Source organism: Cucurbita maxima, unplaced genomic scaffold, assembly GCF_002738345.1.
Source record: "Cucurbita maxima cultivar Rimu unplaced genomic scaffold, Cmax_1.0 Cma_Scf00022, whole genome shotgun sequence".
In the NCBI taxonomy this organism is placed as follows: domain Eukaryota; kingdom Viridiplantae; phylum Streptophyta; class Magnoliopsida; order Cucurbitales; family Cucurbitaceae; genus Cucurbita; species Cucurbita maxima.
This window is the reverse complement of record NW_019272038.1, coordinates 2,843,644-2,912,438: the sequence shown is the minus strand read 5'-3', so window position 1 is coordinate 2,912,438 and position 68,795 is coordinate 2,843,644. Positions and strand designations below refer to the sequence as shown.

Below are 68,795 nucleotides of genomic sequence, written 5' to 3'. Positions count from 1 at the left end.
GCTGGGCCTCGAATGGGGTGTATTGTGAGATCTCACATCGGTTGGAGAAGGGAACGAAACATTCTTTACAAGGGTATGAAAACCCTCCTCAGCAAACGCGTTAAAAACCTTGAGTGGTAGCACGAAAGGGAAAGCCCAAAGATGACGATATTGGAGAAGCCGAAGCCGAAGCCCAAGTTGATGTGAACCCATCTGCCAGAGGGATAAAGTGTCTTATATGAGAGAGGGGAAGGGCATATCATTAAAGATGGAACTTTGGTGCCCTTAAGAGGAAGGGAAAAGAAAAGGCTTGGCCATTGATGGTGCCCTTAAAAAGGAGGGAACCCCTGTTTGGTGCTGTAGAAAGACTAAAGGCATTTGAAGACACAGTCAAACTCTATTAATTATGCAACTTTAACTCATACTATTTATTATCAATTATTACTTAACCAGGTACGCATAATTATTTTCATTATTATTATTATTATTATTATTAAAGCAGGCTTTAATGAATACTATCATTTTGAATTATTATTTTTAAATTTTTATTCTGTTAAATTCTATTAGGAAAAAAAAAAAAAAATACTTAAATTGATAAATTCATGAATTTTAAAACAAATGTTGAATATGTTTGAAGTAGAAAAAGGAAAGGGAAAACATGTGACAATAATTCCCTTTTTAGAAAAAAAAAACACTATTTAATCAATTTTAGTTTTAATAATTTTAAATTAAATTACAAATTCATCTCTATAATTTTGAAAAAATTAGATTTAATAATTTAAATGTTATAATTAGTGATAAATTCGAATTAATTATTTATAAAGTTTTATCAAAACATATTTAAATTATAATAATTTTTGAGCTATAATACCAAATTTATAATTTAACTTTTTAGTTATTTATATTCATATTATGATAAAAATGCAATTTACTAATAATTTAAGCTATATTTACAGAAGGGAAAAGAAAACAAATTATGATGGTAGCTAGCCTTTCTCTGACTTCGGCCTAGCTAAGCTTCTTGGATCAAAGAGGAGTTATGTAACAACTCGTGTGATGGGAACTTTCGGGTTAGTTTACCTATCGCTTGGTTTCTAATTTTGAATTCATGATCCCGACCGAGTACCTTAGCGTTGCCATCTGGGTCGTGTTGTAGTTATGTAGCTCCTGAGTATGCTAGCACTGGCATGTTGAATGAAAAAAGTGATGTATATAGCTTTGGTATCATTATGGAGATAATTTCAGGGAGAAATCCAGTAGATTATAGCCGCCCTTCGGGAAAGGTTTATTTTCACTCACCCAGACTACTTGACACTGTATATTTAAGCCAGTCCAGGCTCCTATTTCCCCCAAACCCTTCATGGCCATGGATCTAACATTCAGGTCAACCTAGTTGAGTGGCTTAAATCAATGGTTAGTAATCGAAACACAGAGGGAGTTCTGGATCCGAAGTTGCCCGAGAAGCCTTCGTCGAGGGTGCTAAAGCGTGCTCTGTTAGTCGTGTTACGGTGTGTGGATCCTAACGTTCAGAAGCGGCCTAAAATGGGGCATGTAATTCATATGCTTGAAGCTGATGAGTTTCCTTTCCGAGATGTGAGTTAACAACATTTTTACCCTACGTGGTCTTTGTTCTTTCTATGTTTAGAAACCACGGCTCTCCACAATAGTATGATATTGTCCACTTTGAGCATAAGCTCTTTTTTTAAGCTTCCCCAAAAGGTCTCGTTTTAATGGAGATATATTCGTTACTTATAAACTCATGATTATTCTCACATCTTATGATCCACTATTGTCTTGCCTCAAATGTTTCAGGATCGTAGAGCGGGACCGGAACAACCAGTCGATCGCTGCTAAAGGAAAAGCTCATGGAAAGGCTTGTGAATGAATCTGGAGACAGCAGCGGGTATGAAAGTGGAGCAACTCAAGCAAGCCGACATATATGGAGAAAGCAAGAACATGAAGAACAGCAGCCTCGAGAACCTCACACTCTAAGGTGATGTAGCTCGTTTCCTGACAGAGAGGCTTCTGCATGAACTTGTATATCCAATGCACATTATCATCAATCAAACTACACTCTAAAATGTAAGATCTCCAGCATTTTGTTCAATTTGATGGAAAAAATCTTGTTTTCGCAGAAATATCTTTACATTGTTGTATTGTGCCCGTCTGTAGAATGTTTGTTTGTGTGAGATCCCACATTGATTGGAAAGGAGAACGAAACATTCTTTATAAGAGTATGAAAACTTCTCCCTAACAGACGTGATTTAAAACTGGCAATACGTAACGGGCCAAAACGGATAATTATTTGCTAGCGATAGGCTTGGGCTATTACAAATGGTATCAGAGTCTGCCACTAGATGGTGTGCCTTTCAAGGGGTGGATTGTGAGATCCCACATTGGTTGAAGAGGAAACTTCTCCCTAGCGGACACGTTTTAAAACTGTGAGGCTGACGGTGATACGTAACGGGCCAAAACGGACAATATTTGCTAGTGGTGGGCTTGGGCTGCTACAAATGGTATTAGAGCCCGTCACTGGACGGTGTGCCTCCAAAGAGGTGGATTGTAAGATCCCACATTGGTTGGAGAGGAAACTTCTCCCTAGCAGACACGTTTTAAAATCGTGAGGCTGACGACGATACATAACGGGTCAAAACGGACAATATTTGCAAGTGGTAGGCTTGGGCTGCTAGTATCAGAGCCATTTGATTGAATTGTGAGATCCCAAGAGATTACAAACATTTGGCCCCCAAAAGTATGGATTGTGAGATTCCACATTTGATTGAATTGTAGCTCTTTCGACCAATGCGTACTATCGAGCCTGGATGAAAGACGACAAAATTAGGATTTTTTTTTTCAAATTTATGGTGTTACATAATCAAATGTTGAATATTTATGAAAATTTGATATTTAAAAAAAAAATCCATAGGAAATATATATATATATATATATATATATATATATTAAATGAAGACGACAACGACATCACAACGAGAATTATTATGTGAGGTTTTATTTAAAATCACGTGGACTAAAGAAAAACAAGGATATGGGTTTTATTAGTTTCTTTTTTCTAAATTAATAAATAAAATATTTGAAAATCATTTTGAACGTATAATTGCTCCAAGCCAAACATGCAATTTTTAAAGTTTTCATGATCGAGTTATCAAAAGGAAATTTGTCCTTTTTGGTAGTAGTAATTATCGGTTCTTTTTAGGTTTTTTTTTTCTTAATCATCATATTCTCAGAACCATTCTTAAGCAGACGTTATCTTAATTTATTCATATACCTATTTTTTACTTGCCCGTTACAATTACAACATTTAATTGGACTCCACGTGTTGGTATTAACATGAATTTCATTTTTATATAAGTGACACTCGTAATGGAGCTTTGAGTTAGGTTTGATATGTATAATTTGTTGTGATCAACGGTTCATGTTCGATTATGTGATGAACGTGAACGTTGTACATATATTTATTATGTACTTTGGATAGTTAGTTTGAGACCTTATGCATGTGTGTGAATGACATGTTGATAGGTTGGTCTTGTGATTGTGGCAATTAGGTGGTATGATAGGTGACATGACACGGGCACGGAAGGGCTAGTGCCTCGATAAAACCCAGATGGATGAATGTTCGGGACGTAGCTCAACTCTTTAATTTATTTTATGTTACAATATTATAATGTCGAGTTAAACATGTTTTCATTTTTTTACTAGCATGTCATAGAGTTGTAATTTTGCCTTCCGCCTTCCATGCACATGCATTAAGTGAGGTCGATTCCAGGTCAGACAGCAACTTCACACATAAGTGTGAATCCAATATACAGTTGATTAGGGTAGCTTAAGAGGTGCTCATGTCACAATCACACTCTTGTGGTAGCATGACAACGATTATGCTGAGTCGAACAAGTTAGCTGTGTGAAATTCAGACTTCATGGACAATATCGACGTATGTCGAGCCTTAAATCATGTTTGAGAAAAATGTTTTAGAAAACAATGTTATAGGCTAAAAGCGAGTGAGTAACAACAATGATTTTGATAGCATATAACCCGAGTAGGAAGAATTGACAACTAGTCACATCCTCTATAGTACATTTTGGACATTTTAGCCTTGACAAGTATATACATGATTATGGTGAACGATCATATACCTCTGTATTGACACAACAAGAACAGTAAAGACTTATCCAACATGAAAGTAAGTAAGAGGAGTTTGGAACAAGCATATGGCCATGGACAACACGGCCTAGACATTCGACATACCGTCATAGGCAATAGGTCTTGGACAAACATGACTGTGATAGGTAGCACCGACAAAGTTCCACACCCCTTATTCACACGTTAGATTTATTCTAATAGTTCTAAGTTTGAAATAAATAAATAAATAATGGTTGCGTATAGTATGCTTTATGGTTAATAAATATTAAAACAAAATAAATACAAAAACATTTCTGTATAATTGGAAGGTTTTGCGTGTTCAATAATGAAGATTCCTGGTGGCGGTGCCAACTGTATCATAGCTGTCACTAAATAAATTCCATCCCCAAAATCTCCTTCTTCAACCTCACGCCAGATATTCTTCTTTCCCTTTTTACCCTTCCTCCTTTTTTAATTCAACTCCGCAAAGACGCGTCCTCCTCTCCAATGCCGTTCCCCTTCACCTCTCCATTTTCACTCCCTTCAACTCACTGCCGAGCTCCACTGCCTTCTTCAAACTGAGCCGCCGGAATCCTTCTGAAGCTCCGACAATGCACGCCAAAACCGACTCCGAAGTCACCAGTATTGCGCTCTCTTCTCCCACCAGATCTCCCCGCCGTCCGGTTTACTACGTTCAGAGCCCTTCCAGGGATTCTAACGATGGCGAGAAGACTGCGACCTCGTTTCACTCTACTCCTGTTCTCACTAGTCCCATGGATTCCCCTCCCCATTCTCGTTCCTCCGTCGGCCGTCACTCCAGAGAATCTTCCTCCAGCAGATTCTCTGGATCTCTTAAACATGGATCCAGGAAGATCTCTCCCAATGATGTCTCTCGCGGCGGCCATCGGAAGGGACAGAAGCCATGGAAGGAGTGCGATGTTATTGAAGAGGAAGGTCTTCTCGAAGATGAAGATCGGGAGAGATCTCTTACTCGTCGCTGCTATATCCTCGCTTTCGTTTTGGGATTTTTTCTTCTGTTTTCTCTTTTCGCTTTGATTCTCTGGGGTGCTAGCAGGCCGATGAAGCCCAAGATCACAATGAAGGTACGACGTCGAGTTCTTTTTTGGAATTAGGGCTTTTTGTTTGTGTTTCGGAGCGAACGATTTAATTTCCCTCAATTGCAGAGCATTAAATTTAATCAATTCAAAGTCCAAGCCGGTTCAGATTTCACCGGCGTCGCCACCGACATGGCCTCAGTGAATTCCACAGTCAAACTCACATTTAGGAACACCGGAACATTCTTCGGCGTCCATGTCTCTTCAACTCCCGTCGATTTAACATATTTCGAAATCTCAATCGCATCAGGAGCTGTAAGTTCTCAAAACCCTAACCCTAACCCCCAAACTTCTCATCATCGAATCTGAACCAATTATGGTTTGAATTTGCAGGTTAAGAATTTCTATCAATCACGGAAGAGTCAGAGATCTCTCACCATCAATGTAATCGGCACAAGAATCCCACTGTACGGCAGCGGAGAAAGTCTGAGCAGCCCCGCCGGAATTCCTATAACTCCAGTGCCATTGAAACTGAGCTTCGTTATCAGATCCAGAGCCTACGTGTTGGGGCAATTAGTGAAGCCAAAATTCTACAGACACATCGATTGCCCCATAATTTTCGATCCCAAGAAACTCAACGTTCCCATGTCACTCAAGAATTGCACAGTCAGCTGAAAACGAAATCCAAATCGATAATCAATCACTTCATCATTTATTAAATCAGTACTTGTTTTCTTTGTTCTTGAGGTGTCTAGGAGTTCCAAACTGCGACAGCTCGAAAGCGGCATCCAAACAGGAAACGGGAAAGGGCAATAGAGGAATAAGCGACAGAAACGGGGTTTCAGCTGCCTGCCCGTTTGCCCGAGTAGTGCAATACAGGTTGGTTTACGGGCAGCGACACGTGAATGGACGTGGACTTTATTATTATTATTTATTTTCAAATTAATAATTTATAATAATATAATTAAATTTTAAAATTACATTTTTCCCGTTCATGATTGTATTATTATTAGTCTTAATAATGGATTACGTATCTTTTTTGAGTCTGATTTGTGATTTGGCCCATAATGAACGGTGGCTGATTGGTAAAATAATTGTGTCGAGAGGGGCCAATTTGTCTTTTGGATGTTTGTTGTTTTTGTTGACTTCAATTATTTATATATATTATTTTATTTATTTCGTGGAAAATGGTAAGAGATTAGTAAAGTAAAGCATAATTTCAAGCATTTTTTTAATCCATGTAATAATGCATGCATGTGATGATCTTTGACTTTATAATTGTACCAAAAATATAAAAATAAAAAAGTCTTTATAATTTTATTTGTTTGATTTGCCTTACAATCACTATCTAATTATATTACTTTAATCTTTATTTCTTTATTCAATTAATAAAAATAGATTGTTTAATAAATACTTCTAAAATTTCACATTCTTATTATCCTTTCAATTTCATTTGTGTTGTGATGAAGACTCGGATTGTCTTAATTAGGTGCTACACCTCAAGGCGTAATCCGATCTAAAATGAATAGATTTGGCGGCCTTGGGACAATCAAAAGAACGAAACTAGTTATCCTACCTTATGTTTTCTTCTTTCCTCTTTCTCCCAGATTCTCCATGGGTGATGAGCTAGAATTAATGTTTTTTATATATGATATGAGAAATCGAATCCCCTTCGGTTCTTTCATTCTCTGCTTTTTGTCCATGTCTAGTCACTTAAAACGCTATCTTCTCTGATGATAGAAAGAGGTAATAAATAGAGAAGGCGATGCACTAAAAGAAAACTAAAAGAAATGACTCTTAGAAAGTAGTGCCTCCATGTCCTCAGACGATGCACCACTATGCACCACTGCTGTCGTCTCTTTCTTTGTCTCGAAGGAGAGCTGCTTTAAAAATACTCATGAGCTCTCCAATGTAATTTTTGGAGAGGTCACTAAACATAGAGGTTTCTATGGGCACGTGGGCTTGGACTTTTAAAATGTTTTGGGCTTATCAACTTTGGATCTACTTTTTTGGGCTTGGAATTTGTCCGCTTAAAACCAAAGTTGATAACCATAAGGGTGGGCTAGAAAAAGTCGAAGATGGTTGCTAGCGAACGTATGATGCTATGATTGAAAATGTATATGAACGAACCAATATCACATTCGAATGAGAAAGATCCTACTAATACAGTTTAATAAATCCACTTGAGAAAGCTGAAAAAGGTAAATATCACGAGATTATGAATGAATTAAGCTTAATCTATCCTTCTATTTGTAGCGGTTATAATCATAATAATAATAATTTGAAAAACTACATTTGTAACAATCAGGATTCGAAGTTCGAATGACCCCGACATTCTCCTGTGAGAGGAGTACTTTACTTTCACTTATAAGTGTGAAGACTATTTCACATACCAACATAAAATTACTCCAAATAAACTACGTTTGACTACGGAGTTCCCATAATTGAGCCACTGAAAAGAAGATGCAGCTTATTAGTACAAGTAATAACTTTCATTTATTTAAAATCTTTCTTAGTCATCATATCCTCAAGATCACTCTCATTCAGATGCAATCACGGTTAATTCATGTACCTCTTCTTTACTTGGATGTCACAAATAATTAAAATCTCATGAAACTCAAACATAAAACATTTACGAAGTAGCAAGCATCATTAACCTCCGTTACAAATGATTTATACTTTCCATTTTCATAACAATTTTAAAACAGTACACTATTGGGTCGGATTGTAAACTTATTTTGGGTTGACTTGACCAAACAAATTTCAATACTGACAAAATTTTTAATTCTTAAAAAATTTAACTAGACTTATATGAACAGTCATATGAACAGTCCTAGATATCTCAACTAATTAAACTCGAGTTATATTATAAAGCAGATACCATTACCGAAATATTCTTCTTATTAATTTGTTAAATATATATTATTTTATTATTATTATTATTATTTTGTGGTAAGAATACGAACCATTATTTAACTGACGGTAAGGTAAAAGGTTAAAAATTAATGTTCCCTTCAAATAACTATTTACAGTAAAGAGTGGTAAAAGGTAAATTTAAAAAAAAAAATTAAAAAAGAAAAAGATCCAATTTTTGAAAGTTTCATAATATCTTTGTCGTGCAATCATTTCGCTTCGTACGATAAACCCTAAACCATATATAATAATATTATATATTCTCTTTCTAGAGTTTCGCACGTGACTCCCTAGATCTATACGTGCGGGCCACTCGTGTAAAACTTTTTTCTTTTATAACACACAAAAAAAAAAAAAAAACTGTATATTTATATAAAATAAAGGTTAAATTATAAATTTGAAATAAAACTTGGTATTAAACACAAAACAACAAACGAGAGAGAAAGGTTACCATAGTTACAAGAAAACTCGTTACACACTTCACTTGAATTCTTTACAAGAACACCTAACCATGCCACAACAAAACTGCGTCGATACTATCTGTCAAAACAAGATCATGATTGCATTGATCAACATTCATAAAAACTTTTGATCGAAACAAAATTTCTGTTCAGGAACAAACTACAGACATGGAGTCTAATGATCACAGTTATGCTTGTCTAGGGCGTGTTGCTCGTGGCTGCATGCCCATGTCATGCCGAACCCTTTATTTAATTTCATGTTGTATTGTCTTACTATTATATTTGTTGTTTGTACGACTACTTACCAGACCTGAATCACCTAAAAATTAAAATTTACTATATAGTGTGACTAATTGTCAACTCCTCTCCTGATCTTGTATGTACGTTAGGCAAAATCTTGTTTACTCCTGTTAGACCTAAATCGCCTCAAAATACAATATAGAGGATGCTACTAGTTGCCAAATTCCCCCTACCCAAGAAATTATATTTTATTTAAGCAATTATCTCTCTTCTGCCCCGTTTTCTAAAACCTTCTTCTCAAACAGGGCCAATAGCTCGAGCATAGCTTGGTCGTATGCGACGCGAATACAAATTGGCTTGACTCACTTAGTGTTGGGAGTGAGTGTCGCACAATCGCAAAATCTACTATCAAGAAAAGTGCAAGTGTGACACCCAGCTCTTAATCCTATACGAAAAAAGATTGTGGCTATATCGAAATTGTTTAACATGAATGTAAAAAGGAGATCGAGTGTTGATCGAGCTACAAACGCAGCAACAAACACGACGTGAGTAAGAAAATTAGAGATCTAACCAAGAAAGAAGTGTCACCTGGTAGAATGCAGCACTAAAAAGCATGGCAGGTGAAACAACCACTTAGGGAGCTCATATGACGGCTTCGATTAAAAGATAGAGACTTGAAAGAAGATGTCCTGTTATCTTGGAGGGACTGGTTTCCCATCACTGAGTTCCTCATTTCTTGGGCTTTCTTCTGAGCAGATTTCAGTTTATTCATGATCTTATGCATCGAGCTCGCTCGCTTCTTCTCCAGCTTCATCTGATGTACGATGCACGATGCTCGATGAGTAGGAGCAAGAGCAAAACTACATATAATCCAACATTTCTAAATTTATAAACACCATAAGAAATGTTAATTATATAGAAGGCTCGAACCTCTAGCTTTCGTATAGCTGCATCGGCCTTCGCTTTCTGTAGATTCTCCCACGCAGCTATTTTCGCTTCCTCACGCTTAACACTGCAACGAGAGATCGGTCAGCAATCATTTTATATGCTTATTTGAATTGTAGGATTTAGTTCTAGTCAGATACATGACACACAGGCAGGTAGACATACTTTGAAATACTTTTTCCCATGATAGGAATGTCTAAATCCGGACAACGAGAAGCCACATCCACATCGTTCTTCCTCTTGTAGTCGAGAGAATCTTTCCGAGGAAATGACCCTTTATGTTTCTTCGACCATCTTGTCGTGGCGACCTGATTATCGACTTGCACGTCCCTGATATCCAACTTAGAAGAAGTAACAGCTCCCAGCTCAAACATATGCATAGCAGATGAAGTGGAGGCAGTGATTGACGACTTCGTCCTTGGAGATGAATGCATGCTATCCTCCGGGCTCATTTGTGTAGCCACGTCCCTTCTTGAAACAACACGAGAAACGTCTGTCCCCGAGTTCTTGACTGTAGCTAAGTTTTCTCTCGATCCTGCAAGATATCATCTTTTTCATTACAACAATACGGTCAAGAGTAATCTTATGTTGTTGATACTAAATCCACACGGTTAAGCTACGTCCTTACTCGAGAATTAAGATCCATCATACTATTGCACAAAGAAAACATGTCCAAGTAATTATAATGCAAGATAAGATGATCAGTGCGCAGCTTTTACCATCTTGCAAGCCTGTTGTTGATGACAATTGACCCGACATTTCAGAGCAGCCATGAACGCTAACTGAGCGTGCCATGGAGGGCTCTGTTTGTCCATGAAAGGACCCTTCATGTCCACCAGAATGAACAGCCAAACCATTCGTTGATACAACTCCAGCTGAAAATGGGGATTCTGTAATGAAGTTCCTAAAAGTCCCACATTCATAGGCAGGAGCAGCAGGTGAATACATCGAATAGTATGCAGTACCAGGAGGGCCAAGCGGACCACTCTTCGACTTCGGACGCTGTTGAGGACGTTGAGCTGAAGTCCTCACAACCCCATCACTGGATATAGGACTAAAGATCCACCTTTCAGCATCTTCCCACTTCGATGGCAACGTTCTGCCACTGTTGAGAGTCAGCAATGCAGGGTTATTAGTATGTTTCCGGCCACCATTGTTCGGAAATGGCACTCGCTCTGAACTCCACCCTTTTTGCATACTAAAGCTATTGTGCCGATAACTCGGCGTCCCAGGGCTTGGAAATGTTGCAGTCTTATGCGTCGTTACTACAACGTTCTTCTTGACAGCCGTTAAACGAGGCGAGGAAGCTGTATTAGCGTTGTTTAGATCCAACAAAGCAGGTTTCTTTTCATCCAGCTTACTGGATTGAGCTTTAGATCTGGATCTATGATCTTGACACTCTGTAAAATCAACCCAGTTCAAGTAAACATTGCAGATAAAGACCGAGGAAAGGGAAAGGAGTTGGATCTATAATACCTTTAAGAGCAAGAGAAAACGAATTCCTCGCTGAATCGACCGTTCGATTCTCGTCGTCTAAATCGACATTGCTTTCATCTTTATGAACTGAGAGAAAACCCAATTAGAACCGAATTTGAAGTGCCTAAAAGTTTCTGTGGGTATGAGATTCTACTTTTTTTCTTTTTATTCTTTTGCCACGAAGCTCAAAAACTAGCTGTACCTTTCGCTTTTTCTCCATTTGTATAGAGACGACTGTGCTTGTTGCTTAGTGCAGGCTTGTTTTGTTCTGGATCTTCATCATGCCCTGCCAAATGCTGCAATTAAAATCATACAACAAAAGTTTTCAATCAAACCTCTGTTTTTCCATCCATATTTGTTCATCAATCATCTTCAAAACCCTAATTTAATTACAGTGTTTATACAAAGAAATCTCCTCAAATCGTTTCTAACATGTGGAATTACTCGGAAAATCGAAAACCCCATCAGAACAAACTAGGAATAAACAAACCCATTATCCCAAATCGTTTCTAATCTCAGAAATCACCCAGAAAAACGAAACCCCACCAAAATAAACTCGAAAATAAACAACCCCATTTGAATCCATGCAAGAACAATATATAAGGAAACGAGATTTACAAGAGAGATTTCAGAGATAAGGGAATCGCGATCGTGGGCCTCTGATGCAAAAGAACATCGCTCAACACTAGCAGAAGCAGAGGAGAAGAGACTAAAACTGGATTCGAGCGCATAAATGACAGAATCAGGACTGGAATCCCGAGCTCTGAAAGCTGGTCTCGACAACGCCGTTTGTTCTCGAAACCCCATCTCCGACAACGTCTTCACTCTACTTCCCTGCATACATTACAGTCTTAAAATCCCCAAAAAGAGAGAAGGAATCGCAAAGAGCCTTGTGCAAGGACGATAACAATCCGTCCAAGTTCTTGCACACTTGGGGATTAGAATAAACAAACGGTTCCACTTCTTGGGATAATGGGCTCCTCGTGGAATCTTATTTATTATCGAACTTCAGCGTAGAAAAAAACAGAGCAACCACTCTGTTTCCGTCGACTAGAGACATATTTCCTAACGCCCGTAAAAAAAAAAACCCAGGAATAGTTTGGATTTGTATAACGGAAAGGTAAAGAAATTGATGAAAAAGTATAGAATCTCTGCGGCGTTCCCGTTTGAACGGCGAGCAAAACTGCAGCACCGACATATCTATCAGTGGCCCTGGCAGCGCCTCTGTCCCAGTTGTCTGCATCCAAGTAGCTTGCCTAACTTGGGCCTTCTCCTTTTTCAATTTTTAGCCCAAAAGTCCACAAAAAAAAAAAAATATATATATATATATATAAAATTATCCAATAATATTTCTAATTTTATATTTAATAAATATTTGTTGAAATTAATTTTTAAGTATGGAAATTGTGTTTTAAAAGGGTAGGAATGTAAATTAAATGTGTATTTTAGAATAATCTTTAATTAAAGTGATTTTAATAAATAATAAAAAGAAAAAAAAATGGAGTTAGTGGTGTGATAATGAATAAAGTAAAAGATTAATTGAAAAGTGTGCATGTGATGGGCAGATTAAATAAATGTAAATTCTAAAAAAAGAAATTAATTATTAAAAAATATTACCATAAAATGAAGCAAATGCATGTCAAGGGATTGACCTTGAAAATGTGGAAAATTAAAAATAGTAATAATTGGAATATCTTTTTTCCACGTCAGACTCTGACCCACATTTTAAAATATTTAAAACAACTTTTCCAACTATTTGTTTTAATTAATTAAAGCATATAATTTATAATAAATTCATTAAAATAATATGATGAAAAAAATAAAATAAAATAAAATAAAGTTGGCTCTCAGCTAATCTAAGGACTAAAGCTTCCGTTCCATGGTCATCATCATGAGCTACTTTTCTTGAACTAGACTAAATGTTTTATCATTACTTGCGTGTTTTCTTTGGAAATATTTCAGAGCTTACTCAACCTACGATTGTCTCAAATCAAACATGTTTTATGATTAAGCTACCGAAAAAGACGAGACACCTTGTTAATATAAATAGTAACTATTAATTTTTTTAAGCCTTTCTAATCATGGGTTCTTATCCTCGTAATCACTTCGAGTCGAAAATAGTCATGATTCATTTATGTGCACCTTTTTTATTCGAACCTCGTAATTTTTCTTTGCTCTACTAACCCTACAAACACAACCTTCTAGTTACTTTCTATATTAGCCTCCCCCTTCAACATGTTGACTCTTATTACTCCATTTTAATGCACTTTTAATGATGGTGTGACACTCAAATTTCACAACCGTTTTGGTAAACACTCACTTAAAAGATTGAGACGTTTAAAGTAGTTTACAAGTTTCGTGTCTGTTTAATTGGGTTATGTGTAACGATCCAAGTCCACAGCTAGCAGATATTGTTCGGTTTGGCCTAACATATCGTCATCAAGGGAGAAGTTTCCACACCCTTATGAGGAATGCTTCGTTCCTCTCTCCAACCGATGTGGGACCTCACAATCCACCTCCCTTGGAAGCTCAACGTACTCATTGGCATATTATCCCGTGTCGAGCTCTGATACCACTTGTAACAGTCCAAGTTTACCGCTAGTAGATATTGTCCGCTTTGACCTGTTACGTATCGCCATTAGACGGTTTGTGAGAGATTTTTACACCCCTATAAAATATGTTTTGTTAGGGAGAAGTCTTCACATTCTTATAGAGTATGCTTTGTTCCCCTCTCGAACGGAAGTGGGATCTCACATTATGTTTATTAGGTCATTTAATTTTCAAAAATCTTTTAGACACTCGTTTATCGACCATTTTATTAGCTGGGTTTTGATTTTTATAGCTAAGTTCGTACTCGAACACAATTTTGATTTTGATTTGATTAGAGTATTTTGATAGTTGAATTTTTATATAATTTATTAGTTGAAGGATGCATTATTTAACCATTTATCCAACTTGAAAAGTTTGGAAAACTTCAACCACAAGTGTACTATCGGTGAACATAGAGAGAGGTCTGTATACATCTCAACGTCTAAGGACAGGACCACGGAAACACACAAGAAATATTAGGTTGGTTTGTGTTTGCTTCTCGAAGTTGACCTGATGTGTCGGTTGGCAAGATAATGTACGAGCACCGTCAAACTCTAAACCCTAAATCTTAAACCCGTTTTCTTTAGAAACGTTTATCGATCTGTCTCTTGGGAGTAACTATTAGTTTGATAAAGACATCTCGATCATATAAGTCCAACTTTTACTGGTGTGAAAATAATGGAGAGAAATAAGTTTAGGAGAGTTCGAGTCAGATTTCATTAGTTTATTATCGAGAGTTTTAGGATAATCGTTTTCAAATCATGCATATTCATAGACATGAGAGGTGAATGATTATACTTTCAACTCATAGCTCATCATACACTATGAACAGTTCAATCGAAATGGATTCTTTCTTAGAGATTAGTCGGTGACTTCCTAATATGGCACATAATGTTGTCGTCATCAAAGGAAGAAGTGACCCACATGTCTACCAACTAATGTTTACTTGTGTGCACCATTGTCCGTAGCCGAACAAGTTGACAAGTAAGGGGTAGTAGGAGGCCCCCAGGTTATTCTCACACGTAGTATTCTTATGACACTATAAACCTTAATACATATCATGACATGACTCTATCCATATCAACTTGTAATCATAAAAAAAAAAAAAAAAAATACACGTGGACTCTTGTCGATCGAGGTAGGTTACAATTAAAGATTACTTGGTGACTGTTTAATAATCCTCACATTGTGCGATCATAACAGGGGAGTGATCCCACATCATAGCTAACTATTAAAAACACTATATAAATTTTCATTAATCGAGACACGCGCAGTTCGGATCAACTCGCAGGTTGTTGAGTCGGTTCAAGTTCGAATGTTGATTCTTTGACTAGTTGTGGGTTTGGGTTGTGAGTTTCAGCCAATTTTTGGCTAATTTTCATCCGTTCTTATCCATTAATTTTGAGACACAAGGGGCTAAATATATATTTAATTTTTCCTATGTTATCGTTAATTTCCTAACGTTGAATATCGGAAGATTGCTTAAGAAAATGGAATAAGCACGTGGATAATTTTGATATTTGGATTTTTCGGTGAGTATCAACGCTTTGTAATGCTAAAATGATAAAACAATTAGCTACTCATTCACTCGTATAAATGATTGTGAATAGCATATGGTCCCATAAAGAGATTTTGTGTCCTACCCATATCATTTGATTTAACGATTAATATCATCATTGCCAAGATTCATAATTCTGAGTTCCTTCAAAATATATGGATTTCGTTCAAAATAATTTAGCATCTCAAATAAATATCTTGAATTCTTGACTTTCATTCAATAACTTATAAAATTATTTTAAAAATACACTTGAACTTTTAAAAGTTTCATTGATACCAAATTTTTTAAAAAACTTCAAAAATACATTTGAAGAGTGTTAATAATATATGGAAGGAACCGTCAGCACTACATTTAAAAAATATTTATAAACTTTCATAAATAACATTAATATCGCTAAAAAAGGTTTTAAAAGTTTGTAAAGTTTGTATAGTTTTCTTCCTTTTTTGCCATTCAAATAGTCCACAAGTCCATAATTTGGTTAAGAGGGAGGGAATTTCGACACATAGTCACATGGTAAAGGTTATCTGGATCTCGACTTAAGAAGAAAAAGTCAAAAAATGGGTCGAGGGAGGAGAAATTGTTGGGAGAGAATCCCACGTTCGCTAATGTAGGGAATGATCATGAGATTATAAGTAAGGAATAGATCTCTATTGATACGAGACTTAAACACAAAGTAAAGTCACGAGAATTTGGCTATGCTAAGCTAATCTCAAGCTTAGACCTATCACAAGTCAAAACTAAAAGATTACAAAGCAAATCATATGGCAATGGTAGCCAATGAATTCAACCTCTTCAATCCTGCTTCCAGGATTGCCATTTACTCGACCTGTCAGCAGCAGCAGCAGCGCCATAGGAGGGTGGAGGAGCTGTATGAATCGAACAACGCAGGCTTTGCGTTCGTTCCAAAACAATCGATCGAAGTCCTTATGATCGATCAACTTAGAACCAAATCCAACACCTTCAGCAAAATATGTACACCGCCATCTATAGCATTATTCTTTTGGCCCGAGATCGGATAACGTCCTCCGAAATCACCACGGACCAGTCTGTGTTCGTCTTAAGCATCGTTTCTTCGTTCCTTGTTGTGTATCCATTACTTTCAATGCCTATAACCAAATGTCAGAATTCATCAACAACAATACAAAGCAGAGGTTGTCTCATGCAGAAAATTGCAGTATTAAAAGGTAGAATGGTTTGATGAATGGTTTCACCCACACTACTACTAAAGATATCAAAGGGGAAAGCGTACCCGGTTATTGTGCATTTCCATGATTTCTGCCTGCAACAACCACACAACATAATAATTGAGAATTGGTGATGCCCGTTACTTGATTAACAAGCTCAAGCTCACTCTTGTGTCATAGACAAACTTTTGTACCTGTTTTTGCCGGAGTTCTTGGTTCTCCTCTTTCAGCTTCGCCACCTCCACTTCCAGTTCCATCGTGTAAGCCTAGTACGAGCAAAGAAAAAATCATGAACATAACAGCCTTAGCCTACCGCTAATAGATATTGTCCTTTTTGGGATTTACTTCAAGATTTTTAAAACGTGTATGCTAGAGAGAGGTTTCTGCAGCGTCGGCTAGGAACAGGTTTTAAAACGTGTCTTTGGGGACCAGCGTCCTTGCTGACACTCGTCCCCTTCTTCAATCAATGTGGGCCCCCCAATCTACCCTCCTTCGAAACCCAGTGTCCTTGTCGGCACACCGCTTGATGTCCACTCCCCTTCAAGGCTTAGCCTCCTCGCTGGCACATCGCCCAGTGTCTAAGTCTAATATCATTTGTAATGGCCCAAGCCCATCGCTAGAAGATATTGTCCTCTTTGAACTTTCCCTTTCAGGCTTCCCCTCAAAGTTTTTAAAACCCATCTAATAGGGAGAGGCTTCCAGACCCTTATAAAAAATGTTTTTGTTCTCCTCCCCACTTGAGGTAGGATCTCACCATCTCAATCAATACAAAACCAAAATATCTATGAATGCATCTAATAAAGAATAGATCAGCATATGGTATGACATGCTTAAGTAGTTGGGTATACAAATGCATCAAATGGTTGGTTTCACACATTGTTTTAGTCTGCAAATAACCATATATCACAACTCCAGGTACACATAGCCACATGGAAGCATGTCAACAAGAATTCAAGTCATGTGGTAAACAACAATGAACAACAACAGATCACCTGCTTTCGAGCCCGCGATCGAGCAGCCGACTCCCTGTTCTTTATCATTCTCCGCTGCCTCCTCTCGACAACCCTGTCCAGAGTCCCATTGCATCTCCTCCCCCGTACTCCATTAAGCGTGTAAGGCACCGGAGACAAGGACGAGGTATCACCATTGCTCTTTCCAATCCCATCAGATGATAGCTGGTTTGCTGGAGATCCTGTTGCAACAGGCATAGCCCCAGCTGCTAAGCTAACCAATCCCATCCTTCCACCATGCAGTGCAGAGCCTGGAATCAAATTTGAGCTCAACCCTTGATCCGCAAGCCCCATAATCCCATCACTAGGCAAAGGCAACTGAGACCCATATGTGGTCTCAGTAGGCTGCTTTGGAAATATTGGCTGTGGCTGATGTGCTCTAACTCCATTAACATTCAACAATAAGTTCGAAGATTGAATTGGAATATGATTGTTATTGCCAAAGAATCCTCCATTGTTGGGGTTTCCGTTCAATTGAGTATCCTCTCTCACAACTCCAGCTCTCAACAAAAATTCTTCAAGTGTCATCTCCCCAAGAGTTTGCTGCCTCTGTTGCAAACCAGAAGCAACAATATTCCCATCTTTAGTACCACCATGTTCATCCATTATGTCCTTCCATACCTCATCCACCTTCTTCTGGCTGAGTGTCCGTGGCAGTGTCAAAGAGCCTTGTCTCTGCAAATACCCACCACTACCATTAACACCACCAGCCCCTTCTTTAGCAGCAGCAGCAACAACAGCAGCAGAAGATGCCATCGTTTGCATTTCTTCAGCGCTCCAAATGTTCTTCAACAGCTCATCCATGTTCATTGACCCAAAATCCTTCCCTATACTCCCCATACTCTGAAACTCATCGAATGTCAGCGAGTAAATAGATGATTGCCGCGCTAATGGATGGTTAGCAGAAGGCCGCCCACCTCCTCCGCCGTTTCCGGCAGATGGGTCACTTCCAAAATCCTTGAAATTCATCTCTTCGCAGTTGTACGAAATGGGATCAAATCAAACCCGAAATCGGATCGAACCACCAAAATATCACTCGAAATTCAAGATCATTTAGCCTACGAACCTAGATTGAAACTCCAATCACTACAAAACAAACCCCACATGCAAAGATACTCAAAATCAGTGGAGTTTATATCAGTAGAACTCCTCAAAACAGATTTCCAGCAAACCAACGGTTCAAAAACCCAGAAATCCCTCACTGCTACAAGTCCAGTTCAACACAGAAACACCATGAACAACAAATTCAAAGGGGTAATCAATCCAAGCTATGAACTAAAGCAAGAACTCAAACTACTACCAAAACACCACAAATCAAGCAAAAAAATAAAATAAAAATCAGGGAAAACACAATCCAAAATAAACACATATATATGTTTATATTTATTTTATACAAATTCCCCCCTTCGAATTGTTTTTTTCTGGTAGCTAAGTTGGCTGCGTACCTTCTTCTTCGCTATATTAGGGCTTTCTGGAGGCGCCAAGTGTCGGCTGTTGCTTCCAATCTCTCATGGTTTATGATTATTATTATTTATTTTATTTTTTGGTCGAATTTTTTTAATTTGTAGGTTTGAAGACGATGAGCTATTTTGCGTTAAAATTACTTAAATACTTTTTAATATTATTATCCATTTTAAAATAAATGGGAAAGTGGGCCGCCTACATTATGAGCCTTGAAGTGAATATCACCCAATGGGATTCTGCAACGTGGCCCTATTTCCACCGTCCACGTTTACCCTCTCTTTGCTTTTATTTAATCCTTTTTCTTTCTTATAGTGGTGCGGTTCGTACAGTTAAAAAGCGCATGCACATGATCCACCCAGATCCAATCTCCTACGCCGCGGACCACTATATCATTTTGATTCCCCACTAAAAAAAACGAATATTAATTTTTTTAAAAAATACTTGTCGAAATCAAAATTTAAGGATATTTATAATACAAATTTTGTCCTCTATTCTCCAGTTAGGTTGAGTTGGATTATGAATTGTTAGGTTAGGAATAACGGGTCTCCACATTGGTATGATATTGTCCCCTTTGATCATAAGCTCTCATGGCTTTGTTTTGGGCTCCCCAAAAGGTCTCGTAATAGTATTCATCACTTGTAAATCCATGATCTTCTACTAAATTAACCTAGGCATGACTCACTCCCAAGAATCCTCAACATGTTATATTCACAACGTATCATTAACATCGGTTACCAACGTCAAATACTATTAATATTCATAATAGTCTTAAAACGTAAGATATCTTGGGTTGGATAGTAACCCTGTTTTTTGATTTATTAGGTTGATTTGACTAAAAAAATGTCAATCTAAAAGTAGTTTTATTCAAGAATATTCATATTTATTTATTTATTGTGTGGAAGAATTTTATTGGCTAGTTATATAGTTGGGATGGTCTTGATTACAGGTGATTATTTTTGCCCATTTGTGTGCCTGTAGTTCACAATTTCTTCAAAACGCTCAATCCCCATCCACTTAAAATAGTGTATATACTGAGAATATATATATTATTGACTTGATCTAGAGTCTTGATATAGAAACGTAATGAACCATTCTCTACAATAGTATGATATTGTATACTTTGAGCATAAACTTTCATGACTTTGTTTTAGGCTTTCTTAAAAAGCCTTATACCAATGAAGATAGTATTTATGATCTCGAACTTTCTTCTAACATAATCTACCTAAATATATTTGTTTATTTCATTTCATTTTTTTTAAAATGGTTTAGGAATATTTCAATCAAAATTTCATTTTTTTATAATTTTTCTTTTAGGCGGCTAAATTATAGAAACTATATGGTTAGAGACAAAATATGTTGGAAGGACTCGAACTAGCATTCGTATTGAGACTCGAACTCATAGGGAAGAAAATTTATGGATGGAATCAAATATGCATTATTTACAGACATACAATATACTTCTAATATCGAATTGAGATCAACTAGTAATGCATTGTATGTCCCATAATAGAGTTCGACCCAATACTTTATAAGGTGGGGATAAAACATTTTGAAAATATTCCGGAAAATTCAACCAAAATTTAAAAATCAAAATAAAATATGGTTTAGATTCCAATTTTCTATTTTTACGATAATTGAATTAAAGTTATAATAATTAATTAGAATGTATATCACAATAATTTATTTATTGTTTGAGTTATTAATATTTATGAAAAATTAATGATTGGATAAATGGGAACGTGGGATTGTTAAGGAGGGGAAGGTTTGGGGAAAAAAAAATATAAATAAAATAGAGGATCTTCCGACCTAACTCTTACCTGTAAATGGGCAATGGGTCCCACCCTTTTACCTATTAATTATTGCAATAAATCCTTGCTTCTATCATCTTTTCTTTTTTTTAGAAAATATAAATAAATAATGGATTAACGGGTTACTTAGGGCTCGAGCCTATCCCGATTTGGTTTGAAAGACAAACCAATATAATCATGTGATATCGATTTATTTATGTACTCTTCATTTGCTCGAGTATCATATATTTACCAGCTTCTGTCTTGGTGCTGTCTTGGTTGTTCGTCATTAAACTACATTTTATTGGGAGAGGTAGTGATGATACCATTCATAATGAAATAAACTAGGAATGTTTTAGGAAAATAGTTAATATTTTATTTTAAAAAAATTTCATTAATACACCATTTTTACTTCAATTTTCGATACAAAATACTAACCGAGCGATAAACAAAATTAAAAAGAAAAAAAAAACATTTATGAAAATTTAATTTAAGAACATTACGAAATGTTTTAAAGTTTATACGTATTTTTAAAATACTCGAACCCAACCAATCGACCTGATTTTATTTGGACCAGTGATTTTGGGCTTTTTATGGGCCTTAAGCCCACTTGTCAGGTAACAAAAACGACCAGAAATGAAGATTTTATTGAGATAGAATAACAGATCAATTAAGATGAGAGAATGATACATAATAGGATCAAAGTAAATGACCATAGTGGGTGAGATAGGTATCATCCAACCATTTACCCAAAGCAATCTCAGTTGCACTATTAAAATGATCATGGTCCCAGCTAAATATCATATGTGGTAAAGTTTATAGGCAACTCCCAAGAGTCGATAGTAATGATGTCTAGAAGCTCTTTTTGGACCGCATCTTTAGCTGCTCTCACTGCGGGCAAATCATGAGTATCGTGCTTCATAAAAAAGTCATACATGGATATCTTAACAATAATGACAGGTAAAAATCTAGGTTTTATATCATTGCGGATGTCGGTGGAACTTCTTTTAAGCAGTGTCACTCATAGCTGCATTGCTCTCTCCTTGATACCAAAACAAAGGACGCACAACTCCACCTTCTTTTTCTAATGTTTTAATTCGTTTAATGAAATTTTGGTAAAAAGTTAGAATTGCTAGGGTTTTTAATCCATGGTTCAATTAAAGTTTCACCTTTAGCACAAGGAACTCAGCCCACGATGCCTACCTTTTGTCCAGCTTTTGCTATGAACTCGTGAGCAAATGGTATTCCTGGGCCAATCCCTGGAGTTTTGCCAATGTCAATCCCCAAATGGAGAGGTTCATGTGCTATCTCCCACTGGCGCTTAGGGTTCAATCGTAGGATGGATAGGTCGGATTGACAATCTAATGGGACCTTCCCATCCCACACAAGATTCCCTTCTGTATTGTTCTCTACCCCACCTCGACCAGCCATGTTGCTCTGACCGGCAAGGATGAATACGTTTGTGGGAGAAGTAGCTCCTGAAAGAGAAGTAGCTCCTCGACCAACCATGTACTTTTTTTTAATTATTTAATTATTTTGTATTTATTATCATTTCGTGTTTCAATCTATCTTAAATAAAATATATTAGCCTTTTGTTTTAAACCTATCTTCTTTTCTAATTTCATATTCTATATAATGTCGATGTTCTTAATAATATTAATAAAATAATATTAAATAAAAATATAACACATATTCCACCCTTAAAAAAAAAAAATTATTTACTTATTTATTAGATAATTTAGTTACGATATATATATATATATATACAAATAAATAAATAAAACATTGAAGATAATACATTTGAGTATTTACTAAATATAAAGGGTACACGTGGCACGTTTATAATGCGACCTTCTTTGACAACCAACAATGGGCTGGCAAGTACATTGTACGAAGAAGTTACAACAAAAGTCATGGTTTCTCCCAAATTCCATGATACCACCTGTCAACTTATCAACCCCCCCCGCCTCCCTCAAACAAAATTATTTTATTATCTCTCACCCACCTTCCATCCCCCCGCGTGGAGCTCACAACCAACCACCCGTACCCCAAACCCACTTCAAAAGGCGCGTGAAGAACACACGCGCTGTATCACACGTACCCCGGGATTTGTGTTTGTATAGATCTCCGCCGACACATGTGGGTTTATTGGCAGACCCTTTTACTTTTCATATTCCAAATTCTTCCCCTCATTTTTTGTTTATTTAATTTTATTTTTTGGGTTTGTGTAAAAAGTTGGGTATGTTTAAAATGGTTGAAAATTGTGAGGAAAACGATGGCGTAGATCCCACTCAACTCCCCAGAAAGCAACGGAAAAAACAAATTAAAAATTAAAAATTATTATTATTTTCGGAACCCCACAGTCAAATAGTATAAATATAAAGGACAGATTTGCAATCGATATATATATATATATATATATATATATATATACACGTGTGTATATTTATTGTGTGCGTGTGCCAATTCGTTGTTTTTCTTTTCTTTTTGTTTTTTTTTTCTTTTACTCTCTCTGTCTTCCCTAGATCTCTCTCTCTCTCTCTCTCCTCTCTTGTTTCTTGAAGTGCGCAAGAAAGAAGGTGCTTCTGTACTTGTGTGTGGATTCGTGGCTTTTGGGCGAATGGGAGCTTGCCGATTGAATTGATGTTGTTTTAGTTTTTAGTGGGGTAAAATGGACGGTGGTGATGGAACTGTGAGGCTTGGGGCTCTGAACTTGAAGCCGGATCGGAGCGGGTTGGATTTGGGACCTGATGTGTCTGCTTCGTCTCCGGTGACCAGGCAGAAAGCCGCCGCTGCTAAACAGTTTATAGAGAATCATTACAAGAATTATCTCCAAGGTCTGCAGGATCGTAAAGAGAGGTAAGATATATTTCGTTGTAGAGGAAATTTTGTGCTGGAGTTTTTTGTTTGTGGTGAATTTTCTGATTGACTGATGGCGAGTTTAGTTTTATGGCCTGCTGTGAATTTTATTGACTTGAGGAGACTTTGACAAGAAATTGCGGAAAGTGTGGATTTCTATTGGAACTCCGTAATTATTGCTGAAAATCTAACTATGACGATGTTTATTTTCTTTTTTTGTGTTTCCAGACGGAGAACGCTCCAACGAAGAGCGCAAGAAGCTCAGGTATCAGCTGAAGAACAGGAAGAGATGTTGAGGAATTTGGAACGCAGAGAAACAGAATTTATGAGACTGCAAAGACGTAAAGTTGGAATTGATGACTTTGAACAATTAACAGTCATCGGTAAAGGTGCATTCGGTGAGGTATATGAGAAAATGCTATTTGCAGAAACTTGAACTCTGATCACCGTGCTTGAACTTCATTTCAATTTTTTGTCTGAACAATTGCTTATTTGCTTGTTGGTTAAGCTTGAAGATTCAGTTCTACTAAAACTGGGACAGGATTGCCCTAACAATTTTCTCGTATCTGCTCTCATTTACGATGCATATGCAGGTTAGATTATGTCGTGCAAAGGGAACTGGGGAAATTTTTGCCATGAAGAAGCTGAAGAAATCAGAGATGCTTAGCCGTGGGCAGGTGAATTTGGAATGTTATGTACTTGTATCTGTACTCAATCAAACATACACCTCTGCTCAAGAAATGCCTTTGCGTTGGCTTCCTAATAGTGCATTAGTAGTATAATCAGCGCGTCCACAAGAAGAATTTTGGAATGTTAGTTCTTTTGGTGCGTAAGTATGTATGGTTGCAGATAAAACTATGATCATGAAGAATATGAATTCACTTGATATGATTCTTAAGCCACTAAAGTAGCTTGGCGAATACACAAACTTTTGCTTGTATGGAAACTTCCGGAGAATGTGAAGAAATGAGCTTGCTCATGAGTTCGGAATATATTTCACAAATAATTGGGATCATAGAATTTCTAATGTCATATTCTGGAAGGCTTTTCAGTAGTTTTCATTTCTTGATGAGTTCCTATCTATGTATCTCATCATATCAATGAAATGTCTATCCTTTCCTGTACATACAAACACACATACACGTATCTAATGACGTTTTTTTTTTCTTTACACGTTCCAGGTTGAGCATGTTCGATCCGAGAGGAATTTACTTGCAGAGGTTGATAGTCGATGCATTGTAAAACTCTTCTATTCTTTTCAAGACTCTGAATTCTTATACCTTATTATGGAGTATTTACCTGGCGGTGACATTATGACATTACTAATGAGAGAAGACGTTCTGTCGGAGGATGTTGCTCGCTTTTACATAGCAGAGAGCGTTTTAGCTATTCATTCAATTCATCAACACAATTATATACATAGGTATATCCCTTTTTTACATTGACATAAGAGCTTTTTCCAAGAGTCATATTCTTCATCTTGAATTCAGATGATTAAATGCTTCTATATTCAAGTAAATATTGGGGCTTACTCTTACTTGAACAGTATTTGGCTTACAGGGATATAAAACCAGATAACCTGATACTAGATAAGAATGGCCATCTGAAGCTTTCAGATTTTGGCTTGTGCAAGCCTCTGGATGATAAGTATTCAAGTATACTTTTGAATGACGAAGATTTAATAGCCCAGCAGGCCAAAAGTGAAGGTCAAGGTCATACTGACACTAATAGATCCCAGTGGATGATGCCAAAAGAACAAATTCAACAGTGGAAGCGTAATCGCCGTGCATTGGTATTGGATTTATCATCTGCTCTATCATTTCCTTCTTTGTTCAAACATTATTAGGTTCATAATCACGCCATTTATCTCCAGGCTTTTTCAACTGTTGGGACCCTGGATTACATGGCACCTGAAGTATTGCTTAAGAAAGGATATGGGATGGAGTGTGATTGGTGGTCATTAGGGGCTATTATGTATGAAATGCTGGCTGGTTATCCTCCTTTTTGTTCTGATGATCCAAGGATGACTTTCCGCAAGGTAAAATCTGTTCAGTAATGTAGGCTATTTTGTTTCAGGTTTATGATGTATACAGTCGTTCATATGGATTTCTTTCAGATAATAAATTGGAGAACTTGCCTGAAATTTCCCGAGGAACCGAAAATCTCAGAGGAAGCCAAGGATCTTATCACTCACTTGCTATGTGATGTTGAAACCAGGTTGGGAACTCGAGGAGTAGAGGAAATAAAGGTAAGCCAGACAAAGAAAACATTTCCTTTTAACTTATGTCAAGGATGGAGAGTAATAGCTTTTATTTGTTCTATTACAAAGTACAAATGAAAGAGTTCATTGAGTTTCTCAAATTGAAAAAGAAAGAAAGAAAGATGAAAGAGTTCATCTTTTATTTTTAGCAGGTAATTTTCATCTGATTAATTATTCTGATAGGCACATCCATGGTTCAAAGGGATTCAGTGGGATAAGCTGTACGAAATGGAAGCTGCGTACAAACCAACTGTCACTGGAGAACTAGACACTCAGAACTTTGAGAAATTTCCTGAAGTGAGCATGACTATAAACCTTGCATACAATTGATAGTTTGACCCCTTCACTTCCTATTTAGCTCCAAATCTGCCAAAGATTAAAGAATTATTACTGAGTCATAACATATCTAGATTGTCATAGTATGAAATTTCATCTCTACCTTCAATTACAGGTACTCATGGTGTGAGTTCTTCATGGGATTCTTTGTCTTCCTTTGTCGTAATTTACGGATACTGTGAAATGTACTCCTTTTGACATAAGTTTTTAAACCTCCATTGAGGTGTAGAAATAGAACTTGAAACTCCTTACCTTGCCACGTCTAATCTTTCTTGATCTTTTTCTCAAAGTTTATTGTACTAAAAATTCTTCTCCTTCCTTTTCCCCAAAATGTAGGTTCAAGACCCTCCATCAGATATGCCAACTGTTGGACCATGGAGGAAGGTAATAACGTACTTTTCCAGCAAGAATGATTGTGGAATGGTGCTTGCGCTTAATAAGTTGGAATGCTTTATTGCTAAGCTATTATCTCTGCTTCACACTTCAATTTTAATCTTCTGTGAGAACTTGTTGATTAACATCATTTGGTGATGTGTGTTAGGCCTATTGATTTCTTGTTGACCGCGACTCTACTTTCTGTTTGCAAAGTATTGGGTACTTCCATAACTTGTCTGTTTTTTCTTTTATTCACATCAGGGGACTTAGTGCGTGTGTGTGGGGTGGTGGTGGGGGTGTGGGAATAGTTTGAAAGTTGCACCTCTTTTTATTTTTTTATTCCTTAAGCTTCGTACTTTTGCTTGATTGCCCATTTTATGCCATTTCCACTTTCCTTCAATCTCTTCTTTTTGTTTCAGATGCTAACTTCAAAAGATACCAATTTCATTGGATTTACTTTTAAGAAGTCAAACGTCAAATCACTTGAGAGTACAGGTAAATGGAACTATATATGTCATTTCTTTAAATCACTTCCTTGTCTCATATTCTTTTAGCATGTTGGTTCAACAATTTATGGTGCTCATTCATTTAGAGCATCTTGATTCACATAACTACAGTACTCTGAGACCTCAATTACCATTCACTTTTTCTTCTGGAGTTCAACTTTGTGGAAGAAAAGATTCAAATATTAGCAGATGTTTAACTTACGCTGTTTGTCTCGGAAGTTAGAGGAGACATCATTGCAGATAATAATAAACAAAAACATATTAACACAAACATAAATTTGTAGGTACGGATATTCATTCAAACGTGTCATGTAAAACACCGTCTCTAGTTTCCTTGTTGGGTATGGTTTTCTTCTCCTTCCCTTTCCCTTTTTCCTTGGTTTCTAGCTGCTTTCTTTCTTTAATATCAACCTTCACCGTTGGCTCAGGTCGAATAGACTTGCAAGAAACTGTGATACCAGAAGTTGAGCAAAAGCAGGAAGCACAAGACTATCCTTCTTCTGTGAGTAAATTTTGCTGAAAAGAAATTACACAATATATATGAGGTTTGCCCACAGTAGTTTGGTATTATATGAAGATTATTATCACTTTTAAGATAATGCTTCACTTCTGAATACTGTTATATTTCATTACAACTGTAAAGAAAAATAAGCATCTGAGTTCATCAATAGGATTAATTTTTCTTCACATCATCATGATTCCCAATGCTCACTCAAATTCTTTGAAATAAAGTACAACCAGGACAATCTGTAGTCGACCTTGATTTCCAAATTAATATCATTTCCTAGATGCCTCCAATGTTGTGGTAGTAGGTGTTGAATTGTTGTACTGAACAGAGGTTATTAATTGGTATCATTGAAAACGTCATATAACCCAAATCATAATTACTACAATTAATCACAATTAACCATCACGATAAGATTATAATATGCCTTATTACAACTACCTAGGGAAAATATAATTACTTTAATTTAGGAAAAAAACAAAAAATTAGTACATTCTCTTTGATATTTCCAAAGCTAAAAAAATACAAAATTGTGGGCTCTCACGTTGGGGGATATAATTCTTTCCCATGTAGTAACAACAACAATAATAATAATAAAAGAAAAATAAATCAAAGTTTAAAATGGGTAATAACTAGTAGATATACAAAATTGAGTTCTAAGAAGATTTGGCCGTCAAGAAAACATGCTCCCCCAATACCACCTCCACACCCGGTTGGCCATCGATGAAATCCACCCTAATCTGTTTCACCCAAAACAAGCTCAACAGTTCAATACACTCAGTAAAAAGTAGGCATAAATAAGAGGAACATTAAGCTTTTAGGCCCGGCCAAATTAAAACAAACCTTCCCATTTCCGGAGGAGAACTCCGACTTCAAGTTGGAGAGATCTCTTGATAACAAGTAAACTTCAAGTGCTCGGGCCGATTTCTCGTTACCTAAAACCGTTCTCACGAGCATAAGAGAGAGAGAGAACGAGGGAAGGAAAGAAAGAAAGAAAGCGAGAGAGCAAGAGATACTATATACCTTCATATAAAGCAGTTATAGAATCTGAATTGAACACCGGTACTGGTCTGGCCAAGATAATCGAAAACGAAATCCCGGCTACGTTATGGAAACTTTCTTCAGCAAGTGTGACCTGCAAATTTCGAAAAACCACAAACTCGTATCGTCAATATGATCTAGACGCAACATTTCTTCAGCAACCATGGGTAGATTGAATATGATAAAACTGAGGCAAGCCACCACCAGCCGCTTCATGTTTCGGCTAATGATTTAAACAGATGAAAACTCGGTGGATCATTTTAATGCATTCAAGCTACTGAAAAATGATTATAGCCCATATTTGGATCTCTAGTAACTTTGTGAGATTCCATATTGGTTGGAGAGGGGAACGAAACATTCCTTATAAGGGTGTGAAAACTTCTCACTAGCAAACGCACTTTAAAACTCCGAGGCTGACAGCAATACGTAACAGGCCAAAACAAACAATATCTACTAGCGGTGACTTGGAGCCGTTACAAATGGTATCAGAGCCACATGATATAGAATATGAGATGCAACTTACAGCATATGAAGGCAACACAGCAGACGGAAGCAGGGGGGAACCGATTGCCTCACTTATGTATAGTTCCTACGAACGAATGCAGTTCATTTAGTCATGGACCGAGGACATTTAAGGTGTAAAGTAGCTGAGATTGTAGGTTCAAAAATAGGCAGCTTGCTACTGACCTGTGCACGTAGCACTCGCTCGGCTACTGAAATATCGTCATCTAGTGATTGAAAATACACCTCGACTGTGTCAGTAGGTTCAAGGGCAGCTTTCTTCCTCAACTTCTGGATTCTATTAACAATCTAAAAATGGATAACTAGTTAGTTAGGATATAACAGAATTCTTACGAAATTTCGCTACCGATAACACACTGCCATGTATCAACGCATAGCATTTGGCTAACAATTCGACAAAGGATGCCAACTACAACATCCAACTTTCTCTAAATAGAAAATATAAATTCATTCAAAGAACTCGCAAGTAAAACCATGGGGTGCTAAGTCACCAACCGGAACTCAAGGGAGATTAAAAACCATATATAGAGATCAAAAGCAAGGAACGTGCAAGATACCTCACGAGCAACACCGGCCTCAAATAGAGACTCGTCTGGACGTAAATCCAAAATCACAAGTACATCACCTAAAATGAAGTACAAGAAAAAAGTGAGATTTAAGACCCTTAGATGGTTAAATAACATTGATTTGTTAAAGTTTCTCACCATCTCCAGAAGCATCTATTTCCTTATCTGTCATACCATCGGGTCGTCTGAAATCCCGGACAACCTTAAGATAACGGTGAATTCCAGGGTAAGTTAGTAATGAGTAGAATCTAAATAGTTCTTCAAAATAAAAAAATAATGGCCGAGAAAGATGGCCCGCCCCCAAGAGCACAAACCGACATGATAACCAACTACATGACACCTCAATTTCCCCAAGATAGCACAAAGAAAGTAAGATATATCAGCAATAACAAGGTTGCTTAACAAACTAAATTCTTCATACACCATGGGTCTAGAGCCCACCTATAACGACCCAGGCCCACCGCTAGCAAATGTTGTCCTCTTTGGGCTTTCCCTTTCGGGCTTCCCCTCAAGGCTTTAAAACACATCTGCTAGGAGAAGGTTTCCACACCCTTATAAAGGGTGTTTTGTTCTCCTCCCAACCAATGTGGGACATCACAACAATATCACATTTCACAATTTGGTTCATAACTTGCAAATTTCTTTCTCAATAATATGATCGAGGTATGCATAGGTAATTAGAAGTGCCACTTCCAAGAAGCTCAATTAACAGACATCTAAATTAGATGGCTACATAGGATAAGGGATACCAAAAATATATGTACCTCAACATACACATACATATAAACACCCCTGTAATTAGACCCATGAACACTTGTGCTACTCAATCAGAGATCATAGTACATTTCGAAAGAGAAAAAAATACCTTTATCTCAGATAACCTTAAGCAATGGGTAGCAATTGTGACATTTCCCACTTTCTCAAAAGCCAAGATATCTTCCTGTGACATTGCTTTCACTTCCTTTGCCACAACTCCCATAGCTTTTCCAAGACGCTTTCCCAATAAACTAGAATAGAACAATCGTGTTCAAACATCTGGACAGAGAAAATAATCACTTCAAAAGGAGGAATTTTCAGTACCTAAAGTCTGGCTCAGCACGGAGAGATGCATACTTCAATGTATCATTGCATGGGATAAGAGATCTTATATTTAATTCCTCTAGAACGTACTGCAAAAAAATTAGGTACAGATAAGCCATAAACAATTAGTTGAGGAACAAAAAGATAATATTAAGCATAAAAAGTAAGAAAAAAGCAGAAACAGAGGGGGGAAAAAAAAAAAAAAAAGGATCAACACAAATATTTATGCTATATGAGAAACTAGCCATTCCAAGTTCATTGTGATAATAAACTTAGTTAACACCCTTACAAAATGGATTAAAGTACATTTATGTTATAAGATTTGACCCCCATAAAAAAGAAGAACGCCAAATCAAAGAAAAGAGGATTAGCACAAATATTTATGCTATAATGAGAAAATAGACATCTCAAGTTCATCATGATAGTGAACCCTTTAAAAAAAGATTAGCATATTTATGTTAAAAGATTTGACATCCCCCTTAAGAAACTAAAATAAGACTAATTGGGGGATAAAAAAGAGAGCACACTAGAAAATGGTATTTGCATTCAAGATACAGTGAATCTAAAAAAAAGCACAACATTTCAAGATATAGATACCTCTCTTAGCTTTCCGGCTATGTCATCAAGAAAATCTTTATCAGGATGAACCACTATCATTTCTCTGATGAGATTAGAGAATCAGAGATGGCAAAGAAGAGGATATAGAAAAAAATCAGCGAGAAGCAGAAATATATGCATAGTAGATAATAGAAATTCGGGAAAGTAAAGGCAAACCTCAAAGGTGTTTTAAGAGGTTTGTTATGACGCTCCCGAATGTTGCGAGCAAGATCAATAATTGTCATCATCCTTGTAACACTTTCTTCAATTCTTTCACCTCTCTAAGCATTCAATGAGGAATATCAAATAGTGAAAAACAGGAATAAGAAATAAATTTGGAAGCAGTTCGAATAATATGCATTCATGAGAATTTATGTTCAAATCAAGGTAGGTGTCGATGTTGTTCTTTGTATACATTAGAAAGAAAAACAAAAGGCACAAACACTTTTTTTTGTTTATGATTTCTGAAGCACAAGTAAAGAGCTTAATGTTGATCAACTTTTAACAGGTTTCGTAATGTTTTGTCATTCAAGAGACTATTTCATTCCCAAGTAAAACAAATATATGAATAAGAGAATGGAAGTGCACGAACAATAAAATCCTTTGAAATATGACAGGAACCCAGGGTTACAAAAATGCTTCTCAATTCTTTGACATCAGAAATTAGATACAGTCCCCCTTCATCTCAAGTATTCCAGTTGGAGGTCAGGAGATGGGGCAATTTGTATGCAGAAATAGGCTGAAAGTGAGTCGTCTTTTAATTGTGGATGATCTTATTATCTCCATAATATTTACCTACATTGGATGGATGATCCTTTTCCTTGCCCAATCCCCTCTATATAAGAGAAGGGCCCTGTTAAACCTAGCCACCCAGGAAATAATTTCCAGAAATTAAACTACTAGAAATATTGCATAGAAGTTTACTGATAATCAATACCTTTCCTCCTTCTAGAGGATAAGAGCAATAATGAATGCTTTCCTCAGACCCGTCAGAAACTTTGCGCAAGTTTTGATATAAAACTTCAGTGAAAAACGGTGTAAATGGAGCCATGACCTTACAAGATGTTAGAAGGACCTGAAGGCACAATATATTGGGTGTTTAGAATGAATAGAAACTAGAATCAACAAGGAAATAACAGAGTTACAAAAAATAAAAACAAAAAACAAGATAGTATAATATTTTATTAAAAAAAATGTATGTTCCAACATTAATTCGTGTTAAACAAACAAAAAAATCTACATTAAACTACGTCTTATCAAACTTGCAGCACATGAGCAGCTACGAAAATGCGATGTTCGTTTTCTAAACTAAAACTAGCATGTCATGTACAGTATTTCATATAAATTTACAGAGATACCAATAGCAATAAAGAAAACATAACAGAGAATCAGAAACTACATATGCAGACTTGGACAATCATTTATCTAAATATAGGAAAAATATGTCCCATACATGGTACAGAGTAGAAAGAGCTATCCGGCAGTCTTCTTCCCCAGTACGGCCTTTTAGTCTCTTGCGGTTGAACCTCACATAAATATTTGTAAGGTTGTCAAGGAACTTTAAGAGATACGGAACTACCTGTAGTATCATGTGCGCAATTAATGATGAAAAGTGTTAAAAAAAAAAATAATAATAAATAAATAAAGTAAGTTTCAAACGTAAAACTTCAATTAAAAGGAACAAAAAAATGAAAAAAATTGACAAGACTGCCTACAGAAATCTAAAATAAGTCCTTAAGGAGGCATTAGGCATAGGCTCAATTTTAAAAGTTACACCAATTACTAAGTATATAATCAAATATTACTTATTAGTCAAATCCAGAAGAAGTCGGTAGCCATATCTATCAATTAAAGGTGGCTAACCGTGTAGAGTCGGTAGGCATCCATTTCTTTCCTGACAAAATATACTAAACTCTGGGTGGCAGAGTTTATCCATTGGTCAAGCACATTGAAGGACTTTTGAAGGGTGGCTTGATCCAGGGGAGAAAATCGTGCAAGCCCTTCAATCTCAAGCCTCTTGGCATTCTGGACAAGGAATCTATATGCATTGTACCATGGCAGGAAAACGTCCCTGACCTGAGAATTATAAAGAAGCAGTTAAAGGGGGGGGCGGGGAGAGTAGGAAACTGGTCTCCGTAAAGCATTCCATGAAGCAACACCGAAGTTAATGACAATATAGGACCCAAGTGGTGCACTGAGAAAAATCTTAAACGTAAACATTAATTAAGACACTTACAACACCGAAAACACCCTCCTTCTTGAATCGTAAAATCTCGGCACGTACCACTGGAGAATTTATAAGATATAATCTCAGAGCATCCTGAAAAAAAAGAAAAAAGGGAAGAAACCTTCATAAAATTACAACCACAAGTAGTCAAAAGGAAAATTCAATGACACTCTTGGAGCTTTCTTTTTTTTTTTTTTTGCCTTGTAGACGTCAAAGAAGAAGAAACAAAAATTCATTCATTGAATGAAGTTGTACCAAAAAGGAAGAAAGAGCCTTCCAACCACCCAAGGTGGATTACAAAAAACTTCTCCACCTACCAATGAGGTTTGTGAGACAATAGTCTTTAAGAGAGTTTGTACATTTACACCACTCTTGATGGTTTCAATGCTTACAGAATAATGAAAAGTGAAGTCTGAGAAATACAAGATAAGTAAGAAACACAGATATAATACAGAACTTACAGCTCCGTAATCATTTATGATTTCCATTGGTGAAGGGTAATTTTTCAACCTTTTACTCATCTTCTTTCCATCCTCAGCAAGGACAAGGCCATTACAAATAAGGTTCCTAAATGCTGGTTTCCCAAATAAAGCAGTAGACAGAACCATGAGAGTGTAGAACCTGCAGAAGTATAGAGAAAATAAATAGAAAGTGAGAAGCCTAAGGATCCACTAATGTAAAACCAAATTGTGTGTGTATGTACGCGAGATGGAGAGTGTGTTCCTTAACTCATTGTGGACAATTGGCAAAGCAAAACCATAAACTTATTAAAAAAATCTTTTTAAAAAGCACCAAACTACTCTGTAATCAAAATACCTAAAAGGTACCTTTTTATTTTTAAACAAGATACAAAACTTTTCATTGAAAAAATGATATATCAACGAAAAGTGACTGATGCTCAATGATACAAACTCCAACATGGGAGTGAACAAAAGAAATAACAGAATATAAGCAAACCCAGTTGAAAACAAAACTGAAAACCGAACTTACAAATCCAAACAAGCTGAAACCCATACTACAAGACAAAGATCAACAATGAAGGACAGAAAAGGCACTCCATTTGAGATAGATAGCTTGAGTAGAGAAACCATCTAGAGGCTTTGAGAGGGAACTCCAAGAAGAGGCCTTAAGAAGAGTTGCTTCAAATCTTTCAGACCAAGGAAGTTACTTTCCGAACCCAAAAAAAGGAAGCCTGGGAATTCTTCTTTGAAAGCCAAACACTGGAATGTTTAAAGGACTGAGATTGGCGAGAATGATTCCGAACCATCTCCACAAAACCCCAGTGAAAATGCTTGTGGTTAACCACTCCCAACTGTGAGTCTCTCCTACCTTAGAACTGGGTGTAATATCGATATTTAGTTGCATATTTTTCTCAAGATTGGAGAGTGCTAGACTGTACATGCAAAATTCCATCCTTGGGTAGAAAAACTTTGCTAGATGAATCACTACAAAAAACATCACTTACTTACAGAAGAATGAATGCACGAGACTTTGAAGAAGCTCAACCAAAGAAATTTCAACACCTCAGTTGGGAGATGGACAATCAAATCTTTTGTTTGTTCTGCATATCCTCATCAACTAAAATTGTCATTTCCTCACACCAGATTCAAAAATAACTATTTCAGATGCAACAACTTTTCACCTCCATGGAGAAGTTTGCAACTAAAGCAACTTTAAAATAAAAGAAGCTTAGATAATAAAACCTTAGAGGAAGGAGTCGGATAGATGTAATCTGATGAAGACAGGAAGAAACGTGAGGGGGAAAGGGAAAGGAGGAGAGAGCGTGCCTCTCATTGATATTTTCCTCATTTGTTTGCCATCGTGGAAAAGCATGGATAGTAAGGTGGCTGATTTTTGGAAATTATCCATGGCTTCTTGGAACTTTAGCCCCAGAAGAAATGATACGAATCGAGAGGCCGAGGATGGGCTATCCTATCTCACGCACTTGAAAAGGCCAACCTTAGTGAATCCTCCAATTTTTGGTCGTAGAATTTAGAGAAAATGGGTATTTTACAACGAAATGTTTGTCCAAAACACCATCTTCATCAGGTGATAGGGGTTATGAGAACTTTATCCTTCAATCTGGAAACGTCCTTTTCCAAAAAGGAGATTTTTTTATTTTTTTTATTTGAGAGTTAAGCCACTCATGCCTCAATACTTGAGACAATTTGCAAAGATGTCTCCCTTGGATGTCCATTATTCCGAGTTGGTGCATCATGTTCAAAAGTGGAAGACGAACACAAAGCCACCTCTTCATTCGATGCAAACAGGCCAGTATTTTTTTGAAAATTTAATCTTGAAGCTTTTGGTAGGCAGAGTGTCTTCTTTTGACATTCAGGTCTTTCTTCCTCTTTTGTTCAATGGTCACCCATTAAAAAAATAATAATAAATAAAAAAGGAAGACCCCTTAGCTTATCTTCATTTGGGCTCATTTCTGGTCCTCTTGGTTGGAGCGCAACTTCCTTATTTTCCCAAATAAGGAGCAAGATGCATAATTCTTTCCCACATGAAATCCTTCAATCAAAACTCTCATCACTCCCCTCCGATACCAACTGCCTAAGGATATCAACAACTACAAGGAAAGGAATAAGGGATCAAGGTTCTTGGAAGTGCCTTCAACTCTACGACTTGGGATCTAATCAGGACAGTTATGTTTCCCCTTTTCATTTCTAATTTTGTTATTTGGGCGGAGGTGGAACTCTTATTGACTTGTATAAAAGCCATGTTTCCCTTTTCATTATGACACTTAATACTTTAGCATAACATGATTATAAACTCACAAATATCATTTACTAGATATCTCATATCGCATATAGTTATCTCAATATGATCAAAACATACAAACATATTGCAGGCCAATAATATCCTAAATCTTTTAGCATCAAAAGTCATCGAGAAGTTTCAAACCATGCCTGCAGTGAGTCTGCTTCCCCGTAGAAATAAAAGAAGACATCAATTTTCCAACCAAAAATGAAAAAAGAAACAATCAAAGGAAATAAATCAACATATCACTCTTTGAAAGTTTAGCCACGAAATAAATTCAAATTAATGATTTACAACTCAAAACAACAGGAGAACAATTGTACAACTTGACACATTCATATTTTGGAAATGTGATATGGTCAAAAAACAAATAACATGAAACTTACCATCCACGAGTTTGATCGAGCCCCTCTGCCACAAAGTGCCCAGGAAAGTTCTTCTCAAAAAGCTCAACGTTTTCAAATGGATAATGAATATAAGCATATGGCATAGATCCACTTTCAAACCAACAATCAAACACCTGCAGTAAAGATAACGGAACAAAAAATACAAGTATAAACACTATATGAAAATAAAACTTCATAATGAAATATATAAGTAGAAAATGTGGTTAAGAGAGGAAAACTATAGAAACTTACACAAATAACTCCTTTAATAAAACATAAACCCATAACAACCCGCACTGGTACCTTCCAGAAAATAAAAAAAAGGAGAAAGGAGGAGGAGTGTTTAAAATGTTAAAACGTAACCAAACCCCATTATCCAAAAAACATCTCTGCACAATTCCTCCCAAGAAATATTATCCTGTCTGATTTGTGACTTGGCCATTTATTTAAACTTCTTTGTTCTTGCCGGGCATTCGGATGGTTTAGGGTGAGTTTGTCTAGTTGCCTTGCAATATTCCCATGATTTGTTACATTCGCCCAAGTTTTCGTGAATTCCTTCAACTGAATGCTCCACCAACAGCAAGAGTGGACATTCTTGAAGACAGAATTTCAGGTGGGAAGATGGATTCTAAGCCGGGATGAACCACACCAAGTCCGACGTGGGAAATTAATTTTTGTCCGCCAACAAGCTCCTTTACAAGGAGGTTGCTTCATACAAATCTTGGTGAAAATCAACTGAGAAGCAATCTTATTAATGAATGAGTTTACATCCAAGGAAAAAGTACAAATGGCTACTTCAGACCAAGCTCCTAAATATCTACGTTTGACCAACCTGTGGGTTAATAAAGCTAACGGCTAGTGTAGGATACCAATGGCTACTTTATACCAAGCTCCTAACTAACAATTAATTAACTAAGGTGGCCATTGCATCATTTCGGTTTCTCCCTAATACTCACTAACAGTTGTCTACCCTTTTCTCCATTTACAAGTTATAAGTACCCTCCCTAATTGGACAACGAACTGTTGAACTAACTCAAATGCTAACCATTGAATCTTACAACAGATCACCGATTTGAGGACTTTTATCATCCCCATTAGCTTGTATACCTAAGGAGGTGCTTGAAGACCAGGTTTCTGATTTTTTTTCCCTCGAGGTCTGCATTTTGCTGGAACTTGAAACATGAAATCAAGCATTCTAAGGCTGTCTTCTAGGTAATGAGCATTTGTTTCAATCATAGGTTTGCATGAGGAATTTGCTGTAGTTGCTACAAGGGCTCGATTTATTTCGTTGGTTGGTTAGCAAAGGGCTTTAATTTTGGTGGTTGTGCATGGGGATCTTCCTTTCCGAGTAAAAAAAAATTGTGGGTGAACAAAAGGACTTAATATACGTCTTGTGTGGGTTTGTGCATAATATACGCTTGTTTCTTTTTTTTCTTTTTTTAAAAAAAAGTTAAGCTGTAAAAAGCAACAAAATAATTACCTTAACTTGCATAGTTCCAAAAGAAGAGTAAGAAATGCCAGTATTGATTGATTTCTCAACCAGAAAAATAATATTTAAGGGAAAAAAGATTATGTGGTCTTACATCATCTACTCTTCGAAGCACACCATATTCAGGACCTCTTTTGGAAGGAATTGTAATGTGATCAATCTTGTGCCTGTGCAAATCAAATACCTGAAAAATAGAAAACAAAGGATGCCCGCAAAAAAAAAAAAATCACGAAGTGCCAACCAGAAGATCAAGAAGAAACTTCTCAAAAGATTACATGAGGGTTTCCAAACCATTTGAATAACATTTTTGCGGTATTTTGCGGTAGAAGTTGTCCATTTATTTTGTTCTCCATGGTAGGAATCATGTTCTCAGACATGGAAACCAGTGGAGACTTCTTTAAGTTACATAAGTATACTCATTTAAGACCGTAGGTAACGCATCACAGTCAAATCCAGTGGGCAAGAACATGGTGCATAAAGGATGTGCAAATTCAATCTTCCAAGACTACATATATTAACAACAGTCAACTGATAAAAAACAAAACTATTAGAACTTTCTATTAGCTACCATAATCTTACATCATATTTTTCACTTTTTTCAATATCAGTGAACATATGGCCAAGTTGCATGCACGTCAACTATTCTCACAGGACAACCACTCAACCCTACTACATTTGATAGCGAAGAAAACCCTTAGGTTATTAAATTCTAAGTAGGTGGCTACAATGGCTTGAACCAATTTCCTCTAACCTCTTTATTATTTACATTAGTTTGACCACAAAGTCAACCTGCACCGATCATATTTTTACACTTTTCAAAGTACCTAGTAACCTTGGAGATTCTACTTTTCATTTAAAAAGGTAACAAGGTTCTGAACCAACTAGCAATTTAAAAAGATCAAGTTCTTATGGAATGCTAGAAAAATTTTCATACGTGGCAAACAGTTTGACAAAGATAAATAAAACTAACTGTAAAGATGACTCAATCCAGAGAAGTTATATTCGCAGATAAAAAGAGGTGGGAAATAAAGAATGAGACCTTAGCACCAGAAAGCTTCTCAAGTTTCTCAATTGAATCCATGACCAGTATTTCCTCCCCATCCTCACTAACCCAGACAGGGAGAGGTGTTCCCCAAAATCTACTTCGACTGACAGCCCAATCTCTTGCATTCTCAAGCCAATTATGGAATCTTTTCTCCTGCAATTTTTTTAGGAAAAAAAGACATTACAAGAGGACTCAATTTACACCAAGTAAGAGATAGGAAAATAATAGAAGTCAAAGTAGGTTGGAGATCTTGTTCCTTTTCTCCTGCAATTTGGCATTGACAAATAAAGATGAAAAAAAAAAACATCTTATGATCCATGAAACAGTTCTTTCTCACATCAGCGCTTCGTTCTTCCAACACAAGTATTTTCCAAGATTCAATTTTGAAGTTCTAAAATGTTTGTAGTTTTAAGTTTAAAAGAGTACATCAATTCAAATCATTAGTGTACATCAAACATGAAAAATTATTATGATAGATGCCATTGTCACAAGCATAGATATATTAATATGAAAAAGAAATTTACATAAAGATACTTTTACAGAAGAGGGATGGTGTATGTGTGTGCACACGTGTGGTTAAAGAACCATCTGAAAGATATAAAAAATACTGAATGTCAAGGGTGTTATTTCTTCATGGCAACGAGATACTTCTTTCAATCTTTTGCATCTTGATTCATATCATACTAACACTTTTTACACTATGCATAAAACTCTACCCCACCCAACCTTACCCACAAATACTTGTCCAGAAAAATTGAAATGTAAATATTTAACAGAGGAGTTTTGTATAACGAATAGAACCTTCACAAAGTCGGGCACCCAGTAAGTCTTCTCGTTGTTTTCAAGTAATTTCTCCTTTAATTTCTCAACTCGGACAAACCTAGAGAGAAATCTAGTTGGTTAGGATGGTAACAATTGAGGAAAACAAAAACAAGCCATACAAAATTGTAGATGAAAACGAGAACAAGCCATACAACATTTGTAAGCATTCAAGAATGAATATCAGATAGGACAAAGGTGAAATGCATCTAGAAAGAGAAAAAAAATAGTAATATAAGCACTTAAATCAAGTCCGAATTTAAATTCAACAATAGCAACCCTTGGTTCTCAATAAAAGTGTCGTTATTATGAGGGTTTTGATTTTCTTAAAGAACAAGCTATAAAACGGATATCCATAATTTCTTTGCCATTTTAGAAATGTTATCTTCCAAACAACTGTCCAAAGTGTGAACCAAACCCAACAGCCCACTTCATTTATTCAGAGGGTGGGAGGAAAACGGTTGCAAAGTCAAAATGTACACGTGCGCAAAAACAAAAACACCAGCGAAATTCAGACATGGACCCAAATACAAAAGCATAAAACAGATTTCAAAATAGATAAATAAATGGACTTGCCAGCTTGGGACAGCCCTGTAGATAAGGGGAGTATCGGATCTCCAGCAGAAAGGATAAGAATGAGTGAAGCTTCCCGATTTAACAAGCCTCCCTTGTGCCTGAAATAGAAAGATTTATGACCAATAATGCATGATTCAATATGAAATGATTAATAATTTTACCAGGTCCCAACATATTTTTATTTAAAATAGTTTTATTCTCCTCTCATTTTCACTTCTCATAATCCAAAAGCAACAAGAAGATCAACATAAATATAAAATTACAGAATGAAAACATAATTGTCAAGTAGATACATCCCAAACGACAAAGCTATATAGGATATTATTAGAAACTATCCTTGACTAGTAATATGAACCAAGGAATCAAGCTAGACTCCAATATCTCAAGAATCATCATAAGTTGAATTAACAAGTTCAAGACCCATACATTTTTCTATCTTTTCATTTATCAGTGAGAAGTGTGTTCTAGATCTAAAAATAGTTCAAGATGAAAACAAGAACCAAGGTCATATTGTGAATTCAAGCTCACTTCTGAATGCCCCAAGCTTATCATGATTGCATCAAAGAGTTACCAATTTGCAAGGGTTTTTATATCACATAGGATGGTAGGAATATATTGGGATTGTATCTCAGCATGTAATGATTCGATATATATTCCATGAAAAATTCAACTGGAACATACTACGTTGTGTGTCAGAACATACCTTCACAGCATCAATTATATCCTTGTCCGCATCCTTCACATAACGTCCAGAAAAATCAGTAATCTTTGTCGTAAAGCAACCATCATCATCAACAGCAACAATCAGATTCTCACCCTATAAGCAAATGGCAAAAACATAAGCAAAAGTAAGACAGGAAATGAAAAAATAAAGTAACTTATCCTCAGAAACAATTGGAGCCCTGTTTTGCATTCTTTTTTCGAGAAAAAAAAAGGGAGTGAATGAAAATAAAGATAAGTAAAATTGAACTTAAATATCTACCAAGGAAAAATAAGCACCTCCCAATTCAAACAAATATCACTAGATAAATAATTAGCGTTCAAATCAGAGATAGAACACGAATGAGATGCTTTGAAAATAGTGATGTTGAATCGTTCCATCCAAGCTTTAGACTTGTCTTCGAAAATCCTTGGTTTTTCTCAAACCAAATTCCTGAAACTAAAGCTTTGATAGTGTCAACCCAAATCCTTTAGGACCCCGTTTTAGTAATGTCTCTGGCTTTAGCCTCTGCTTTTTGTTTTGCTTCCTGTTTTGGTTTAAATTTTTATCCTCTATGAAAATAAGGCTTCTCATTTAAAAATATATATATGTAAAAGTCACTTAAAAATAATAATTGAAGAAAGGCTAAGAAATTTTTACCCTCTATGAAATTAAGGCTCAAACTGTTACTTCGTATTTTTTCCCTCTATCAAAGTAAGGCTATTCATTTTCTATCTGCAACATTTGTACGTTTCATGTGTTCTTCATATTTTAAATTTAAAGTTAAATAAATTTTAAAAGACTAAAAATTAAATATATTATTCCAAGTGATAAACTCATTTCACTTTTTGATAAAATCAAATGTATGACATAATATACCATGAATTTAATTATACAAAAGTTATAGCATAAAATAGGTGAATGATTTAATTAATAATATTTAAGATTTTAAAGATAAAAAATAAACTAAATGTTAAGTCGGTAACTACCGATATCTTTATTGTATATAAATATATTATTAAACACACCTTGAACGATTTTCAAATTTCGATCCAATATCTAAATCTATCATCAAATATATATACAAAAACATTGAAAACATAGAATACAACTTTGTTTCTTGTCGAATATCTTGTTTTTATTTCGAAGTTCTGTACTCAAATCACTGAACAAATACACCTCATATCATATCACTACCCTTCACAATTGCTAAAATATTCATAAAGTAATACATCATCATGTTTCTTGGTCATCAGCAAACATGTAATGTGGAGTCATACGACACTTATTAATCATTCATGAAAAATAAAAGAATCTAGAAACACAAACCTTATTGATTACTTGGTTCTCGATGCAAACACGATAATCGTCTTCACCAAATGCAGGAGCACAATGAACAATACCCGTACCACTATCATCAGTAACATAACTATCCGCAACAACTCTAAATGCCACGTCAGAAAATTCTTTGAAGTAATCAAACAATGGCTCATACCTGCAGAAAATTAGTATATTTAATATTATTCAACGCCACAATAGATACTATTTTATAAACATGCAGGACAAAAGTTTAGCAGTCTTGCTAAAATCATCTAGAAACACATTAATATTAATCAAATTGCTTACCTTTTACCCACAAGAGAAGCTCCCAATACTTCCTCCAATATCTCAAATGAATCCTCCACTGAGTTCTCTGTCTTTGAATTTGAGGATCCTTTTGTCTTAGGATTTGACTTTTTAGAAACATCAGTTGGGCCATTTGGTGCTTTCACTTTTTGTTTCTCAACAGGTAGAGCTGATAATCGGGATTTAGCAACAACAAAAACTTTTCCAGACACCTTATTGCGAACCTGTTATTATTTTTCCAAATACATTAGATTATCTATTAATAAATAAATAGTTCTTAAGAGCCCAGGCACAATGTGCAAAAGCATATTTTTGTAGTAAGGCACACAATATATTAAGAAACATACGTGTGTAGCATGGAGTTGGAGTATAATGTATTGAATATTAGTAAGATTAAAGAAATCGAAGCACTTCAAGTGGCAAGTGCATTCAAGGATACCTAGCCCTTTCCAATTCAACATACAACGATAATGATATCAGCAAAGGCTCTAGACCCCTTGATTTAACAACATGAAGCATGAATTTTGATGCTAAGAGGATGGATGGAAGCTATAGTGAACATACAATGATAACTATATAAACAGCACAAGAAATAACAAATTTTCATAAAAAATTAAAGAAGTACAAGTAAAGAAAATCATGATACAAAATAGTAATCAAGTGCATTGTAATGTAACGTTTAACATTTTTTATGTTTTATCATTTTGTATCATAAAAAAGACCAATTCTTATCGTCTGTTTCAAAAAGAAATTTTAAATATCAAATCCAATCCTTCGAAAATACCAATATATTCAAAGGTTTTTGACTGTATTTTAAATAGGAAGTTTAAATATACTAAATGGTTTTGATCTAATATCTACAATCTATAATCTCTACTATATATAAAAGCTCCTATTTAGGAGAATCTTCAGCCTTCAAAATGCCTATTTTTGTTTCCAAATATTAATTTTTATAAGAAACAAACTTAATATATTCAGAAGGGAAGATACGATCCCCAATCAAAGAGCTAGCTATTCACTCAGTAAAATAAGAGAGAAAAGGTAGTAATAAAAGAATTTGGCAAAGTTCAGATAATCACTACTCAAGTAATATACACAAGGATGAAATAGAGAAAACAATATTTCAAAGCTCATCTGAATCATTGACCAAAGATGCAGTAAAACAGAAGTAATCAGCAAGCACTTCACAGAAAGATTTGACAAAGTTAAATTATAAACACAAAAACAAACAGCAAACAATAAGCTTATCTGGTTAAGAGAATTTAAACCACATAAAAGTATACTCCACCAAGAAGTAATATATTGAAAATAAATTTCCGTCATCAGACCTTCACATAGATGAAATTTGCATTAACACAAAGGGCAAGATTACTCGGAAGAGTCCATGGAGTTGTTGTCCAAGCCACAAAAGCTGCATTGTGGGGATCTTCAAGTACTGGAAAAGTTACCATTATTTCAGGATCAGGAACATCCTGTGTAAGGTAGAACTCTTAAATATCAGAAGGAAGACAGACAAATCACCAATTCATACGTTAACCCAGAAAAGTGATGTTAGCAAATTGATCAAGGAATTACAAAGCATATTCAGTCAAACCACTAAAGAGTCAGAAAATTTTCTGTTGACTTCCTTTAAAAATCTATGCATGAACCCACGGAACGAAACTTTGGGTTTTCCTTTAAACCCCCCAATACTATTTTAAGTACAAAATATCATTGCTTCAATTATCAAATCATTATTTTCTAATTAAAAAAATGTATCTTGTATTTAAATACTATTTACTATTAAAAAAATAATTAAAAAAACACTTTTTATAGGAAATGATATTGCTTTAAAACACAAAAAGGAACCTAGGGAGCCAGGGTAGAAAGATCCCCTTCCCAACGAAAAAAACGACTATAAGAAACCTTCCAATTGTTGAAACATTAGTACGGTTGTAATTATAAAAGATTTTTTTGTGACTTAAAGCCCACCAAGAAGCAGTAAGTTGTACATTTCTGAAAAAAGAAAAAAGAAAAAAGGACATGCAGACTTATCTTTGAAGGTTCTATGGTTCCTATCCAATTAAATATACCACAAAAGGACATGACCTGCACATTCCCACTAAATAATAGCTTGGTTAGACAACTTCCACCTCGAGAGGACCTCCAAGTTCCGCTCTTTGATAGATTTAGGCAGACAAATATTCAAACCAAAAGTAATCATAAGGACATTCCAACTTTTGATAGCAAAGAGGCAATGAAGAAAAACGGGGTCCAGATTCTCTTCACTACTCAGGCAGAGGCAACCAGTAGAGGGGCACAAAAACCAATTTTTACACTTCCTTTGAAATAGCTAATGCGTGTTCAAGGCTCTACAAGCAAAAGACCACCAAAAAAAAAAAAAAAAACCTTGGCATCTTTAGTAATTGAAGTGTCCGATTTCACCAAGAAGAGGCAGCCTAACTTTTGGGGTTGTTTTCGTTAGATTCAAAAAAACAGACTTAGAGGAGAAGTTGCCTTTTGACTCCAGAGATCACCGCACTTTATTTAGTATTTGAAGTGTCAGATTTCATCAATAAGAGAGGACCTAATTTTTGGGGTTGTTTTCGTTAGCTTCAAAATAACAGACTTAGTGGAGAAGTTGTCCTTTGAATCCAGAGATCACTGCACACTATCATCTCCAACTCTCAGTTGCACCACATCAATGGAATTAACAAGGCCAATCCAATTTTCCATCTCCCCTTTGAAAAGGCCTTTTCTGAGGCCAAGGCCCCAATCTCGCTTCCACATTCCAACAATCAGAAATAGTGGCATACTACATCAAAGCGAGAAAAAATATTAAAAAATACCTCCTTTAAAGTAAAGCTTCCTACCCATTTATCCTTCCAAAAACAGGTGAAATTTCCTTTCGTAGTACAAAAGTCAAAAGCCAGAAGAATAAGGAATAGTTGCTGGCAATATCAAACCACGGCTTACGTCTCACAATGGCGATGGGCTTGAGAGTATTCCTCCCATTTAGCTCTTCACCGTAAATACTCGAAATAACTCTATGCTAGCGAGCACTTTTTTCTTGAGAAAATCTCAACTACTACTTGAGTAACAAGGCATTATTACTCTATTGAAAAGCACCAATACCGGGCCCTCCATAACGCAAAGGGAAGGAAGTTTTCCCCCAATTCACCAAGTTAATAGAAGACCATAAGGTGCCCTATCCAAAAACAAATTTCTAACCAGCCTATCGATCTCATTAGTCCCTTTGGAGCTTTGAGGATGGAAAAGAATTACAGGAGAAGATTATCAATAACTGACCGAGCAAGGGTGAGGCGACCTCCCTTAGAAATCATTAGGATACTTCATTTCTCTATTCTTGTAGTAAGACTTTCAAGCACCAGATCCCAAGAAGACTTTTTCCAAAAGTCCCCCCGGGATGCCATATAAGAGAAAGGCATAACATCAATCTTGCAACCAAAACTATCAGCATATAAAATAACCAGCTTGTTCTCAACATTAGTGCTGATAATAGATCATATCATCAACATATTGGAGGTGGGAAGCTTCAATATCGTTCCTTCCAACTAAAAAGCCTTTGAGGATTCTATATTGGCAGTAGTATTGAATTAACCGACTAAATGAATTGCCTATCATCATAAATAAGGAACGATATTGTCTAGAGCAATGACGGAATCACATCAGAGGGTCATCATTGTCTTCTTTCATAGGAAATCCGATTACTAAGTCTTCCTCATCTCTACTACTCAGACAAACCAAGGAGACGTCCAATGAAGTTCAATCTCAATCGGCTTCCCATATCCCGAGGACTAGGGCTTTTGCCTTTAAATTCTTTTCTTGCATCTTTGGAAAAGATTTAGCCTTTCGACTAAAATAATCTGAGTTTGATTTTCCTAAGAACAAAAATCAGTCTTAGATTTGCCTTTATTTTCTATTTGATTTAAAGGAAGTTAGATGTTGAAAGGGCCAATTGGATTTGGAAGGTTGGGAATGGCGCTTTTAGGCTGATCATTTTTTCTTGTGAGGACCATGGAATCCATTTTCTCAGCATCATGTGATCTAACCACTAGAAGTGTCTTTTGAAATTGACATTCGGCAACAATTTGAGGAATAGTTCCCAAGGTGGTAGAGTACCAAATTTTGACCTCCATGATGCCATCTTAAACTCCAAATATCCAAGGGATTGTCAAGGACTCATTTCCTTCCCTGTAAAAATTTCCATATGCCTCCGGCAAAAAGTCTCCATGGGCTCTAACTTCTTTTCCAATCAATCATTTACCAACTACAAAAGTGCAAACTTGGATTTGGGAGGCTCAAAACATTTTTGGGGAATGGCACTTTTAGTCTGATCGTTCTTTCTTGTGAGGACTACGGAATCCATTTTCTCAACATCATGTGATCTATCCACTAGAAGTGTCTTTCGAAATTGACATTTGGCACCAATTTGAGGAATAGTTCCCAAGGTGTTAAGAGTACCAAATTTTGACCTCCATGATGTCAACTTAAACTCCAAATATCCAAGGGATTTGTCAAGGAATCGTTTCCTTCCCTGTAAAAATTTCCATATGTCTCCGGCAAAAAGTCTCCATGGGCTCTAACTTCTTTTCCAATCAATCATTTACCAACTACAGAAGTGCAAACTTGGATGTGGGAGGCTCAAACGACTTCTGGGGAATGGCACTTTTAGTCTGATCATTCTGTCTCTACAGAAGTGAAAACTTGGATTTGGGAGGCTCAAACGATTTTTGGGGAATGGTGCTTTTAGTCTGATCATTCTTTCTTGTGAGGACCATGGAATCCATTTTCTCAACATTATGTGATGTATTTACTAGAAGTGTCTTTTGAAATTAACATTAGGCACCAATTTGAGGAATAGTTCCTAAGGTGTTAGAGTACCAAATTTTGACCTCCATGATGTGATCTTAAACTCCAAATATCCAAGGGATTGTCAAGGACTCGTTTCGTTCCCTATAAAAGTTTCCATATGCCTCCTGCAAAAAAGTCTCCATGGGCTCTGACTTCTTTTCCAATCAATCATTTACCAACTACAGAAGTGCAAGCTTGAGCCATGAATAAGACCACCCTATCGAATAATCTAACTTTAAAGAAATAAAGCCACATTTGTTACCTTTAACCTTTATTGCAACCTCCAAGTGATCAATGAGGCAAGAATTCAAGCTAGAATCATCCAAGAAATCTTCAAAGGTATTCCTCACAGCTTTAAATGTTTCCATGCTCCATATGTGCAAGGGGATGTTTCCCAATTTAACCTAATTCCCATAAGAAGGGACTACACTGATTCGACCATGAATGAGGGGGTTCCAAAGCTCCAAACTAATTGTAATAGGCCCAAAAGTGACTTGCCCTTTATTGGTATCAAGAATACGAGCACACTCCATCAAAGGGCATTACAGAGGGCTTTCTCAGGTCAAATGACGTTAATAATGAAAGAGAATTTAGTCTATTCTTAGAGGGTTTCAAGAACCTTACCCCATTTGTTATGAATGTCCCTTCGTGTAATAATCATGGTTTATTCCCTATTCAGATGCCTTACATTTTTTGTGCCTGATTCTTCTTTGTTAACCACGAGCATCCCATACCTTTAAACTTCAATTTTTCCTCTGTTTCTTTACCATTCTTTAGAGCCTTGACAAACGACACATTATGAGAGGTAAAGGCCATTTGTCCAACTAATGGAGAAATCATGTTGTTTTTTCCCTTTTCCTTTTAAAAGGTCATACAAAAGTCTTTTGAAAGCTGAGGTCTGAGTCAGAAGGGATGACAATGTTCTCTTGCCCCTTAAACTCTAGATTTTGGTAAACTCTATGAAGCTGCCTCTTTTGTTTGTTATCTTTTGCAATGAAATGAAGCCTCTTTGATACTCTGTTTTTCCAAAAAAAAAAAAAAATCTTTTGTAAACGACGAGCTAAGAGAAAGTCTTCCAACACGTCAACTACTCAAAGGATAATGATTTGTTCGACTGAAACTTCGTAGGAGCATCTAATGTGTTTTTCCACGATCTAGATGTATCCACCATTTTTTCTTTGTCAAAAGAACCCGATAATACTTTATTGTTTTATTTCCAGTTGATGGTAGATCGGAGTGATGAGGGATGAACGGGACAAGGTTTCACTGAGAGAAAGAGAGTACTGCATCTTCAATGTCATCTCTCATTTATTCCAACGTGATTAAGTACTCTACGAACTCATATCCATTTAAGTGCAATTGCTTAATTATGGTTTATCAATTTCTTAAAGAAAAGACCTCTCTGTCTAGCAAAAAAAAAAAACAAAAAAAATAAATAAATAAGCGACAAATTTAAATAATTTTAATTTATCGAATATCTCATTCATTGCACATCGAAAATTATACCAGAAAGGGTCAACTAAAACATATATGTCCATGGTTTCTATCAATAAAATAGAACTAATTAATATGTATTGTAAGGACAAATTTCCGATGGAAGAAAGCCCCAAACCTTATAGCTCTGACCAGCTTCGAAGTTTGAAAGTGGTGTCTTACAACCAGTACTATACGGCATAACCTAAAGAAAGCAAAAACAAAAACAAAAACAAATTTATAAATGAACTTGTGTCCAATAATTGAATTCAAGTAATTGCAGTTAGTTACATATTTACACAGTTCTAAAAACCAATAAACTTACAAAGACACATTATCCAATATCATGTAGACCCTTTAACAGGAAACCATATCTATAAATAATACTACTCAAAACATGGCAAAACAAGAAAGAGAGACACACAAAGGCATAAACATTTGCAATTACTACAAGTGTGTGCCGTTATGCTTTCTTTTGTTTTTTTTTTTTTTTTCCGATCGAAACAATTTCAAGGATGTGGATGTTGAACTACAAAAGGAAGAGGGGAAAAGGAAGGCTCAATTCCAAAGGGATTCAAAAAAACTTCTCAAATTGGACAAAAGAGAAACCGGACTATAACATTGAAAAGGGGCGATAATTTACACCAAAAACTGAATAGATGGACTCTCTCTACCCTCCCTCCTCTCTCTCTCTCTCCTCTACACCCCTCTTTGGCCTCTCACCTCTCGTCCATGGCCACTAAGCTCCTCTCCCCTCGCAAACTACAGACCCCTTACCTCACCCTAAGAAAACTACTCCAACCAACCTAAACCGAATCAAACGTTGTAAACAAAGTCCATCAATAATAAAATATGCTACAAAATCTTGAGCTATACGCTACTTATCTCCGTCAAATGAATTTGAAAGTTTATGACAAAAACATTTCTCATGTTTGGGATTAAAGATTGTTCTGAACTACAACTAGAGATCTCAAATAACTTTTCGCTTGAAAAACTGTTGGCTAAATATAAGAACTTATACCCGAGTGAGCTACCCCCCACCAGCTCCACCCAAAAAAACTCACATACTTACTTTAAACACACAAATATAACATGTGCCAAGGCTCTAAAACAACATTACATTTTATTCTGAGATAATATACATGACACTATCAGAAAAATCCAATGCAATGCAATGCAATGCAACACGTCCAAGCACATATCTTCTCCCAAAAAACAATCCTATGATATTCTTCACTTCTAATTCCGACACAACTAACGACTCCATAATGATATTCAATGAAAAAACATACCCAACTGCTTTGCTCGAAATACTCATTCTCTTAAATAATCATGATCACACGATGCACATATCATTTGATAGTCAAATGCAAACTCAAGAATACAACACATAAATTCAAAACCCCGCATTGCCTCCCATCTTTAAAATAAAATATCATGAAAGAATGAAGAAGCAACGCATAATATAATTCAAGTAAACTTCAGGAATATCAGCTGAATTGTGTTAATGGAGATAATTAATAAACCAACTAACCTTGAAACCTTTATAGACAAGACCCTTCTCGTAGAGCTGAGAGAAAACCCACCAAACACTCTCCATGAACTTCAAATCCATCGTCTTATAATCGTTCTTAAAATCAATCCATCGTCCAGTACGCGTGATGATTTTTTCCCACTCCCCCACATACCTCGTAACTATACTTCTGCATTCTTCATTGTACTTTTCAATCCCCATCTTCAACACATCGTCTCTCCTCTTAATCCCCAGCTTCTGATCAATCTCGTTCTCCACAGGCAATCCATGGCAGTCCCATCCAAAGCGACGAGTCACATGATGACCGGTCATGACCTGATACCGGGTGACAATATCCTTGATCGTGCCCGCCAAGATGTGACCATAGTGTGGGAGACCAGTGGCAAACGGAGGCCCATCATAAAAAATGTACTCAGGAAGGTCCCGGGTGCGTTCAAGCTGAGTCTCAAACGCCTTGATATCAGACCAATACTCAAGCACACCCTCCTCGTGCTTAGGAAACGAAAAGTCCTTACCCTCACAGACCTCATCCATGGCGACACTACGCTTAAGTTCAAGAAAAGGGTTTGTTCAGAAATCGACCAAATGTGCAGGGCAGGTGCCAATCAGAGTGCAAAGACGGATTCAGGGGAATAACAAGAATTCCCCGGAATTCAACCTGCATAGTTTCAGTTAAAAATGAGAAAGATGATGAAAAACATTCAAATTTTGCAGTAAGAAAAAAAAAACAGAACAAATCAAAGTAATTGATACTGAGCTTTGAATCCTGTGTTGGAGAAGAATTGGATATAGAGCAGAAAGAGAATAAAGAAGGGAGTTGAGAGAAATACGGGAGATTGGCGGAAGCGGAAAGAGTGGGTTTGCACCAAGTTACCCTAGAACTTCACTGTCAACGGCTGATTTCATGGAAACGAATGCGAATGGCACCATTATAAGCAGCGTTTCTACTTTGGTAGGGCGTTGGTTTGGAATGGTATGGTCTGCTCAGCTCAGTTTTATGCTTAATTAAAACACCCGGTTTAGTTTCATTCCGTGGACTAAAAAAATCTCTTTTTTTTTTCTCTCTCTTTTTCTTTCTTTCTTTCTTGTTGATTTTGTTTCTTTTAAATTTTTTATTTTTAATTTTGATCATTACAATTTTTTTTTTTGGGTTAAATTATAAAAAGTTATAATTTAATTTCTTTAACTTAAAAATTAAAATTTTACAAAAGATCGACCATAAAAGATAAACGGTATTTTTCTCAAAGTGCATGAGTGTGCACACACGAGGGATGTGAGTGGGTGTGTTGGTTAAGATAACTAGTGGAGGATTATTACTTTGTCTATTACATGTCACGTGTTTGTTTGTTAAGATAACTAGTGGAGGATTATTAAAGCCAGCAGATACGAGAGTCGCTTCCTCTTCTGACAGGCAATTAGAGTTAGGTGACTACTTTATTAGTTTATCCGTGACAAATAATAAACTTCAAAGACTAAAGAGGCTTAACAACACTTCAGAGACTAAAGAGGTTTACATACGATGAATCTGACATTCAATTACGGTAGCACAAAAAGAGTATCCACTCAATAGTGATGCGACTTTTTCGAGACTAAAGAGGTATACAGACGATAAAAGCCTCAATTATGGTAGCCCAAGGTAGTTTGAGAAGTCGGAAAAACAATCAAAATCAAGATAATGGTAGCCGACGACGATATGATTAGAAGAAAAACGATGTTGACAACAGAATCATCGAGAGGTAGCATCGACACTAAACTACTAAAGACGGTGTAAACGAGAATAAAAAGATGGAACACGTGACAAAGTGAGAAAAATACGAGTTTTTTCTTATTTTCTATTGCATTAACTCTTGAATTTGAAAGTTCACTTTCACTTTATGTCTACTTTAAATTTCTGGGATTTCCTTTTGCGATCCTTAACGTAACATTAATCTTAGAAGTTTAAAAAACGTTATCACTAATAGAACGAGAATATCTTTATCAACGAGTGATAATTTAATTAAATTAGTTAAAATTATTTTAATAATTTAACTTAGTGATTAGAAAGCTATTGGGCTGAATCCACAACTCAACCCATCAACACAGTCCACAAACTCGAAACCCATCCGACAAGACACAAAGACAGGATATCACAACAAGAATAACAGCATCCTGTAATTCCTCGAAGAACATCTATCAATGGCGGTTTCACTTTCAGCCGCCACACCCTTCCATCTCCTGCCCTCTTCTTCATTGTACAGTTCCTCATTGAGCTCCAAACAACACCTCCTCCGATCACCCTCCCGCCGCACCGTAACAGCTCAAGCTCAATCTCAATCTCAGCCTCGCCAAACATGGCTTCCCGGCCTCGACCCTCCACCGCATCTCGACGGAACCCTCGCCGGAGATTTTGGGTTCGACCCACTTGGGCTCGGCGAAGACCCACATAGCTTGAAGTGGTTCGTCCAAGCAGAGCTCGTTCATTCTCGCTTCGCCATGCTTGGCGTCTCTGGAATTCTCCTCACAGATGTCTGTCACTAAAAATTCAACCCCATTATCGAATTCAATCTTAAATTTCAATAATTTTACAAAGATTTTGTGTTCTTCATTGTGTGTGTCTGGCAGCTGCTTCGTGTAACAGGAATCAGTGAATTGCCAGTTTGGTACAATGCGGGTGCTGTGGAATATGGCTTTGCCAACAAGGAAACTCTCTTCATTGTTCAGCTGCTGTTGATGGGGTTCGAACTCTTCCTTATCTGTAATGTCATGTGTGTGGCTGTGTATTCATTTCTTCTGTTTTTGTAGGTTTGTGGAAACGAAAAGATATATGGATTTCAAAAGCCCTGGATCTCAAGCACAAGAAGGGACTTTCTTTGGATTAGAGTCCGCTTTCGAAGGACTCGAGCCCGGGTAACGTACATTTCGACTGTTCTTAAATATGTAGGTAGTCGTTTGTCTAAGAATCTCATAGGATATTTATACCGCTGAAATAAACTAGATCTAAATTATGGTAATAACGAGGTGTAATTAGAGTAAGAGAAGAAAAACACGAGGGAAGATGACAATAATTATAACAGCCCAAGCCTACTGTTAGTCGATATTGTCTGTTTTGGCCCGTTATGTATCGCCGTCAGTCTCACGGTTTTAAAACGCTCCACACCTAAAATGGAATGATTTGTTCCTCTCTTCAACCGATGTGGGATCTTACAATCCACCCCCTTGAGAGCCCAACATTTTCGTTGGTACACCGTCTGGTTTCTGACTTTGATACCATCTGTAATGGCCCAAGCCTACCGCTAACAAATATTGTTCATTTTGGCTCGTTATGTATCGCCGTCAGTCTCACGGTTTTTTAAAAAGGGTGCAACACAAGAACTTTCCAAGTTGTCTCCCAACTCAGTACTACTCTTATCCAAGCATGTTTAACTACAGTGTTCTGATGTGATCTAGTGCATTAATTATAGTATGATTGCACCTGTATCAATGGGAGAGGAGAACGAAAAATTTCTTATAGAGGTAGGAAAACCTCTCCTTTTTAAAAACTATGAGGGGAAACTGGAGACGGAAAGCCCAAAAAAGACAATATCTACTACTAATAAATAGTGAGTTTGAGCTGTTACAATAATATTTATAGATCGAGATTACAAAAAAAGAGCACACAAACACTTACCAAATACCCCATATATCCAAATATTCAAACTCACCCAAATTAATATGTACATTTGATCATTGGACGAACTAGTAGAGGGAAATCTAAGCTGTATCTTGTTACTTGAACAACTTTGGAACATATCTCATGGATTGAACTTCCTTACAGATACCCTGGGGGTCCTCTGCTAAATCCTCTGGGTCTGGCTAAAGATATCAAGAATGCACATGAGTGGAAGCTGAAGGAGATAAAGAATGGTTAAGTTTTGCACTCATTTTTGGTCTATTGCTTCGTCTTCGTTTTCCCAGACTACTAATCTTGGTTGCTTCAAATTCCAGGACGGCTTGCAATGGTAGCCATGCTGGGGATCTTTGTGCAAGCTTATGTAACTCAAACAGGGCCAATAGATAACCTTGTGGAGCACCTTTCTAATCCATGGCACAACACTATTATCCACACCCTCTCCAGCTCAAGTCCTTGAAGAACCAAAATATAAGCTATCTGGCTTTGGAGAGAATTTGTAAGCTAAACAGAGTACATATGAAAGAACAAATGAAAGAATTGAGGAAATGAAAGAATTGAGGAAGGTTTCATTGCTTGAATAGATAAATCCACCGATTCTCTTTCAAAAAATATATATATATATGTGTATATTGTTGCAACGGAAGTAGAAACAAGATTAAGTGCACTTACACATCCACCAGAAGAAATTCTCCTACATCCATGAGTGGTAGACAATTTGTAAAATCTCACATCAGTTGGGGAGAAGAACGAAACACTCTATATAAGGTGGAAAACTTCTCTATAGTAGACGCGTTTTAGAAACTTTGAGGGGAAGCTCAAAAGGAAAACCAAAAGAGGATAATATCTACTAGTGGTGGACTTAGAGTTGTTACAAATGGTATAAGAGCCAAACATTAGGAGATGTGTCAGTGAGGAGGCTGAGCCTTGAAGGGGGTGGACATGAGGTGATGCGTCAGCAAGGATACTAAGTCCTGAAGGGGGCAGATTGTGAGATCCCACATCGATTGGCGCAAAGAACGAATCATTCTTTATAAGAGTGTGGAAACTTCCAGAAACGCGTGTTAAAAACTTTGAGGGAAAACTCGAAAAGAAAACCCAAAGATCTAGCGGGGGTCGTTGACAGTTGCACAATTACTATAAACAAAGTGTTTACAAGTGTATCTCTTACACTCTCATGCTACAAAGTCGCACTTACAAAATTCCTCTCAATTGTCTCTAAACTAATATAAAATGACAATAACTCCACGTCTCAAAACAATGTTAGACAAACCTTTATATACAGGCATAACAATATTAATTCTCATACATGAATCAAAGCAATACTAATGCTCATACACGAATTAAGATGGTTCATGTACCAATATGGGAGATGAACTAAATGAATCCAATAGATTCATAAATCGAAATGGCAAATATACCAAAAGCATCCATGAATCCAAGAGATTCATAAACCAAATCTTCGCGACAATTCACAACAAATATATTCATCAAGAACATAGTTCGAAGAACTCATATGAGATGAAGGGACAGATGGAGTTTGGTATCGGAATTTTGGGTTTGTTTGGTAATATTATAAGAAAGGTTTTGTGTAGAAGAACAATGATAAAATCATAATTGAAGAGCAGTGGATGAATATTTGGTTATGGCTGCAAGAATCCTCTCTTTATCTCTAGTGGGAAATGCTTCTAATAACACGCCATCTTTATAAAAGTGGAACAGTGGCACTGTCTGCACCCATCAAATTTCAACATTAGTCAACAAAATAAACCACCAACTCCTCGTTACCTACAGGATGATCAGATCATGCGGATATACCTTTTCATCGATGAGGATGGGTAATAATTCTTGATATTTGTTGAAGATTAGAAAAAGGGATTAAGAAATGGTTTAAGTCTCTAAATTTTCAGAAGCAACGAGTTCATTCAGATGATTTAATTAAGGAGGAGAAAAGAAACTTACCTTGATCCTCAGTCGTTCAGCAACCTCAGATTGTTCATCGTATTCATCAACGACCTAAAATCACAAGCATTCAGTTGCAGAATCAAATTCATTTCTCCAACAAAACAACTTCTCTCATATGGATTACTCACATTGTGCTTCAAGAAGATAACCGGAGCCTCTTGATCTCCAGATCCCCTGCACAATTTCGCAAACCCTTGTTCTATGTACTTGCAACTCCCACAAGATGTTCGATAAAAGTCCACAACCACCAGCGCTCCACTTTTCTTCGCCCTCTCTAGAATTCTGATGAACTCTTCATCCGTCTTGAACTCCCTCACACATTCTACAGGGCAAAGATCATCGTCTTCGTCGGACAACCCCCCCTGATTTCCAGCAGCAACTCTGGGTTTACTCTTGAACATCAATTCATGTCTGATACTCAGATATGGTGGAGCTTCGGGCCTTATAATCGACAATCGAACATGGGGGTTTTCAGACAACCAGAAGGGAATTGAAATGGGTATTATTCTCGATTCGTGCTTTCCAAAACTGGGTAATGCTTTACATTTCAGTACATTCTGGTTCTGTCTTTGCATTGCAACATATAAGATTTGGGTCTTGTTTAGCGAATGAACTTCGATCGGGAAGCTAATGAAAACAGATTTAGATGTAGCATTCAATTCAGTATTTCAATCTTGTTGTGTTATTTAACAGTAATCAAAGAGGCAATTTCGATGAACGATTCAGAAAGATGAAAAATGACTGTTAGGAGGTACAAAATTGATGGTGGAAAGCAACAAATGTTGGACCAGTGGCTTACCTCTGAGCGGAAGAAGAGCAGAGGAGCAGCTGCGAACGAGAAAATGACACGACTCCACCATTATCTTCTTCCTTTGGTTGCCATTGATTTCCCTTTCACGTGGGAGGTTTTGTGGACATGGATTGATTCATGGGTTTTTCTACAAATCAGAAGTTGGAGCAGCCCAAGCCCAATATTGAATGGGTAGCAAAATTTTATGAATTTGATCAATCTCAGCTTCTACTTCACTATCAACACACATGTTCTAACATCAGCAAAGACAGGTTTAATCACTCCTGCCTAGCTTAGTAGATAAGGCTGTTATTATCTCCCAGTTTTGCATTTGATTGTACTAGCTAACCTTGTGATATTTTGAATTTGTGATCGAGACACGTTTTAAAACCTCTCCCTAATAGACACGTTTTAAAACCGCGATGTTGACAGCAATACGTAACGAGTCAAAATGGGAAATATCTGCTAGCGGTGGGATTGAGCTATTACAAATGGTTTCAAAGCCAGACACCGGGAGGTGTGTCAGCGAGGATGTTGGCTCCCAAGAGAGGTGGATTGTGAGATCCCACATCGGTTGAAGCGGAGAACGAAACATTCCTTATAACAGTATGGAAACCTCTCCTTAACAACACATTTTAAAATTGTGAGACGGTGATACATAACGAGCCAAACAGACAATATCTACTGGCAGTGGGCTTGAGCTGTTACAAATGGTATAAGAGCCAGACACTGAACGGAGTGTCAGCGAGGATGCTAGCTCGATGCAGATTGTGAGATCCCACATCGGTTGGAGCGGAAAACGAAGCATTTCTTATAACAGTGTGGAAACTCTCCTTAACAGACGCATTTTAAAATTGTGAGACGGTGATACATAACGAGCCAAACAAACAATATCTACTGACAGTGGGCTTGAGCTGTTACAAATGGTATAAGAGCCAGACACTGAACGAGATGTCAGCGAGGACACTAGCCCGATGCAGATTGTGAGATCCCCACATTAGTTAGAGAGGAGAACGAAACATTCCTTATAAAAGTGTGGAAACTTTTCCCTAACAAACATGTTTTAAAACCATGAGACTGACAATATACGTAACGGGCCAAAACGAACAATATTTGCTAGAAGTAAACTTGACCTGTTACAAACAACCCATCATCTTCTCGAGAAGATGAATCCACATGAATGAAAAAGTTCAGAGGGTGGAAGATCATGGAGACACATGGAGCTAAGCTAGTTTAATAAATAGATGAAGGTCGTATTAATGTATTAAAAAGAGAAGAATCTTGTCATTAGACTTAACATGCTATGTAGCCTTCTTTCCACTTGACTTATGTTTGCCTAACAATCTTAGAATTCTTGGGAAGAATGACCTCTTCTTTTTCTTTCCTTCCTTGGGTTTTTCCAATGATTCAGCTCTAACCAAGCTTTTTGGCGTCTGTTCCTTTGAAATTGGCTGTTGGGGAGAAGGAGAATCTGCTTGTTTATCAGTTCTTGATTCTTTTGCCTCAACGCTTCTCGTTTGGTTTGTTGTAGGTATTGCTACTTGTTGGTTAGCTTTATTGTCCTTCCTTTTTTGCTCTTGTTTTGCTCTCCATAATCTCAAATCTTGTTCTACTGCTAACTTTCCTTCCTTGGCCTCACTAGCCTTTTCTGTTGCAGCTTTTAACCCTTCCTGTCTGGCAACGAGTTCACGACTAACCTCTTCCAGCATTTCTTGACATTTTGCCTCGGATTCCTTAGCTACCTCGATTTGTGAAATTGCTTCTGTCATCTTGAAGCTGGCGTGCTCCTCGGCCTTGCGGGCTCGTTCACTGAGTTCATTGTATCCCTCTAGGGAAATAGTTACTGTGGTTGATGAATCTTCTTTCGCGGTTTTTGAGGAATCACTCTCTTGCAGTGCTTTGATTGCTGATAATGCCAACATTTTTGAAGCATTGGAAGCTTCAATCTCCTTCTGAGCTGCAACTATTCTTCTTTTCATCGCTATTTTTTCTGCCTTTGCTTGCTCTACTTCCATCTTTGCCTTTTGCAGGTTTTCACGAGCCATCTTAGCAACCGTCTTCGCCTGATCAGCCTCCACTGCTGCCTGCTTCAATTGATTGGTCAGGTCTACACTATTTCCTCGAGCTTCTTTTGCGTTTCCTTGAACGACAATGATCTCGGACATGTTCTTGTCTAATTCAGCTTCAAGTGATGCAGCTTCATCAGAATGTCTGCCTTCTCTCTTCTTTGTGGTTTCCATAGAAGATTTCTCCTCTTCAAGCTCCAATTTTAGCGAAGTAGCAGCCATCTTCAAGTATTCCACTTCTGCAATTGCTTTCTCTATGTTGAGCTTTACTTCTTCCAATTCCTTCTTTGTTGAATGAACCGCTGATTCTTTGTTTTCAGTTTCAGCAACTTCATCTTTCAGGAGTTGTTCATCACTTATCTCCTCTTCCTTTATTACCGATTCCATATAATCGACCATTTCGACTTTCAAATTCGATAACAAAGTCGAGGCAGTATTAACTTTCAGTTTAAGTTCTTCAATTGACTGAATTTTCAACTTGAGTCTACTAAACTCCTCTTCCGCATCATCTAGCTCTTTCTTCCATTTTGAACAATCCAGCTCTTTGGCCACCTCTGCAACCATCCTTTGCTCTTCTGCTTCTAAATGGGCAGCTTGTGCAGACTTCATTGATTCCTTTAAAGCTACCAGCTCTGTGACCAGCTCCTGTAGTGCCTTCTCACCATCCTTAGCTGCAGCAAGAGCATCATCAGCGTTTCTTACAGCCAAATCTCTCTCGGACACTAACGAAGAAAATTCATCACGAAGTACTTCCAATTCTTCTTTAATGGATTTCAGTTCTGAAACTGCAGCAGCATGCCCGGCCATCGCCATCTCAAGCTGTGCCTTGGCTAGAGCATCATCATTCTCATCAGCGGTTCCTTTCTCCATCTCCTCCAGTCTAAGCTTGGCAAGTTCTGAATCTTGTTTTGCCTGTTGCTCTTCTGTTTGTGCAATCCCAACTTCAAGTGTTAATTCTTCTATGCGCCGTTTAGTATTTTCGAGCTCCTTCAACACTCCGAATTCTGCCTCCATGGCTTTCTCTGACCTTTTCCTAAGCTGAAGAATCTCCTCTTGTACATCCTCAAGTTTGTCCTCCATTGTCTTACTTCTCTGTAAAATCAGAAACACACGGTGAGATCCCACATCAGTTGGAGGGGGAAACAAACCACTCTTTATAAGGTGTGGAAATCTCTCCTTAGCAGACATGTTTTAAAGCCTTGAGGGGAAGCCTGGAAGGAAAAACCCAAAGAGGACAATATCCGCTAGTGGGGGTTTGAACTGTTACAAATGGTATCAGGACTCACTGGGCGATGTGCCAGTAAGGAGGCTTTGTCCTGAAGGGGGTGGATACAAGACAGTGTGCCAACAAGGAGATTGGGCTCCAAAGGGGTGGATTGGGGGTCCCACATCGATTGGAGAAGAGAACGAGTGCTAGCGAAGACACTGGATCTCGAAGGGAGGTGGATTGTGAGATCCCGCATCGGTTGGGAAGGAGAATGAAACATTCTTTACAAGGGTGTGCAAACCTCTCTCTCCTTAGCAAACACATTTTAAAAACCTTGAGAGGTAGCCCGAAAGGAAAAACCCAAAAAAGACAATATCGGCTAGTTGGTGGTGGTGGGCTTGAGTCATTATATCACTCTAAAAAGGTTGTCGATATCACTCTAGCATAAAAAATAATCAAAGCTAGCCAAAAACATCAGTACCTCCACCATAGAATAGACTCGACGAGCTTTCCAATCAACAATCCCTCCAAATTTAGACACAGCTGCCTTCACAGATACAATAGGTGCCTTAGTTTCAATAAAGCCTCTATTTAAACCACCTTGATTGGGAGTTCTGGGAGCATGAACCTCCATTGCAACGTTATTATCCTTTCCCTGCACCAAAACACATTGATCAACAAGAACATTCTCAACATCATTACTTCAAAATCAAATCAAATACTAGAAGAGAAACCAGAAGGTACAGTGATTTTGTGGCGATTGCCAACAATAACTTCAGAAATAACAGCCGGTGGGTCCTTGGCAGCAAAGAATTCAGGATTTTCAGAATGTTTTTCTCCCTTAGCAACAGGATCTGTTGGACTTCCACTTACAAAATCTATGTCTCCATTACAAGCAATTACAGTGGGAGCTTCACTTTCAGATCCTGCCATTCTTGAATCCTGTGTCTCCGTTGGAGTTACATGTTGAGTTGAATCGCCATCGTCGAACCTTCAAGCTACATCCCCCCCGATTCAGTAGAAATGGATAACCAGAAACACACCAGTTCCAAACAAAACCAGAAATTAACAAATCAGAACCCTACGATAAATTATGAACAGGCTCTTCAAAATCCACAAAGATTGAAATTCCGAGATAAGCGCATCTTCGGTGGAAACTAGAAATCATTTTCAACAGCGAGATTCAAACTTCTCTATGGCGAAAATATTCGGTTACGTGTTCTTCCCGATTAGGTTCGATCAAAACAACGAAACCAAATCGATCGCTCATTTATAGAAAAAAGAAACAAAAACACATCACAATTCAGAAACGTACTCAAATTAACGAACAAATGATTCTAATCTACAACGAACATAATGCAACGAGAATAAATCGAACGCAAAATGGAATTGGAAGAGAAGCATACCGGAGAGGAGAAACGGAATTGAAACGAGCCCAGGTGAGTGGGAAGGGGAAATTGAGGATAAAAAAATGTAAAAATAACGAAAATGAGGTGAAAAATTGAAGCTAAGAATAGAAAGAACACAAATGGGAGGCGGTTGAGATTCCACCTCTTCCTCATTGCATGGACAGCATCCATTAGAGCCTCTCAGCCCCTCTCTGGATTTGTTTTTATAGGCTAAGGTTTCATATTACAAATGATTCAGTCCATGGGTATTAACTAAATTTAGTTTAATCTCATCATCGTGTCAATCCTTTCCTCAGCTCCTCCCCTGATCACCACTTTTGCCGCACACTCCAGTCAACCTCGTTGTTGGGGAAAATCCAAACACAATTATCCTCCTTTCCTTCTCAAAATCTCATAATTAAATTTTTTTTATTTACCTTTTAATATTATCCAAAGCTCATATGTGAGAGAGTATTATTTAATTATAAATCCATAATCATTTCTTAAATTATCTGATAGGGTACTTCCATCCAACAATTGAGTGAATAGTTCTATAGTAATATAATCTAGATAATACTATTGATAAGACCCACCTTATAATAATTACAAATTATTTTATCAAAATCGTTTATATGACGTCTGGAAACATTTTATTTGAACAAATTGTATCTCACATTTTTTGTGACTAAAACTTATCTCTAGATTTATCTCTAAATTTGTGGGAATTTTCTAGGTTAAGACTTTACGATAAGATTCAACTGTTCGAGGAGTTCAAGTAGGTAGATTAAAGACCCACTAGAGCTTTCTCCATGTAAGTGACTGAAGTATTTATTGTCACGTCACATCTTACAGCTGGTTAGGCTAATTTAGAGACATATGCACGGGGAATAAAAGAATATCGAATTTAATTTGTAACACATATATTTTTTACCAGAGTGGAGTTTGATTTTTCCTTCATTTTTCAAGTCGATCTCAACCGCATTAATATTCAATCTAATTTATGGCATGATTGGAAAATTTTTCAAAAAATTAAGCTCGAATCGAAGCACGCAACTAATTAGATGAACCCATTTAAACGTTGCTTAAAAGCATGTTTATAAATTATTTTTGAATTTATTTATGGAAAAATGATTAATGTTATGTAAGTAGGAGTTATTGAGCTAAGCTTATGACATGCTTGAATATGATGTGTCATTGAATATATGCTTGTTAGGTAGTGAAAGTGATTGAGATTGATTTATTGAGTTTATTATTGATTTGACTCGTTCGAGAATATATTTGAATGAGAGCCCGGAAAGAAAGATTAGTTAATTAAAGTATGCCTATGGACCTAATGCAAATTAATTGGATAATTAACCATTAAGTTCTAATAAAAATAATAATAATATGACTCGGTCGCAACTATACATTGGATGATTAAGTCATTAACCACAAAGTCTAACGAAAGTAGTAATAATAATGATTTAGTGGTAATTACATGTTGTGTGATGAGGTAATTAGCCACTAAAGTCATCAGAAGTAGATAATAGTAAATAACCTTGTGGTAATTAAATATCCGTGATGGAGTAATTACAGATGTTTATGTGGTAATTACCTACCTTGTAATCTAGTAATTAATCGCCAAGTTCAGTATGTTATGAGCTAAGATGAGCGAGATCATGTGACACTAATGGTTGGGATAAGCTCGATGATGCTAGATAACGTAACCCAATCATTGAATAGAACATGTGACACTAATGGTCGAGTAAAGCTTAGAGAACTCACTGATTAGAAATCAATCAGTGAGTATGATAATGAGACATCAACCAATTGAAATATGAACTCAAAAGAGCTAGACTACATGACATCAATGGCTGAGAAAAACTCGATGAGCTAAAGGATATGAATCCAACCATGGGTCAAGTCATTTGATTAGATATTTAAGATAAGCTCGAAGTAGCTGAATAATGAGAACTCATTTGTTGAGATAGGCTCAGTCTATCGTGCATCTACTTTACACCCAACTCCCATCACTTTTGACCACGATTCGTCGAAAAATTATGGAATATATGTATACAAATTTATTTTCATTTATTTAATGTTTATAAACGTAGATTCTTCCCAACATCGAGTCAAAAACTTGATAATCTAGAACAATACTTTGTATTAGTCTATTATAAATTCCCTCCCCTAAAAGGAAAACAAATTTTTAGTGACTATATAAATTAAAAGTTACATTTGAAGGGACCAAAGATTCTACCAAACGCTTGGAAGTCCACTCGGGTTTATTCTTTTTTAGCTTAAGTTGAGAGCTGTAATTTAAAAGACGTGAGCTTGTTAGACATCTATGGATACGCTTTCCGTGTAAGGAACGAACCTCTTCTAATCTTTTAGTTGTGGTTCTCCATTTTTTTAGAATATGACATTTGAGTAAAGAAGAGTTACGTGAATGAACTGAAATCACATCTAAGAGCAATACCGAGCAAAAGATGGCTAAGAAAGATCTAAAAGAATTAAAAGTTATTACCCTTACCAACAAGGTGCATTTTTCTTTTTGGTGACTTGGTTATAGAAACTTCAGAATTAAGCATGTTTTACATGGAATAATTATATGTTGGGTGATTTTCTGAAAATTTTTCTAGGTAAGAACAAAACATGCTGGAAGAACATGTTTTTTTTATGTTGGGTGACTTCCTAAAATCTTTTCTGCATTAGAACAAAACATGTTGGAAGAACATGTTTTTTACCTAAGAACAAACATGTCGTAAGGACATGGGTTGCTTTATGAGCTAATTTGTAGCGATTTGTTTATCATATATTTTTGTTGTTAGTGGTTTCCTTACCATTTTGATTCTTGTTACACACTTTTTGACCAAATTAGTGAGAAACAACTAGACAAACAAATGGATATGTAACACAAAATTCCGCTCAAAATTTAAAGATGCGAGAAGGTTTCCCTCGATATAAAACGCCACACAACCCATACGATTGCTATCAACCCGAACAAAAATCTCCTTCCCTTTGCTCGTCGTCTTCAACATCTTCGATGGGGAATGCCAAAAGTACAAATTACAAACGAGTTTTGGTTCCATTCACGGAGGAGCAACTAGCCGCCATTTTCAAAAGCCACGACCGAGACGGTGATGGGAAGCTATCAAAGGAGGAGTTGAAGCAAGCCTTCAACTATCTTGGCTCGCGCTTTAGCTCCTTTAGAGTCAAAGAAGCCCTACGTGCTGCCGATACGAACGGTGATGGTTTCATCAGCATGGACGAGATGAATAAGCTTATTAAATATACCAAAGGTCGTAAATATACTCTTTGTTAAAACTACTTACTTATATGTCGTCTTTCCAAACTTAACAGTTATGGTTCATGTGTGTATTTTGAGAAGGGGAAATAGTCCACTTCGTTAAATGAATAAACAAAATTCATGTCACGGGATTTTGTATAGTTTGTTCGGTACAACATATATGACATAGAGATTTGAACTTCCAATATTAAGAAAATGAGTAAATGTCTTAATAGTTGAGCTATGCTCGTGTTGCTTCAATGATAGGGGTGTTCGTGAATTGAGTTGGGTCGAGTTGAGACATTTCTTAGACCTAAACAAATTGTTTTAGCTATAAAATTTTTCAACCAAAACAACGTGAATCAAACCATAAATAATCAATAAAATAATTACAAATTAAATAAAAATAAAATAAATAAATTTATTTGTATGGTAAACAAAAATAATATATATCGAGTCATCAAATCTTTTGAACACCTCTATAGATGAAATTTTGCTGATAGTATAGTTATTTGATCTCGATCTATTTGCTTTTAGATAAAATAATGAAACTAGTTTGTAATAGATCAAAATAAAATAATAATGTTCTACTTCGATTCTTTGAACTCACGATCATGATGTTTAACCTAATTAGATGTTTCGACTTGAATATAATAATGAGTACAGTTTGATATTAATTGAGTCAACTACGTACATATGAAGTATGTAATAATCAATTTTTTTAAAAGTTCATATTAGGATTTGGAATCCGAATCCAGTACCTAATAAAAGTCGATAGATTCAAATATGAATAAGAGAAAAACCTACTTTGATTGATGGAAAACTGTGGAACCGAGATCAAATTGGATTAGAAACTATCAAACTAACTACCTGAGACAACAATCACTACTTCGGTTTGTGACGAAACTGGCAATGATGCGTGGAGAACTCGAGCAATGGAATATGGTATGCGACCGTCTACGACAAACCATAACAACAATAACTCGAAACATAGTAACAAGGACTCGAATGCATTGACGATCTAAAAATATGGGACAAGCTTTGAACAAGTCAAAGTAGGTTCACAGTCAATACAAGAATATGTTTACTTAAAAAAAAAAAAAAAAGTAATTTTAAAATAGTTAAAATTACATTGGTCACATTTAAAGTTACTTTAAAACCTGTCATTACTATGTTTTTATAAGATCTCAAATCAATAAGAGATAGGAACGAGTACTCAGCAAGAACTCTAGGTCCTAAAGAGGATAAACACTAGGTTGTATACCAGCAAGAACGCTGAGCTTCAAAGTGTGGTGGACATTGGGCGGTGTGCCAATGAGGATGCTGGTTCCCAAAGGAGTAGATTGTGAGATTTTATATCGATTGAAGAGGGGAACGAGTATCAGCGAGGATGTTAGGTCCTAAAGGGAGTGGATTGTAAAATCTCATATCGGTTGGAGAGGAGAACGAGTGTCAACAAGGGTTCTGAAGGAGGTGGATTGTGACATCAGGTGATGAAACATTAATTTACGTAGTTTTTTAGCGTAATAATTCAAACACAGAGATAAAAGTTAAAACTTAAATTAGAAGATTCAAAATTGAATAATAGCACACCAATATTTAGTCAAAAAGAAAAAAAAAAACGAATAAACGAATATAAAGTTGGTGCGAGCTTAATAATTTGTAACGTGTTTGATCATCTAATCTAGTTGTGTTGACTCGAATTAACCATTAATTTATTTCATTTTTTTAAATGATATAAATCTTTTTGTAAATAGATAATAATTTTATTTTGAGTTTCGAAAATGGAATATTCAACGTTTGATGCCTATGTAGCAAGGACATGAGACTTATCTCATTAAGTACGATGTCTCGTCACCAATACTCAACAAAGGGAAGCCTTTTCTTTTTCTCCGGTCATTTATGCGTTGCAAATGCATGGTTGAAAATGGAGACGTTTGTTGTCATGGTTATGAATCATCTAGGACGTGTTGTCTATGACTACATGCCCATGACATAACATGTCAAACCACTTTACTTGCTTTCATGTTTTATTATTTTATTAAGTTTAAATTTTCGTTGTATGACTCTTCGGCAAAATCATGTCGAAGCCTCTTAGATCTGAATGGTCTCAAAATGTACTACATAGAGACTAAATAGTCATCAAACCTCTCCCGACCAAATATTGCAATCTCTTTTGCTTGCATGTATTTTTTAATGCAATTGACTTTCACACTACTTACTTCCAACATGTTTTCATTGATTTTCCTAGCCCACGTTTTTTAAAACTTTTGTGGCTCCAGGCTTGACTATACACTAGAATTGTTCTCAGGCCCGAGGCCCGACACTATCGTGCCCTTGAAAGGCAAGTCAGCAAGAACATGATAGCTACCTCCTCCATTTATTGATTCTAAGAAAAAATTTTGTAGATCATGTGTGAGATCCCACATCGGTTAGGGAGGAGAACAAAACACCTTTTATAAGCGTGTGGAAACCTCTTTCTAGCCGAATGAGTTTTAAAAACCTTGGGGGAAGGAAAAATCTAAAAAGGACAATATCTACTAATGGTAGACTTGGGTCGTTACAAATGGTATTAGAGCCAGAGGCTCCTCCTCGAAGAGGATAGACATGAGGCGGTGTGCTAGTAAGAACACTGGGCCCAGAAGGAGGGTGAATTTGGTAAAGGGGTTCCACATCGATTGGAGAAAGAAACGAGTGCCAACAAGATCTCACATCGGTTGGGAATGAGAACGAAACACGCTCTATAAAGGTGTTAAAACCTCTCGGAAACCTCTCTCTAGCACTAAATATTTTAAAAACCTTGAAAGCCCGAAATAGAAAGTAAAATAACTTTGCTACTTGAACCAATTGTGGAACTTGCCCATACAACCTGGAAAGCACGGATACAGATAGAAATCACTCCATCTCTATCCCATGAGTGACACCCAGATTGGTATGAACTAGCATATGTGCATATATGTTAACAATCACCTTAGAACATGCAACCATTCTTAGAGAGACAACAATGATCGAGTATTAAATATTCCTTAATGATTTTACAAATAAAGAGGTATATATTCTCGATCAAACCATATGTATGATTGTTGAATTAAAAAAAGAAGTTTAGACCGAATCAGTGCAATACGACCCACAAAGTTCCATCATTTGTATAAAATTCAAAGATGGGAGATGCTTCTCCATGTATAAAACCCCCACACAACCATGCCAATCCTTCCAACCCAAACAAAACCCTAATCCCGTTTCGTCTTCGTATTCGTCGTCGTCTTCTTCTAGCTTCTTTTTTTCTATGGGGAATTCCAAAAGTAAAACTTACAAACGAGTACTGGTTCCATTGACTGAGGAGCAACTAGCTGGCATTTTCAAGAGCCACGACCGAGATGGAGATGGTAAGCTGACAAAGGAAGAGTTGAAGCAAGCCTTCAACTATCTCGGTTCACGCTTCAGCTCTTTCAGAGCCGATGAAGCTCTACGCGCTGCTGATGCTGACGGCGACGGTACCATCAACATGGCTGAAATGAGCAAGCTAAT

General features: G+C 36.6%; 8 protein-coding genes and 2 pseudogenes across 13 annotated transcripts; 4 read left to right on the top strand and 6 right to left on the bottom strand.

Annotated features, from left to right (window-relative positions):
* The first annotated feature begins 299 nt into the window (after positions 1–299).
* LOC111496630 lies at positions 300–2,049 on the top strand (annotated as a pseudogene).
* A 2,517-nt stretch (positions 2,050–4,566) lies between these two features.
* On the top strand, positions 4,567–6,293 carry LOC111495967. Its single transcript, XM_023146171.1, has 3 exons — positions 4,567–5,219; positions 5,301–5,486; positions 5,565–6,293. Exons 1-3 carry the CDS (start codon positions 4,728–4,730, stop codon positions 5,844–5,846), a joined length of 960 nt encoding a protein of 319 aa, XP_023001939.1. The 5' UTR covers positions 4,567–4,727; the 3' UTR covers positions 5,847–6,293.
* A 2,175-nt stretch (positions 6,294–8,468) lies between these two features.
* Positions 8,469–12,488, bottom strand: LOC111495964. 3 transcript variants are annotated; one of them, XM_023146167.1, is made up of 8 exons: positions 11,825–12,486; positions 11,409–11,502; positions 11,207–11,293; positions 10,450–11,130; positions 9,896–10,265; positions 9,716–9,797; positions 9,374–9,599; positions 8,469–8,624 (listed from the first exon to the last, which is right to left on the bottom strand). In XM_023146167.1, the coding sequence occupies exons 1-7, from the start codon at positions 12,044–12,046 to the stop codon at positions 9,390–9,392; spliced, it is 1,746 nt and encodes a 581-aa protein (XP_023001935.1). In that variant the 5' UTR covers positions 12,047–12,486; the 3' UTR covers positions 8,469–8,624; positions 9,374–9,389. The 3 variants fall into 3 exon arrangements, with proteins under 3 accessions (XP_023001935.1, XP_023001936.1, XP_023001937.1); XM_023146168.1 differs by having other exon boundaries at positions 11,207–11,284; XM_023146169.1 differs by lacking the exon at positions 8,469–8,624 and having other exon boundaries at positions 9,428–9,645; positions 11,825–12,488.
* A 3,527-nt stretch (positions 12,489–16,015) lies between these two features.
* Positions 16,016–19,123, bottom strand: LOC111496444 (ABSCISIC ACID-INSENSITIVE 5-like protein 5). 3 transcript variants are annotated; one of them, XM_023146885.1, is made up of 5 exons: positions 18,993–19,122; positions 17,530–18,605; positions 16,732–16,803; positions 16,603–16,632; positions 16,016–16,459 (listed from the first exon to the last, which is right to left on the bottom strand). In XM_023146885.1, exons 2-5 carry the CDS (start codon positions 18,514–18,516, stop codon positions 16,385–16,387), a joined length of 1,164 nt encoding a protein of 387 aa, XP_023002653.1. In that variant the 5' UTR covers positions 18,517–18,605; positions 18,993–19,122; the 3' UTR covers positions 16,016–16,384. The 3 variants fall into 3 exon arrangements, with proteins under 3 accessions (XP_023002653.1, XP_023002654.1, XP_023002652.1); XM_023146884.1 differs by having other exon boundaries at positions 16,017–16,459; positions 17,530–18,633; XM_023146886.1 differs by lacking the exon at positions 16,603–16,632 and having other exon boundaries at positions 17,530–18,633; positions 18,993–19,123.
* A 4,171-nt stretch (positions 19,124–23,294) lies between these two features.
* Positions 23,295–27,826, top strand: LOC111495908 (serine/threonine-protein kinase tricorner-like). Its single transcript, XM_023146065.1, has 12 exons — positions 23,295–23,657; positions 23,886–24,060; positions 24,251–24,334; positions 24,839–25,080; positions 25,218–25,449; positions 25,531–25,695; positions 25,774–25,905; positions 26,101–26,214; positions 26,590–26,637; positions 27,048–27,123; positions 27,419–27,475; positions 27,563–27,826. The coding sequence occupies exons 1-12, from the start codon at positions 23,470–23,472 to the stop codon at positions 27,652–27,654; spliced, it is 1,605 nt and encodes a 534-aa protein (XP_023001833.1). The 5' UTR covers positions 23,295–23,469; the 3' UTR covers positions 27,655–27,826.
* Positions 27,827–28,124: 298 nt separating this feature from the next.
* On the bottom strand, positions 28,125–51,921 carry LOC111495907 (isoleucine--tRNA ligase, cytoplasmic-like). The gene is made up of 28 exons (XM_023146064.1): positions 51,768–51,921; positions 50,938–51,595; positions 49,543–49,608; positions 44,405–44,548; positions 43,077–43,300; positions 42,780–42,945; positions 41,454–41,567; positions 40,751–40,848; positions 40,157–40,235; positions 39,350–39,508; positions 38,405–38,494; positions 36,822–36,955; positions 34,134–34,293; positions 33,682–33,765; positions 33,309–33,521; positions 32,899–33,024; positions 32,383–32,520; positions 31,623–31,726; positions 31,446–31,509; positions 30,849–30,937; positions 30,634–30,775; positions 29,907–29,970; positions 29,760–29,827; positions 29,368–29,490; positions 29,204–29,269; positions 28,663–28,774; positions 28,483–28,574; positions 28,125–28,379 (listed from the first exon to the last, which is right to left on the bottom strand). The coding sequence occupies exons 2-28, from the start codon at positions 51,469–51,471 to the stop codon at positions 28,296–28,298; spliced, it is 3,537 nt and encodes a 1,178-aa protein (XP_023001832.1). The 5' UTR covers positions 51,472–51,595; positions 51,768–51,921; the 3' UTR covers positions 28,125–28,295.
* Positions 51,922–53,032: 1,111 nt separating this feature from the next.
* On the top strand, positions 53,033–55,164 carry LOC111495909 (photosystem I chlorophyll a/b-binding protein 5, chloroplastic). Its single transcript, XM_023146066.1, has 5 exons — positions 53,033–53,442; positions 53,539–53,651; positions 53,719–53,823; positions 54,731–54,819; positions 54,901–55,164. The coding sequence occupies exons 1-5, from the start codon at positions 53,113–53,115 to the stop codon at positions 55,041–55,043; spliced, it is 780 nt and encodes a 259-aa protein (XP_023001834.1). The 5' UTR covers positions 53,033–53,112; the 3' UTR covers positions 55,044–55,164.
* LOC111496644 lies at positions 54,272–54,390 on the bottom strand (annotated as a pseudogene).
* Positions 55,165–55,863: 699 nt separating the features above from the next.
* Positions 55,864–57,529, bottom strand: LOC111495910 (thioredoxin-like 4, chloroplastic). The gene is made up of 4 exons (XM_023146067.1): positions 57,348–57,529; positions 56,677–57,175; positions 56,546–56,599; positions 55,864–56,314 (listed from the first exon to the last, which is right to left on the bottom strand). The coding sequence occupies exons 2-4, from the start codon at positions 57,121–57,123 to the stop codon at positions 56,195–56,197; spliced, it is 621 nt and encodes a 206-aa protein (XP_023001835.1). The 5' UTR covers positions 57,124–57,175; positions 57,348–57,529; the 3' UTR covers positions 55,864–56,194.
* Positions 57,530–58,562: 1,033 nt separating this feature from the next.
* Positions 58,563–62,393, bottom strand: LOC111496057 (protein WEAK CHLOROPLAST MOVEMENT UNDER BLUE LIGHT 1-like). Of its 2 annotated transcripts, none has more exons than XM_023146309.1 (4): positions 62,018–62,393; positions 61,356–61,692; positions 61,093–61,266; positions 58,563–60,496 (listed from the first exon to the last, which is right to left on the bottom strand). In XM_023146309.1, exons 2-4 carry the CDS (start codon positions 61,542–61,544, stop codon positions 58,640–58,642), a joined length of 2,220 nt encoding a protein of 739 aa, XP_023002077.1. In that variant the 5' UTR covers positions 61,545–61,692; positions 62,018–62,393; the 3' UTR covers positions 58,563–58,639. The 2 variants fall into 2 exon arrangements, with proteins under 2 accessions (XP_023002077.1, XP_023002076.1); XM_023146308.1 differs by having other exon boundaries at positions 61,356–61,609; positions 62,018–62,392.
* Between the last annotated feature and the right edge of the window lie 6,402 nt (positions 62,394–68,795).

Coding starts and splice junctions, on each gene's coding strand:
- LOC111495907 (XM_023146064.1), bottom strand. CDS start 51,471: ATGGATGAGGTCTGTGAGGGTAAGGACTTTTCGTTTCCTAAGCACGAG. Junction 40,849..41,453: donor ATATAATTGATGCTGTGAAG/GTATGTTCTGAC, acceptor TTTCTATTTCAG/GCACAAGGGAGGCTTGTTAA. Junction 30,776..30,848: donor CGTGCTGAGCCAGACTTTAG/GTACTGAAAATT, acceptor GTTCTATTCTAG/TTTATTGGGAAAGCGTCTTG.
- LOC111495909 (XM_023146066.1), top strand. CDS start 53,113: ATGGCGGTTTCACTTTCAGCCGCCACACCCTTCCATCTCCTGCCCTCT. Junction 53,443..53,538: donor CTGGAATTCTCCTCACAGAT/GTCTGTCACTAA, acceptor TGTGTCTGGCAG/CTGCTTCGTGTAACAGGAAT. Junction 53,824..54,730: donor TTCGAAGGACTCGAGCCCGG/GTAACGTACATT, acceptor ACTTCCTTACAG/ATACCCTGGGGGTCCTCTGC.
- LOC111495964 (XM_023146167.1), bottom strand. CDS start 12,046: ATGCAGGGAAGTAGAGTGAAGACGTTGTCGGAGATGGGGTTTCGAGAA. Junction 11,131..11,206: donor GTTTTCTCTTGCTCTTAAAG/GTATTATAGATC, acceptor TTGATTTTACAG/AGTGTCAAGATCATAGATCC. Junction 9,600..9,715: donor CAGCTATACGAAAGCTAGAG/GTTCGAGCCTTC, acceptor ATCGTACATCAG/ATGAAGCTGGAGAAGAAGCG.
- LOC111496444 (XM_023146885.1), bottom strand. CDS start 18,516: ATGAATTTCAAGGATTTTGGAAGTGACCCATCTGCCGGAAACGGCGGA. Junction 16,804..17,529: donor GATCGCGGGCTCGAAAGCAG/GTGATCTGTTGT, acceptor TGCTCGTACTAG/GCTTACACGATGGAACTGGA. Junction 16,460..16,602: donor TGGAAATGCACAATAACCGG/GTACGCTTTCCC, acceptor ATTTGGTTATAG/GCATTGAAAGTAATGGATAC.
- LOC111495967 (XM_023146171.1), top strand. CDS start 4,728: ATGCACGCCAAAACCGACTCCGAAGTCACCAGTATTGCGCTCTCTTCT. Junction 5,220..5,300: donor AGCCCAAGATCACAATGAAG/GTACGACGTCGA, acceptor CCTCAATTGCAG/AGCATTAAATTTAATCAATT. Junction 5,487..5,564: donor TCTCAATCGCATCAGGAGCT/GTAAGTTCTCAA, acceptor TTGAATTTGCAG/GTTAAGAATTTCTATCAATC.
- LOC111495908 (XM_023146065.1), top strand. CDS start 23,470: ATGGACGGTGGTGATGGAACTGTGAGGCTTGGGGCTCTGAACTTGAAG. Junction 24,335..24,838: donor AGATGCTTAGCCGTGGGCAG/GTGAATTTGGAA, acceptor TACACGTTCCAG/GTTGAGCATGTTCGATCCGA. Junction 26,215..26,589: donor ACTTTGAGAAATTTCCTGAA/GTGAGCATGACT, acceptor CCCAAAATGTAG/GTTCAAGACCCTCCATCAGA.
- LOC111496057 (XM_023146309.1), bottom strand. CDS start 61,544: ATGGCAGGATCTGAAAGTGAAGCTCCCACTGTAATTGCTTGTAATGGA. Junction 61,267..61,355: donor GCAATCGCCACAAAATCACT/GTACCTTCTGGT, acceptor GTTTTGGTGCAG/GGAAAGGATAATAACGTTGC. Junction 60,497..61,092: donor GAGTCTATTCTATGGTGGAG/GTACTGATGTTT, acceptor CTGATTTTACAG/AGAAGTAAGACAATGGAGGA.
- LOC111495910 (XM_023146067.1), bottom strand. CDS start 57,123: ATGCAAAGACAGAACCAGAATGTACTGAAATGTAAAGCATTACCCAGT. Junction 56,600..56,676: donor TTATCTTCTTGAAGCACAAT/GTGAGTAATCCA, acceptor TTGTGATTTTAG/GTCGTTGATGAATACGATGA. Junction 56,315..56,545: donor CTGAACGACTGAGGATCAAG/GTAAGTTTCTTT, acceptor TGATGGGTGCAG/ACAGTGCCACTGTTCCACTT.